At 41.3% G+C, this 60948-nt stretch overlaps 1 long non-coding RNA gene across 1 annotated transcript; it reads right to left on the reverse strand.

Moving 5' to 3' along the window:
• Positions 1–51477: 51477 nt before the first annotated feature.
• On the reverse strand, positions 51478–60537 carry LOC135311752 (uncharacterized). Its single transcript, XR_010371337.1, has 4 exons — positions 60499–60537; positions 56241–56349; positions 53839–54016; positions 51478–51903 (listed from the first exon to the last, which is right to left on the reverse strand). It is a non-coding gene; the product is annotated as an uncharacterized LOC135311752 (long non-coding RNA).
• Positions 60538–60948: the final 411 nt, after the last annotated feature.

Consider the following 60948-nt stretch of genomic DNA (forward strand, 5'->3'; position numbering starts at 1 on the left):
ATACATTGGGAATCTTGAAGCTAAATGCAATTGCTGTATTTCACGTGAGGGATGGGCACAGGCCATAGCCCCTGCCAAAGTTCCAGTGTCTTCTGTGAATGACACCAAGTGATAGGCAACTTATGAAAGACAGATAACTACAATGTGTCCTGAATTCCAAGTGTGCAGAGAAAGAGCGGAGGGAGGTAGTAGCTAGCTGGCACTATTGTCATAATTATAAGTAAATAGGCTTTTAGCATCAGCAAAGCCCCCATAATCTAATACTAGTAATCTAATCAAAGAGCTTGTGAAAAACGGATTTATATCCATATGATGATGTGATGACCTATAAAATGATGATAGATGTTCCTAGCTGGCATCAGTAACTAGGAGAGAAAAACAGGTTTATTGTGTGCATTATCTGAAAATGTAAATAACATAGTTATACGCTGATCTGTCCGCAGAACTCTGGAGTTCCAGTTGTTAAGTCTGCAGACGGGTTGGGTGGAGATATATAAACTAGGAAATAAAAGGGCATTGTAAAACATAGAATAGAATAGAATAGAATAGAATAGAATAGAATAGAATAGAATAGAATAGAATAGAATAGAATAGAACTATTTCAGTTGAAAGGGACCCAAAATGATCATCTAGTCCAACTGCCTGACCACGTTAGGGCTGGCCAAAAGTTAAAGCATGTTATTAAGGGCATTGTCCAAATGCCTCTTAAACACTGACAGGCTCAGGGCATCAACCACCTCTCTAGGGAGCCTGTTCTAGTGTTTGACCACCCCCTTTTCAAACCTCTTAAAACATCATTGGTGAAGACCTATGCTAAAGATACGGCCCTTCTCCCACCTATTTTCTCAGCAACAAACAGTATCAGCAAAAAAATTTACACCATAGTCAGCAGAAATCAACCTTGCCTAGCACATGAGAAGCAAGCCAAGACCGGCAGAAATAAAGGACCAGCATCTCAGACTTTACCATCATTCTCTGCAAAGATAGAACAACTTTTGATCAGGTCTTCTGCAAAATAAATGTGTTTTAATACGAAACATTAAACCTAGAATTGGTATTACCAAGACAAGACACACTTTGTATATACTTCTGTCTCATATAGTAAGTGATTGTTATACTACTCTAAGCATTATTCTAAGATGCCAGATACTGTGGTGATATATAACTAGGAAACTATTAACGAATTACCTCCATGGAGATTTCAAAAAATGAAATAACATATTGAAACAATAATGAAAAATATATTATAGGATTAACAGACTTACCTCAAAGTCAGCTGGGGTTCAGATTAAGGAAGGATGGATTTCCTCTGTGTGAAATGTATAAGGAACTGCAGGTCTTGCTTCTTTTAAGTACAGAGTACATATTTAGAAGTACTGAATATTTCAGTGTTTGTGTTAAATCCTCTTCACTTCTATATTTCATAGCCACATTCTTTCTATTTTCCATTTGCTAAAAAGAAAAAAAAAAGAAACTTTAAGTTTAGGAAGAAATCCCTGCTATCCAGCACCATGCAATTAGCATATATGAATAGGAAATGAGTTCCTGCTGCTCTGGACCATTGTTAATCCATATTGATGGGGTAGAAAACATGACATCAACTGTAAAAATCCAAGAACATTCCTTAAAATATTCAAATGATGTGCCTGGCCCTGTATTCACTCTGCATCTCAAATTCTCATTGACATTGTGGGTGCCTGGAATGCAGGAGGAATGCAGGATTAGGTACACGGCTACGTGTGGTATGCCTACCCTGACAGCAGAAACAGTTTTTGATTCTGTCTGAAATTCTCTGAGACAAATATTCAGCTGAAAGGAAGCGTACAAAAAATACACACAAATTTTGTACAGCTGCTATTTGTTCTGGGCCAGATGCCACCATGAGCTGGATGGGGCTCTGTTTAGCTGCTGCTGAAGTGGTGTGTGCACGCTGCACCATGCGGTGCTAGAGGAGTGTGGAGCTAACCACCCTTTGAGCTCCCTCACTAGACCCACACGTGCTTGCTCGTTTAATGTCTCTTATTTTTCACAACCTTTATGCAAACTGGTAGCATTACGAACTTGTCTTTATTTGATGGCTTATAAAGGTGGGAGAAAAATATCACCAACCTGATGATGGTTGAGACACAGAGCAATTCTGTATTTGCTGGGAAGTTCTCAAGAATTAGTGCCAAGGAAGTGCCCTGGGAATTGCTGAGTGAAAAAGACTCAGGAGCCATTTCAAGCAATATATGTTAGAGCAGTCCTGAGGCTGATCTTAAATGCAGCCAAAGCCAAAAATAGTCCCTATAGCACTAGAGATAGAAGCAGTGTAAGAGGTTACAATCACATTCACTTTCACCATCCCTCATCTTTTTCGTCCTCTCCTGCGCACAGAAGTGTCCCCTTTCAAGCCAACAAACTGTATCTGTGTATCTTTGCTTCCATTAAATATGCACATAGAAATACTGTAATCCATAAAAAGATATACCTCTGAGTTCAAATCTGTCTGTGAGAGAATATCTGATTATCCCTAGAGTCTCCAAAGAAATGTATCTGTCTAGCTAATGTCAGCCCGCCATGGAGTGGGCTGGCTCAAAGGCTTTCTCTCAAAGCCATTTACTTAAATCGTAGTTCACAAATTGTTGACCTTCTCGACTTTAATGACACCTTCTGAACCATCATTATTGATAGGGGAAGTGTGTGAGCCATTTCTCACCCAACAAATAAAGGTTCAAAAGTTTCGAGCACAAGCTAGCCCTTTACTTTTCAGACCAATCCTTCTACCCCAAAAAGTCAAAGCCATTACTCCATTTTAGGATTTACAGGCTGTGAAATGTCATTCTAAAAGGAACATCCATTTTTGAGTTATTGGAGTACAAAAGCTGCCTTATAAAGGTATCACAGTACCATTGATAATAGCTTTGGCAAAGACCTTTCAGGTCATCTAGTCCGAACCCCAGTAAGGAACAATTATACTAACCTTTTGTATTAGCCTTGTTTTGAACACCTCAAAACTGATGCAACTCCACAACTGAAGGGTTTGTTCCAGCACCAATTTCCTTCTCCTGTAATCCCCTAAACCTGACTTTCCCTTTCTTTAGAGTTAGGCCTCCAGTCTCTTTTTATTAACTTCAGCAGCACAAAATGTTTCTTTTCTGAATTCTTGTCATTTTTACCTTAGATGAGTGGAATGTCTAGTTTGGATGGGTAGCTGGTGAACCGATGGGTTCCTCAACTTTTATAGGGCTGTTTTTACTCTCTTATCATTTTGCCAGGCTTAAACTATTTGAGCTGACACTTTTCTGCCTCCAGTTGATTTTTTTGAGGGTGCAGAACTTAAGCTGAAGGATCCAACAGTTTCCAAAATCAACTGTAGGAAGAAACATGATGTTAAGATATTTGCAAGGCATTTTTTGGCAGAGAGATCTTAAAATACAGGAGGGACTGCCTTCTGTGGAAAAATACACTTTTTAAAATCAGCACAGAAAACTGCTCATCACAGTACTGGGTTCCGGAAAACCTGCAAAGTGAAAGGAGTAGGTTGGGACAGGCAATATGTCAAACCAATATGGGTCACCTAAAAAACTGGCAGTCTTTGGGCAATAAGACCTGACTGGGAAATGCAACACTTAGCTCCAGGAAAAAATGAGCTTGGTAGTTCTCACTGACTTTGTTGGGGTATCAGACTAAGTCTCAAATAACTCTGCTGCAGAACAGCAAAATGAAAATTCCAAAGAATTTCAAGGACAAAAGAAAGATCTTTAACTAGGAATCTTAATTTTTAATGGATTTGTTTTTTGTATAGCCTAGTGAATAAAGCACAGTGATTGCAAATCCTTGTTGGATGATACTTTTAGAACAATTATTTACCTTGCTGCAATCATCACATTTACTGATCAACTAATTCATGCTGAATTCCAGCTCAGATCAGAGAAGAATCAGTTTTCTCATGATATTCCAATGTTTCTTCTTCTTATGCATCAGCCATGAAGTGGAGAAGCACCAAGTTTAAGCCTGCTGAAGAATAGGAAGGAGAGGATGGAGGTTCTCTGAGCAACGGGATTCAGAGCCATCCGTGCACAGAGGACACACAGGCCTCTAGAAGTGGGGTCACCTTCCAGTCCTCATCTGCCAGACCTTGTGCCCTGCTTCCCCCTGTCCCCCCAGGTGCCCTCTCCCGCAGCCCCCATGCAGGCAGGCAGGCAGAGGCAGGCAGGTGTCGTTGGTTTCCATCTGCCTATTTCCTAGTTGCTACGACAACCCAGCAGAAAGTACTTCAATATCTATATCAGAAAAACTCACAGACCCAGTGACAGGAGGTGTCTGTCACATGAGCCTTCGGCTCGGGACATACGTGCCAGCAATTCTACCCCGCTCCCACCGCAGCAGGGCAATAACACACAGGCAGGTCACCCTGCTCAAAGCCACAGTGTGGTAGCATGTGGCAGATGCAGTAGCTGGCTCCTTGTGCTCTGAGCTACTAACGTTAAAAATGTCTTCATGAGGTTTTGTTTTCTACCCTTCCTATCCAAACTTGAGATGAAGCCTATGTAAAATGAGTCATTATTCCATTTAATTCCTTGCTCCTTTCCTGAGCTAACTCACCCTTTCATCTTCAGTGTTACCATCAGTGACTCTATTTTTTTAAAAACACATATGAAATTGAATTATTTTTTCAAACTTTTACAAAGTTTCTGCCTAAATGACGTATCTTTATTAGATGTTGCATTCCATGCTTTGTGTGCGAAAACAGAGCTTACCTCTTTCTCAGTAAAATGCGTAAAATGAAAAAGGAAAGCACTGCAGAAGCTGTGTCACATAGTGTGTTTTACCCCAATATATGTTATTAGTTTTGTTCTTCTCGGCAAAGCTGTGTCATTTTGACTCATGAGAGGAAGGGATAGCTGCTCTCTCCATGCAAGCAGGGGGGGAATGCTGACGTTGGTATATTAGACAATGGGTGAGTTTATCACACCCAGCCTTTGGGAAAAACTGGGGAAATGAAAGCCTCTTTAGTCACTGCTAGATATCAGTTCCTAATTTTAGCCACTCAGCAGTATTTCTGAGGGTAGATGATTGCTTTGAAAGGCCCTTGTGATGTTTCCTCAGCCATTCAAAAGCAATGTATTATTTTTAACTTGGGGCATTTTACCACCTTCTTGCCCACCAGCCTGCCTGGATTTCTCCCTTATTACGACTCCTACACTGAAAACATTTTCTTCTCTCATTATTTGAAAAGTAGAAGTTACCAAAGCTATATAAATAATTCATGAGCAAGCATGCCTGCCATGTGTGGGAATAAATTGTATGTGTGTGAGAGAAAGAGTTCAGCGGGTACAAAAATTGGAACAAACGAGTGCAAAAGGCACTAAAACCAGGCTGGATTTGTGGCTAATTTCTACCAGGCCAATAAAATGCAAGGCAGAAAAACCGGGGGAAACGGGCTTGAAGCGATGACCTAACCTGGAAGCAATTTGGGGCCAGGACAGCATGTTACATGTGTGTATACCATCTGAGTACATGCTCTGTGTAGGGGGGATTGCAAACCGTTGTCTATATATGTACCATAATACGGCTAACCACATTCATATTCACTACTAATCAAAACCAGTACATAGTACCTTTTACCTCCTTCACAGTAAAGGGGACTATGCAAGAGGGGTACAAGGAAGTAGGTGGTGGAAGATGTCTTCATTTCAATAAAAATTGTGAAAACACCGAATTAGCTACTTTGATTTGGGTCCCGGTTTTAGGTGATCTATTGTGTGTTTGGGGAACTTTGCAGAGATATTGGCCTTCACTGGCAGCTTTGTCCCTTTCTTAGTCCTTTGATGCCACTAGAAGAAAAAGAGTTGAGATACTGAGTGTCCAGCCACTTCAAAAGGTAAGGAGACGGCTCAGTGCTTTGCAGATTTGGTCCAGGATTTGAACGGCAGCTCAGGCAGCACAGTTCCTTTCTGAAGAAATTCTTAATGCATTGATTTGAAGTAAAAAATGTCAAAAGCCAGAATTTGAAAAGTTGTAAGGGCACATAGGACAAATCCGCAGAGGATTTAATCATCTGTATGTTGGATGCCTGGGTCATGAATACCAGCCCCTTTCACCTCCACCATGAGCATCTTCAGTGTGCCATACCCATGCGTGAGGAGAGCGGGGTATCTCCCAGCGCTGATCTGGACGTTCAGCCCAATGAGTCGGGAGCCTGCAGGCAGGTGAGCAACCACTTGGGAGAAGGCTGTGTGTGACACCCTGTCCCTCTCTAGGACTAATTGCCTGACTTAGGACTGTGGGAAAACTCTGCAGAGTCCTTGGGACAGCAGCTGAGGACCCCCTCTGAGTTTCTGGACATGGAAAGATGGGCTTCATCTTAGCTCCCACAGTGTATAATTAAGAAGCAGAGAGATGGATCGTGCATATTTTGCAGTAACTTTTTACTCTGAAGTACTGAAATGAGGTTGGGGGCTGCTAGGTGCTGCCTCCCAATGACCACCCAGCAGCCAAGCTATATTGACGGTGGCCTCAAGACATATTTGGGAGAGGCATGGGTACTCCTGCCTCCCTCTCCTCCACCTACCAGTTTCACCCTGGGCTCAGGGAGGCACTCTTTGAGTCCTTCAGACAGATCAGGCCCCAGCTGGGCTCCCTCACTTGAAGAACAAGCGTTGAGCCCATGATACTGCTTGCTGAATGGGATGGAGACCCAGCCCTGCCTTTTTGGGATGGCCCTTGGTGTGGGGCTTGTCCCATGAGTGTGCCATGGTCAGCCTCTGAGAGAATTGGCTGAATTAGACCCTCATAGGACTCAGGTGGAGGAAAAACTGAATTCTGTCTTGAGCAGGAAGTGTTCCAAGGGGTCCAAGCTGAGAAGGAAAGATGAGGTTAATGGGTTCAACTCCAGCCTGCCAGGGACAGGTGTTTTGGTTAATACCTCTCTGGGCTCCTGCTATAGCCAGGGGAGATAAATGGGGTAAAGCACCCCAGACAGACATCCAAATCTTTCCACTGACTATTGCCATCGCTTAGACAACTTCAACTACATGTGGCTACTGGTTACGTCCAGATGGCTAAAATTAAACCAGCTGGATCCTGTTCTGGGTACTTGAAAACAAAAGTCAAGCAGGGAGGCACCCCTCTTCTATTTTTAGGAGTTTAGCAGCCCCTGAAAACAGGCCTTTTGGCTCACAGGTATTGCTTTACGCAACTCTGACCTGGCTAATTCTTGTTTCAGGCAAGGCTGCTGGTGCATTCACTTCCTGATGGAAGGTCAGGAAGAATTGATAAGGCAAAGCAAATGCTGAGGATTTGGCCCACTGAGTTTTAAAATAGGGAGAGCTCTTAAACAGTATGTGGACTCCCGGGCAGAGGCATGTGCAATGCAGCGCCAAGATAAGCTTAGCGTTTTCCTGTTATCAGTATGTACATTACCTTTGACATTGTTTGACAAAAACATGTTTTATAAAGCAGGCACGTTCCTTCTCCACAGCTCATAGAGATACAGAAACTGAAATAATATTTTATGAATGGAAAATGAAATTAGCCTGAAATTACAGTGATAAATGTAGCTTTAGAAAATCTTAATTCACTTCAGTCGAGTGATTAACTTCTGCCACTCCACAGTGCTCAGTTATTGCGAAGTCATTTGGTGACATTAAACAATTAAACTTTAGACCTGGGAATAATTTTGCAAATCTTTATAGAACCATAAAGTTCATTATTGTTTTACATGCTTGTGATGAAATATGGTGCGTAACTCCAGCTGTTTACTCTAGCATAAAGCCAGCCTCTGGATAGAAAATGATAAGCTCTGGGCAAGCTACCAACTCTCCATCAGCCCAGCTCTCCCAAACGGCTATTCTCTGCAGGGCAGAGAGTTTCTTTGTTTCTCATAGTGAAAAGTTCCTGGAAAATAGTTTCTACTGTAATAGCCTGACCAGAATGGTAACCGCAGGCAATGGTGGTCAGAAACAATCCCAGGGGCGAACGGGCTCTGCTGGGGCCAGCTCCGCCACTGGCGAGCACCGGTTAGCTGGGAGGTGTTTCAGAGGCTGCAATTCACCTCACCTGGCATTCAAAGCACTGGAAACACAGGCATTTTAACTTTGCTTTGCAATATTCAGCCTGGTGCCTTTCTTCGTGTCATTATTCCACCACAACAGGAACGTTTTCATTGTAAATAGCCCTATTTCTGAGGAAGAAAACTGGGGCCCTTTAGGAGGAAAATTGTTGTTTTACTGAAAACACATGTGAAATGTCATGATTTCTCATTTTTTCACCACCAAATTACCATTTTGTGTGACACGCAACAAAACCAGAACATATGTATGGGTGTGAAAATGGGTAATAACACAGCAGAAAAAAATGTAGTGAATGTTCTCAGTGATTTTTCAAGACCCCACTCTCTTTAGCAGAGTAGCTCTAATACACATTAAACTATAAGCAATATGTATTTGATTTCCGTAACGTCCTTGTTGACAGTAAAGGCAGCTAATTAGTGTAATTGATATTTGTATTTACTTCTCAGCTGTTTTCTTGTGTAGTTTTGGAGAGAGGCTGTTCGTGCTTGCTGTCAAAGAGCCGGGCATATGGAGCAACCATGCCAGTGGCACAGGGTTTTTTAAGGATGGGCAAGGACCCCAGCCACCATCCCCACCTGGCCCTTCCTCATTCCTGGGGCCACCATGCAGGGTCTATAGCTTGGAAATTTTTGAAGCCTGGAAAAGCTAATTTCCAAGCAGAAGCTTTTTTTTTTTTTTTTTTTCATATTCTGGCTACCAAATGTTATTTATAATAAGCTGCAAGACTCCAGAGGTGATACCAGTGCGGCAACAAATCGCTGCATGACAATACTACTTACTGTAGCAAGAAACAGCTTTTCTCTGTGACCGCATTTCTAATTGGGCTGTAAGAAATAGCATTAGAGCAGTGGTGTATAAGCAAGAATCATATTTGTATGAGGCTCATGGCTCGCTGTGGCTCATCCAGATACCACTTTACAACTTCAGTCATCAAATCAGCAGAACCACAACAGGCTCTGGTACAAGCCAAAGGGGAAAGTGCCATTGTAAAACTGAATACAGCTGCTTCCATAATAGAACTAATTGCATATTGCATCGCAGAGCTAAATTAGTAGTGAAAACAGTTATAAAACCAACAGACAGTGAAACATGACTCACGGAGGAATTGCTGCCAGTTTGGCAAATTCTCATTGGCCCCAGTTCAACAGCCCACACCTGCATTTTCTGAATAGTAAATATATAATAAGGCATAATTACTAGAAAAATACGCAGCACTCCAAACGTGACAACACAGTACTTGTTTATTGGGATAGTGAATAGTATATAATAAGTTTGACCCAAAGTACTTCTGAGCCACCTGGGGTCACAACGCAGAGGGGAGACGGGCAGCACAATCCTGAACCGTGTAATCCACGAGAGGTTATCTGTAACATAGCTGACGGCTGCTTCCAATTGACATGCTAAAGTGATACAAACCTCCCCATGCTACTAAATCAAAGGAGGGTAAATAGGAAGAAAGCATAAACAATAATCACTGTTAAAAAAAATCAGATATTTATAGCCTGGCTTAAATATTCAAGCTGCAATGACTTGGGATGTCTCAGCTGACTTTACTCACAGTAATAGCTCACTCAATAAAAAACAGATGTAGAAAGCAAACTTCATCTGTTCCTTCTGTTTACGGTCCCTTTCTCCCCTCTCTTTCCAGAGTATTTTTGCGACTGTGCTGCCCACAACTCCCCAAGAGAGGTGGAAATTGGACCCAGGATTCAGGGAGTGCACGCGTGGGGTTTGCTTTCTCCACTGCAGGCCTCGGAGCTGGCACTGACTGCTGGAGCCAAACCCCTGCTCAGGCTGCGAGAGTGGCAGTAACTAAGCATTTCTCTGGGCCCAGCAACAATTCCCCGTTTGAACAGTAATTTTGAAGGACTTTGATGTGCTTGGGTCCAGTCTTCCCTTTCTCCCATAAAATCCCTTCCTCACTTATTCCTGCAGAGGTGGGAAATCTTTGCTTCTCCTACACCTTTACCAGCTCAGAGTTACTGCAATACTCTAACTGCTGCTTTCAAAATCTATTTTTATGCCTGTGTTGGGACATGATTGGGGAATAGCTCTAGAACAGGCACAGTAACATTTCTTGCCTCAGCTCCCGAGCAGCAGCTTTCACTGACCAATAAATTCAGACATCTACATTTATTTAGCATTTCTACTAGTGCTTCTGCATGTAGTTCACGGAAATAATTTCTCTCCTACAGCTCAGCTCTCAGTGGTGCTGGGATCTCTGCCCTGAGCCACTTTAAACTCACAAGTAGTTTGCCTGAGCTCAGGTAGTTTGATGGCTCAGGTCAGAGAGCTGAGCAGCTGGCAGGACTGACCTCGCAAGAGGAGGAAAAAATTAATTTGGGTGCCTTCAAGAAAGAGCTTTCCCTGCTTTCAGCAGTCTGATATGTCATCACTGCCTCAAACAAACGCGTATTCTTCTGTTTTCCACGCCCACGAGCACCATCTTTTGAAACTGTTCCTTGAGCAGTGAAAAACACTCATCATTTCAAGGCTATTCCCTTTAGCAGAAAGGAAGAGGAGCTTTACCTGTGCTTCTGGGGCAGCACATGCTACAGCTGAAACACCTGACTGTTACCAGGGTCAGTAAAGCAACCCTCTGCCACCATGCTCTGGGTCTTAGTGCAAGCTATTCTCTGTGCAGCTCCTTCATTTACCTGTTCTGTTCTAGATTTTGGAGCCTTGTAATGCCTCTTACTGGATTGCTTTTGGGGAACAACAACAAGAGGTGTAGAATACCCAGATGGGGTGTCCCTCAAATCGGGCATAGTTGGTGCTGCTTTACTCCACACTTCCATGGTCTTGAGGATGAACTGGAATCAGGGGGTTTAATTTTCTTGACAGGGCACACGTGGACATTTGGCAGGACCTCACATTTCTGCCATGCCTTTGAAAAAATGTAAGATGTCTAAATTGTGTACAAATCAGAAGCAGGTACAAGGTAGAAGATCCTCCACCTTCCATAGACAATGCAAAGCTATACAAAAGTACATTATTATACTTCTGGGCTTTCCAAGCATCTCCTCCTTTTCTATCCAGAAATTTTGTCGTTGAAGATTTTTATAATTGCCCATGTTTATCTGGGATTTCCAGGCATCTGGGATTGCTATCAAACTGGCAGCCACGCTGAATCAGATTTACTGTGCATGCACTGAACTGTATGCAGCCTGGAAATGCCATAGAGGGATAAGGTAGATCTACTCCTGTGCAGAGGAAAGCAGATGGTTGAAACAATAGGAATGTTATTACTGATATGACAGGGCCAGGATTTCACTTTGTGTTTTGATAAAACATTTTAAGAAGTAAGATTTTGCCCACGGTAGTACAATTTTGGGTATTATTGAGTACAGTAGCTTTTTACTTCTGGAGATCCAGGTTCAAATTCATGTTGTAGGACGACAGATCTTGTTCTGGTCCCATCTCCATACATTTTCTTTTCATTTCCATAGACGTGATTTTAGGGGGCATACTGCCTGCCCTGATGAGCTCAGACTAGAGCAAGAAGAGATGTTATAGTTCGACTGAAAGTCATCAGGAGTGCTGTGTAGAGGATTGCTTGCATTAATTTTATGCTGGCAAGTAGCAGAAGCCTCACACGGAGTTAGAAACAAAAAATCTTTTAGCTCTGAATTAAAACTGAGCTACCAGGAAGGGAGGGAGGGAAGGAAAAGAGAAAGCATCATGCTCTGAGTTCTTCCTTGGTTTAAGACACTGAGAAATAGCTAAAACGTAAGTGTTGGGCAACCGGGAGCCTAAATCCAACTGAGGTGTTAAGTTGCTATTGTGGTACAGGGGAAAAATTAGAGTGCAAACCAGAAACATTTGTCCTGTTGTTTACACTCGGTCTGCACATGTTAAACATTAATATTTTCTTGTGTTCAATGTCAGTTTTCCTCCTGCTATGCATGCATACATATGTGTGCGGGGTGCTTGCACATATTTTAAGCCACTTTTCTCTGGTAAACTTTTAAGAGCTTAAGTGTAAGATATTAAGCAAGCAAGTATTTCTGTGAAGCTTTGGAAGATATTCAGAAAGTCTCGTTATCAGCTTCTTGTTGGCAGGCTCGTGGTATTGCTTAAAACCCAGTGCCAGCCAGCACTAACAACCAACCTTTTATTCCTCTACCACATCAGTTCCTCAGTGCTGAATATTTCTACTCATATGGCAATATTTTAGCAAGCTGTTGAGTTTTACTTCAGTGTAACTTCAGGGACCAAAATGCTGCTCTTTTTCAAAGTTTCAGACGAATGGAATAAATTTAGGTTAAGTAACGATGATTATTCTAGGCAAAGATTTCCTTCATTTAATCTTCCCATAACCAAAAAATGCAAGTAGTGTTACCACTCATTTAAAAAAACTAATGAATTTCCAAGGGAAATTAGAGAATCAGTCCTAAAGTATTTGGATTAGGGAATCTAATTCTGCAGCCTCTTTGCATATGAAGCAAAAAGCAGAGTGGATAAGAGCCACATGCTATGCAGTTTCTCAGCCTGGCAGGTTTATTTTTCATTCCCCCTCTTTCTGGCCAGAATCTCTGTTTCATTCTCAGCACCCTTCTTGCCCCAGTAATATTGTTTTTCTTTAATTCCCCTAAAGCGGCTGTAAATTCAAACCTGTATTTAAACTTTTGCAGAGGTCTGACCTTTATTCTTATGCTTGACCTCCAGTGCCAGGACTTGGACTCACCTTCAGAAATGATCTGGGTGTTTGGTCACCAGCTGGTGAGTCCTGGGTGCACCTTGAGCGATGAAGCAGTGGATGCTTTGCTGCCTGAGGAGATATTCACATGTCTACAAAACACACCGACTAGCACAGTGAACTCCATCTTTCAAAAACTTCCCCATCTCCTTTCGATTTTGAAGCATTCCCAAGGCAAGTCAACAAACCAAGACCAGATGTATCTCCTCCGGCAGCGCCAGGGGGGCCTGCCCAAGTTCTGAAATTGCTGTGGTTTTTAATTGCCTTACAATGGGGCAGCACCCAGGAATGCAGGGCACGCTGGTGGGCTCCAGCACCCTCCTGACAGGAAGAGCAGTCTGGTGGCTCCCCCCGGAAGCTGTTTCAGGAGCTGTGGCACTAGGGAGTCCACTTTTGTTGCATCTCCATAGCATGTTTGCTTAGTTTAAAATGTAAACCTTTTTTTCTGCCTCTGACTTTAAGTTCTACAGACCTCAGCGTACGGTAGAAAAAGAGCGAATGATGTTTTGAGACAGCTGCAGAACAGTATCTGCAGAACAGTACAACTACCCCCAGGCCCCCACCTTGTTTTCATACAGCACCTCTGCAACAAGTCCACCCTGCTCTACTTGTACAACCTCGAAACTGAGAAGTTGTCTTCAGACAGTTAATATTTCAGTCCTGCTGTTGGGCCAGCCAGCCTTTCCTCAGCTACGGGCCTGTTTGACTCCAGAAAGGTTTCAGGCAGTGAAGAGCAGAGGACATGGGAGAGGGATTTCTCCCATGCTGAGGAACCAAGCATCCTTCCTCTCCCATAAAAACAAGCTCAGGGTCAGATAACTACACACTCTGCAGAGAGAGAGGTCAAGGAAAGGAGGAGGTTCACGTGGTCATGTTGCTGGGCTAGGTCTCAGAGATCTGGATTTAGACTGTTGCTGGACCTTTGGTTGCCTGGGTGTTGTTTAGGGTTTTATCCGGATCATACCAAGCCTTTCCACCGATTTGGACATGCTGTGGGTAGCTCTGCCTCAGCTCCCGTATTGCCAGGCAATGCTGCTCCCCGACTCCTGAGCCACTGTGCCACCTTGTCTATTCAAATCATAACAAGTTTGAGAGAAAATACGTTTCTTGCAGGAACAGCGTGCCAAATTCAGTGAGATGGGGCCCATGGGTCTTTCAGCAGGTACTGTGGGATTCCTGCTCCTGCACTAATATTAGAGTCGAGGAGAGTGGTGATGGGAGTGAGGATGGGGAGGCAGGGACCTCAAGGAGCTCTGTCCCTGCCACCAAGGAAACTGTGCCCAGAAAATATTCATAATGTAATTTCAAAGCGATGGTCATATTCCCAGAAATTTGTGTCTCTTCACAGACATTTGCCAGACAGGAGAACATGGCAGCATCCTTCTAATAAATTGTTCCTGTGAATGATTTGCCCGGCTCCTGCATGTGTGTGTGTGTGCGTACCGGGCACTGCTATGAAGGTCTCTTTTAGGGATATCTCAGTCTGCTCTCAAAGCCATAGAATATGATGGTGAAAGAAATTCTGGAAACCAGTGTAAAACCAGAAATGGATGCAAACACAATTAGAATGTATGGTGTGCCGTCTGCATCGTTAATAAATGTTTGTCTGCAGTGAAATACAATTAACGTGTAAGATAATGCAGTTTACCTCATTTAGCTCTTCACTGGATTTATAAACAAATTCTGCCAGTTAACTGCCCTTGTTAAGCAGATGCACTCACCATACATGAGCTAAAACACACCGCAGACCACAAACTGGAACAGGTGCAGGGATTATAATGGGATGATGATTTGTCAATTTACCAGCTCTACATGTTGACAACAATGAATGCATTTTATTTAAAACACTCGACATTGAAAAGCACTTTTTTTTCTCAGTCTAGGGAGACCAAGGTGAGAGGAAATAATGCAATAAAACTTCATAATGCACGCTAACTTCTGATTTGAAATGCTGGCACAGAAGATGCCCCAAAAATATTTCACATAAATTCTATGTAGTAATTAAGAAGGCCAAATATACCATGCATTTTGAAATGGAGGGATTACTGGACCTCTAAGGAGGTCCTGTGAATGAGGAAGCTATGGCAGAGGGGAAGCCCATGTAGAGAGGGCTGCTGAGGGAGAAGTCTGTGCAAAGCACGGGATTAATTCCACAGAGAATTTGACTGCTTATGTTAATATTTTATTCACATCAGAGTTTACCCCAGTGCCGGTTTTGTGCTTATCTGAACTGCCGTAGAGTCTGATTTCCACAGGAATCCTGTGGCCGAATGATGCTTGTAAGTACCTCTTCAATTCAGAGACACCAAGAAAGGCAACAGCTCTAAGCCAACTACCAATCTGCATCTTTGGGCGCTTAAATACATTGAAAACTGGGCTCTATTACCCAGATCCCCAACCAGGATCAATGCTTCATGCTCAGCCTTGCTCAGAAGCATGCTGACAGACAGTCATCTCTCTCCAAGGATGTCTTCTTGAAGCCTTTGCTTTGTGATGTTAGCTTATACTGGAGCGATTAATTGCTATTAATTGTTTCATCAGTCTCCATGATTTCACTTAGTTCTCCATGAACAATTCAGTTTAGATGAAGTTTCTTTGTCTATGCTTTTCAGCTAGGGCTGGGTCCTTATCCAGCATAAATCAAGGTAGTTCCATTGTAGTCAAAGGAGCTAAGCCAACGTACGTTACTAGGGAACATTGTGCCTATAGTGTGAATAACAGCTGAAATGTTACTATTCTCAGCTGCTTTTTCAAATAAATTATGCTAGGTTTAAGTGTAGATAATGAAAGCCTGGAATCAGCCTTGGTGTAATTGGGTATAACTCCTCTGACAGCAGGAACATTGCATTTGGTTACCCCACAGCTGAATTTAGCCCAGTCAGTTCAGCTTGGCATTATCAGTGGGAAGATGTGGCTGTGAGTTCATGAAATGTCACACTCTTTTAGCTATAAAGGTGACACTTTAAATTGTCTTAAAGAGTAAGTGTGCATTTAATTTACATTTAACAGGGTAGTTACTGTATATCATTTAAATACTAAATCAGTCTAAGGTTTAGTATGTGCACTGAGGTTTAAGAGTTACAGAAATTGGGGAAAGTGGGCCAAATTCACACCTAATAAAAGGGTGTTGGCTCAGTGGAGCTCCAAAAGGGAACATTTTGGCCCTTTTTTGTTTTGGGATTTTTTTTGTTTTGTTTTCAGAATCTTTCAGCCCAAAACATAGAAGAAGCTTGAGACAAACTAAACACTTTCTTGCTCATGTTTTCACCTACCTAGTAAACTTAAAGAAAGATTAGCATCCCCAAAGGCTGACTTTTCTACTGCTGGCACAGTTGGTTGCCTAAAAAATTTGCAGCTGTATTCCTCAACCACATCTCAACTGTTGATGCACCTTTTAAAACTGCATATCTGGGTCCTAACACCACGGGATAAGCAGCCAGAGACAAAGAGGGCTTTTTTGGGGGGAGGGGGTGGGAACCAGATTTTTCATTTTGAGGTGAAATTTCAAAACGTAAAAAATGTGATCATTCCAGAACAGAACAAAAACCAAAGCATTTCTTAGAAATGGAAATCTCAGATTACAAGTTGATAGACATGTTTGTTCCAGTATTTGGTTTTTTTGTTTTGTTGTTGTTGTTGTTGTTGTTGTTGTTGTTGTTGTTTTTTAGATAATTAAACCTATTTTGCTATAATATGCAATGAAAACTTTGTAATAAAAAGTCATCTTTCTGGGAAATTGAAGTGCGGTATTCTAAGAAGGTAGAAAAATTCTTTTTCTCTCCTGTTTCAAAACAGATTCTCATCAAAGGTCAGACATTTCTGCAAAATAGTTTCGCCTTTGACAGAACAGCAGTTTTAGGCAGGGAAACAGTCTGTGTGTAAGATTGCTGCTAGCTTTAGCCAGCAGAGCACTACCAGGAGTGCACATGCTAGTTGCCTACACACACACAGATGATGGATGTTTGCACATGATTGTGCCTGCAGGTACTTTAACCAAGTGCTGGAATTTCTATCCTATGCAGAAATGATCTTCAGCTTCCCTTTATCTTCCTCCCTGCAAGATTTCCAATATGCCTGGATAGTAAGGAAAAAATGTAGAGGGAGAGGAAAAACATCCTTGTCTTCTTTCAAAGGCAAGTGTCGTGGCTCCATACCTGCATCTTTTTTTTTTTGTTTAGGAATTTAAGGCTGAGGATTACCATTCCCAGCCAGAGCAGCAGTCATTCTAGCCCAACTGTGTGATTGTACCAATAAATAAGAAGTGGATCTTTAAACTTTTTAAAGCATATGCCAAAATCTCAAGAAGAATGTGACAGCTGGCTCCTCCACCTACAAAATGCAGAAGTAAACTTCTCAGTGCCTAAAGATTGGTGAAACAACCTAATTTTAGACTACTGTCTTCTTCTGTTTGTTTATGGTTTTTACATCTTGGTGATGCTGGTTTTTGTTATTAAGCTTAGATTTCTGCATCATGAGTCCAAGCAGCTGAGTGTTACTCAGGCACTATTTGTCTGCAGTTTACTCTTGTAGGTATAGTTAATCCTTTGTTCTCCCCAAACTGCCTCAAGCTCCATGGTGGTTCCTTAGACAGAGAATATCAGACGAGGTCCAAAGTGCTTTGTAAATCTGAATTTTGCTTTGGCACCTGCATTAACAGCTGTATGTGACAAAGAGCATTTATCAGAGAACAAGCTCAAACTCTCGGCATTGAAGTGAAAATTGTCACTAACTGAAAGTATGTTAGAGGCAGTTTTTACTGATGAAGCGTTATGGCTAGAATGTGTTTCATTTAGGCTTCCTGTTTATACCTTTTCATTTACAGGGGGTAGCAATATCCCTGTGAGCCGCTGCTAGGAATCTTGGCTGTGTTTTAAGGCTTCGGGTTGAGGAAGATATTGGAAGGACAGGTTCTGCTAAAGCCACTGAGAAAACACACACACTCACTTCACTGGGACCAAAGTTTCATCTGAGATTTAGTTCAGACTAATCTCTAATATGACATCATCTGTTGCAGCTTGACAAGTAAGGCTGGGATTATCCTATTTATAGGGTAAAGCCTAAAGTAAAAGCACTTAATGCACATAGCATTGCAGGATCATATATTAAATTAATAGAATTTTGTTTTTAACTCCTTTGGCCTTGAATTACGACAGAAAGGTTTGGCAAACAGTGCATTTACATCCAAGATGACATTCTTCTGTATCCTCTGGGGATTTAAGATCCACGGGTCGTGTCTGATTTGCCATCTAGGGAAAAAAAATGCTGTTGTTATTGTAAGTCACTCTTGCTCTGCAGTGCGTGCCATGTTCATGCTTTTACTTGATGGTGTGCATAAAGTATTTTAAAGTGGTTTTCTTTGTTTAGATTGATTGTCTTTATGTGTGTATATATAAATATACATATATAAATATGAATATATTTATATGAATACATAAATAAATAAGATTTAAACTGTTTTCTCTTAACCAACCCTGAGAACCTGTGGGGTTGCCTGAGACAGACTCACCTAGGATTTGGCTGTGTATGGTAAACAGTTTTTCCTCAGCATGCTCTGGAGATCATCAACCTTCGATGAACCTGTACATTGTTTGGCAACTCACCCCGTGTTCAATGCTGGCTCTGTGAATCTTGCAGTGCTTCCCAAGCAGTAATTGTTCATTAGGCAGCACCTCACCACTGCAAGGCAGATAACTGCTACAGAAAGGCCTTGGCAGAGGGTTTAAGCGCCTTGTTCGCAGCAGCAGATGGAGGCAATGTCTGGGTTGGAGTCCAGGGCTCCCCTGCCTTGTCCCTACCTTCATTCCTTAGACTTCACAGTCCCAGGAAAGAGGATAGATACCATTGTAAGCTTCTTCCTTAGTGGCTTATTTTGAATTTTTGAGCTTGTGTAGTTTGGTAAGTAGCTGTCAAATTAAACAGAATAGGAGTGGAGGAGGAAGCATTAGATGTCAGAGCCCAACTTAGTCTGCTTCCATTTAGTCTAGTTCATGCATTGACATTTTCAAACAATGCATTCAATTTTTTTATACTAGAAATGAGAAAGCATATTTTCCCCTTTCAGCCTGTGACCTCGTCTTTTGCTGATGACTTCAGTCATTGTTTGTAATAGTCAACCCCCTGGGGCAGAGAACAGAGTGATTCATTTGTACTTGGGGCACTTGGATTTATAGACCACTAAACAGACTGAAATTATTCTTACTTGAAGTTTGCATGAGACAGTCTTCAAAACTAGAAATGGTGCCAAACCAAAGTCCTAGACCCAGATTCAGATTTCAGTGGGCAGTGCAACCTGTTTCCATAGCAGGCCAAGCATGTATACCAAACTTTTGGAAAGATCTCCGTTTTGATTGTTTAAATTTATGAGCATTCACTTTATCAAGGAACCCACCAGTAGGTAAGCACTAGTCAGCTGTACTGACAATTAAGGTGAAGCATGGTGCAAATCTCTGCCAACATATCTGTGCTAGACTGAGCATAAATTATTACTCAAAAAATGTTACTAGCTTAAGATGCTGCAGTGATCTCTGTCAGCAGCTGCTGACGTCTGTAAGTTGCCACTTTCCCTGGTGGCAGCTTATCCAGGCACTTTCTCACCCACTTCATGTACCATCAGCCAGTTCCACTTATCTGGCTCCTGTAGCTATATGCTGAGCACTAGAGAAGGCTGAAACGAAGGGCAAAATTTGGTAAGTCACAGTGTGACTTTCCAGCAACAGGGTGGGCTAAACAGGCCTACAGCACCACATGGGTGCCAGGAGCATCATCTCATCTTTGAAGTGACATCTTCTGGGTGATACCAACTAACTTGTTAGTGACAAAAAGCTAAAGCCAGCTTATATACTCAGCTTCACCCAAATCTGAGCCAGCACTGGTTTTCATTTTGCAAACCAGGACCTGAGAGGTGAGGATTTGCAAATCCAAATCTCCTTTGATTTTTGTCTGTAACAGAGACAGGTCAAACGCAGAACTCATTGTTGCCTCTGAGGAAAATTTTAAATTAAATTGGAATTGGCCTGACCTCCCTTCTGGATTTGACTTTGCAAAACCAAGCTCTGACAGACAAGCTCTTGCAAAACCTGAACAATCTCCAGTTTGGTCATCTCTGCTTTGCATATTTCAATAGCTCCTTGCCAGCTACAATGCTTATGATAATAAGAATAACAGAAACCAAAGTGAAACCACAAGTTAAGCTGCTTATTATATAATTTAATTAGACTCCACTGCACTTTCTCTTCCAATTCCCAACTTACAAGGATTGAATTGTTAGGTACATTTTTCACATTGGGATTCTGAAGAGTTTATTTTGACCTGGCAAATGATTTTAAGTCTGAGGAAAAGCAGGTCGAGCAGTGGTGAAATAAAATAGGAAGTATGCAGTTTCTTCTCACCAAGCCTGGTATCTGCGTGACTCCAGCACACAAAGAGCTGGTGTGAATTTCAGGTCCTGCGCCTGCCTTAAATCAAGGCATTTGCAGAAATTAGTCATGACATGGTTTACCCAGTGGTCTTTGCTAAAGGAGCATTTTTTGGGGAACTTTTACATCAGATGCTCATAACTTACTGGCTTCATGAGGTCACATGTGCCATTGAGTTAGGAAGGAAGGAAAAAACATGTTGTTATTAGCGAGCCCCTCACCTCCCCACCCCCCACCCCCCTCCACCCCCCCCACCCCCCCCCGCCTTCCTCCCTCTCTTTATTCCTCTTGCATGTCCTGTTTCCTCCACAATATCTGCTAAACCTGCACAGGCATGACAAAATGGTCCCTCTTTCTTTTGCAGCGCAAGGCCCAGTGTTTCCTTTTTGTGTGCACGTATGTTGATTTATACCCCTTTGAGCCGATTGACTGCTTGTCCCATAACACACCATTTAACTTCTATGTCGCCAGGACATTCGTCGTCTCTCCTTCATTCTTCTTCCCCCCACCTCCTTGGCTTTAAAAGCCACATTTTCCAAGAGGGAGACAATCATGAGAAATAATGTTTTTTTGAAAAGGGAGTGATTGTCACTGAAACCAATACGTCTGTGTGATAACAAAAACTGTCATTGCCTCGCATGGAACATGTGCCCTGGGGACTGGGAGGAACAAAGAGATCCTTAGAGAGGAGCAGTGAGCCATGTGTGTCCGCTCATCTCTGTGGCACCAGGCAGAGCCCACAAGCCATTTTTCTCATACGCCACTGGGACAGATAAATGAAGGAAGCATTTGAACAGTTTCCATTTAAGGAAGGAGTTAAATAGTTGAGCCATTCTTTTCAGCTGTATTCCTTCTGCAGTTTTAGAGGCACCCAGTCACTAGAGGAAGGACCAGAGAGGAGCTGCCTCTTCCAGCTGTTGGGGCTGATCCTGCAGGTTCTTCATGTATCGACAGAAATATCAGCTAGGGAATGTGGCCTTTTCTCCTGTCCTCCTCCTAAGAATCAGCTCTTCAGTTCTCTGGAGGGAAACCTGTCACTTTCTCCTCATGTTTGCTTTTTTAGCAGACTGAAGCAATAAAAAGCACTCGTGTTTTCCTGAAGCATTTCCTAGAAACCAGAAGACAGCAACATACCGAGTTTCTGGATGGCAAATTCCATGGTTTCTACCATCTGTTTAATGAACTGATCTGCTGTTATCTGCCAGCTATTAGTTGTTAATTCACTTTATTGCATCAACTGCACAGTGTCACCGCTCCCGTCCTTTCTGTCACTTTCCTCTATTATTACGAGATGCAAAATGAATAAGTTGCAAAATGGTAACTGCAATCACATCTCAAAATGAGACCTAAATAAAATTAAATAATGTTAGCTGTTCTGATCAATGGTTTCTATTAAGGCTGTACTAATAAAAGGAAATGCAGCTCAGCTCTAGTTGGAGAGAATAGGACTCTGGGCCACTCGGAGTTCCGTAACTTTTCCCTCTGAGGGATCCTGTAGGCCTTCATTCAAACAGCTGTAGTTTCCCCTGGTTTACACGACAATAACAAACAGTGCTTTTATTACTGACAGTAATATATGGCCGACCTCATGAATCAAGATGTGCAAGCTCTGCCTGCAGAGGCTTTGCATAGCAAAATGGGGATGCTGAGGGAACAGGCACACAGGGCTGGCTTGCCTAGGCTGAGCTAGAGATACAGAATTTAGGTGAAGCTTGAGTAGGTCTCAGGTTTCTATGCCTCAGTACACGTACCATGAGGTATAGATACCATCAGAGGCTTGCCAGCTGCTTTAAACAGATAGTACCTGTTGCCACTGCTGTTGTTGGTTGCTGTAACTGATATCTTTGCCACTTCTAAGGGTGCACCTGGCAAAAAAAAAAAGACTTGGGAACTACTGAAGAAAATTATTTTATTTTAATTTGCTTTTTTTTGGTGCTTATTACGGCTGAGTCTTCTGAACTATAGGATACAACGTTAACTATTTTATTGACAATGGGTCAGATCCTCAAAGTTTTAAAAGTATTTAAATATTATTCATGGACCATGACTTCAATTGACTTCTACATTTCTGAGAAGTATCTGGGACTCAATACCTTTGAGATTCGCGACTAAATAAATATAATCAGGTGTGAAGCAGTAATTCAATACAGACACATAAGGGAAGAGAATTCTTCATGCAAACTTGTTACTTGTCTTATTTTCTCATATGGCAAAATCTCCAAGAGGATATTATGGTCCATTATAAGATTGTGTATAAAATGAAACATAATCCTACACTTCTTCTTACTTCTACATTCCAAGCCCCAAAGTTAAATTACGATAATATTCAGCAGCAGCAGTTGCTTACCGTTGTCAAAAGGCATAAAGCAGTAAGGGATGTGTTTTGCTGAGAATGATATAAGAAATGATATCTAGGTAGGGGGTTAAACAGAGGGAGCTTAAACATATGTGCTGGCAGAAAAGGACAGCATGAAAGGTCTTTGCGCCTTTGCTTGTAGAGAGAACTGGAAGGTGTTCATCTAGGACACTTATTCATGCTCACAGAAAACATTCCCAAAGGGCAGCCCACAATAAAATCAAATTAATAAAATCAAATAGAGCGTGCCCATCTATCCCTGTCCTGCTGCTTTGGGCTGCAGCTGCGGAGGTTGTAGGGACTCTAACTTCCAGTAGTGCCACAGCACTTGCACAGCCACACTGGGGCCATACTGGGGCCGTCCAGAGCGGCTAGACTGGAGCTTTCAACTCTCTCTGCAGTGCTGCCGAACAAAAGACCATTATTCCAAGAATTTCCATGTTATAGACAGAAAAACAACAACAACCATGCAAGCCGAATGGCCATCAAGAGCAATTACAACCAGAGCACACACGATGCACTATTGATTTAATCTGTTTCTCTTTTAAAATTGCCTCAGACTGGGTTTGTTTACAAGCTGTTTTATCAGATTCAGGCAATACTAATTATAAAGCAGAGGCAGCAGAAGCTCTTGGACTCAGGAAAGCTCCCACCCTCTTCCCAAAAGCCCTGAGGCCTCGGGCAGGGTGGCTACCTGTGAGCCGTGCTGGAGCTGGGGTGCGTGCCGGGACTCAGAAAGCACTGAGGACGTTATGCAAATGGGAATCAGACATGTTTTGCTCTCTTTAAATCCAAATGGACAAATCAGATACAGCATTAACGGTCGCTGGTGAATAATTTTGCAATACTATAAATATAACATTTTTTGCAAGGTGCAGATTTAAAAGTAAATCCAGCTTGCTGCACACAGGTAAATTAGACAAACTAGACTTTGCTCTGTCTGGATACTTACAGAAAAGAGAGAATTAACTCTGCTGTTAGGTATGGCTGCAGCACCCACATCTCTCTCATAGCAGGGCTCACTGGTTAACGAGTGCACAAGCCCAGATGGGAAACAGGTTGCGGGGCTGCAGCATCACCCAGCTCCCACCATCAAGCCACTAGGAGATGCCACCAGCGCCCTGCCATAGTCTACCAGTCACGGGTGCATGCTGGGCAAAATGGCAGTCCTTGCCCTGAGGGGCTCACAGCATCAGATTTTGAAAGCAGACAGAAGTCAGACCAAAAAAAACCCACATGAAAATTAGCCCAAAGCCCTAGATGGCTGGAGGTGGTGTCCTAGGTGAGGGCATGGTCCCATTCCCACCCACCCCACCAAGCTGTTTCCCTGAGAGTCCCAGCTGAGCTGGAGGAAGGTCAGGTGTACCAAAACCAGACTCTATCCTCCTACACTCCCTTACTGATAAATTTACACCTATTAAAAATAACCACCATAAAGCCTTTGCCTGGTAGTTACTAATCACAAGTGGACTGATTTTCCTCTTAGGCACACTTCTGTTCGTGTACCTCTCCTTTAAAATCCAGAACTAGGTCTGGCATTACAAATAATCCCATACACTTTGTCTTTAGTGTTATCTGCAGATACTAGCTATCACAGCCTGTCAAAAGGCTTCATGCTGAATTACTCACAGGAGAAGCAGCCTGTACCAGCCTTGCTTGGTTTCTGAATGACTCTGTGCACATACAAGAAACATCCCTCTAAACCATGCAGCTCGTGTATCTTGTAAAAATTACATCTAAATCTTACATTTTCCTTGCAGCTCATCTATTATTTGTGGGGAAAGCAGAAAGTTTCTTTTTATTCCTGTCTGTCTTCCATTAAACTAAAGAACTCTATAAATCAATAATAACCTTTTAGAGATGAACCTCTTTGTAATTATGTCTCTAAAGCCAGGTAATTGTTTGCATATTTTTATAGAGAAATAAAGAAAGGAAACATGTGTTCGGTGTGATTGAAACAGAAAAAAAAAAATTGAAACTGGTTATCAGCATTCATTACATTCACACTTTTCATCAAATTTTATATTACTTGTAGCCAATTAATTTCTTTTGCACAAGACTCAAATCACTCAATCAGACAACACTACACGCACCGGAGAGGGGAAAGTACAGTCTCTCAATTGGGATCTGATTTGGATTTTATTACAATATGGTCTTTATTAAGGATAATAATCTACAACCTCTGAGTTAAGGGAATGGTTGATTTCAGTCAAATCAATCTTTGTGTATCTCTCTGATGCCTTGGTGACATTTCCCAACAGGAAGGGGCTAAGAGCCCAAACGGGAGTGATCTCAGATTAAGAAACAACACAGACATCTTGAAGGCACTTGGTTTGTAGAATAAGATGACAGCAACCAGAGTGCCCTGGGGCACTTTTCCAGGATGCCTACTCCCTGCGTGCCAGCCATCTGGGTTCATTTAAAGCCTCCGCATTTGTGAGTGTGTGTGTGTGTGTGCGCGCGCGCACACGCGTGTGCGAGTGGAAGGTGGGGAGCAGCGGTCTCAGGTTGCAGGCTTCAGTGTGGGCTGTGCTGGGGGCTAAACCCTCCCGCCTGGACCTTCTCAAACTCGGCAACATCATCTGCTGGTCCCTCCAGAGGGGCAATTTCAGCAGGACCAGCTGCAGGGGGGATGTTTAGCGTATTCTTTATTCAAAGTGAAAGATGTTAAGCAGGAAATTTCAGGAGCCCTCTTGTTCAGAGAAAGAGAAAGGAGGATCGGGGGGAGAAAATAGAAACTGGAAAACATCCATGAAATTAGTCCCAAATCATTGCCTATCCCAAGCATTTCCTGACAAGCTGTCTGTCATGTATTTGCAGCAGGTTATGCAAAAGTCTCCTTTGCCGGTAGCGTATCCACATGACTAACAAGAAAATTCAGCTACCAGCATTTCAGAAACTACATCCGCCTATGTGTTTTATTTGGAATTAATTTTAAAAAGGAATGTAATATTTTTTGAAGGGAGAACTCACATAGGATATGGCCAGCAAACAGCTCCAAGCCATACATTCTCTCTCCTTATTATCCCCAGAGCTAAGTTGTTTTAAAAGACAAGTGTATCAGCCTGAACAGATGTGCTGCCCCTGTCCCCCACCTTTCAGGCAGTTCAGTCGGGGCAAATAAGCTTCGACACAGCTCGGGTTGTCCCATGAGAACTGCAGAACTGGGAGGGAGGGAATGACTTGAACTCTGCAGTCCCACAGAGATGGAAAATAGGCAGAAATTCAGTAACTCCATGTCAATTCTGGGGACATGAAGCCTGAAAAATCCTCAGGAAAAATCAAGTGGATTCACATCTTGCCTCTGTGTGGCATAACACCAAGGATAAAGAAGGACCAGGCAGATCACTAATACTGAACATGTAGGACTGAATTTATGACAGAAAAACTGAGAATTTCATTTTATTTGTGCTTTTATGCATGAAATTGTAATGGAAATTGAAGAAATTATACTATTTGATAGCAAATTTTTAAATTTTAAAAACACTAAATTAGTTCTAGAGTTGTTAGACTGGTTTCATTAAATTTAGCAGATTTGTTCAATAGTCTTCAGCAATCACAGTCTAAGAGCCTAATTAGAGAAATAATGATGCCGTGCAGGCAGAAGGCAGAGCTGTGACAGCACATTAGCCACAAAGTGTGGGGTAAAAAAGAATGACCCACCTTGATGCAAGAGCAGCTCAACCAGACCTTTTGTATCCCAAAGGCAGGAGGAAGTGCCTACAGAGAAAGGATGGTGCTCCAGCTCTTTGCAGAAAGGGAGGGTGTTTCTTGGTTAAAATCTTATTGTCTCTCTGGTTGTGCTGACCACATCACTAGGTACCAGTTTTTCCAGTTTCAGGTGAGATCTGCAGCAGATGGTGATGATTTCACCGGTGGGTCTATACTTCTGGCTGGGTCGCTGGCATACCTCCTTGACATGTTCTGCAGGACAGGTAAATATGAAAAGCCATCCAACTCCTGACACCCTTTACCAGGCTGACTGATGGGGAGAACCCTGGATCTCATTACATCCACAGAGATGCAGAGGCCCTCCTCCCACAGCTGGGTTCTCAGTATCCATCTCCTAACAGAGCCTCAGCTCACCAAATTGCTCATTGCTCATAAGCAGCTGAATTATCTACTGACTCCCAACAGAGTATGATCAAAGAAAGTGGTAGCACATAAGTAAATGCCCTCCTGGGGCTTCACAGTAATATTATATTTGTGTATTCAGGTTTATATGTGTACATTTTCTGTCTGAGCCAAAAGGAAAAATGAATGAGGGACGATTTAGCCAGATGGGAGTTCACCATGCTTGCCAAGATGTGTCCAACTTTTTAAAGTAAGAAATCAAAACCAGAATAAAATTTTGGAATTACCTACCAGCTTCATCTGTATCCTCCAGTGCCATGTGGCAATAGATGTGGAGAAGGGCCAGCTACATCAGCCTCAGCAAAATCCCACACAGGAGAATAGATTGGACTAATTCTGATGACCATTCCTCAGGTTGTCTTGTTATCCCTTCAGTTAACAGTCATTGTTCATGTCTTGCAAATTTTCATATGATTAGTTTTAGAAGTCTTTAGGACAGCAAAAACCTGCTTTCTTGTGCAGTATAAAACACAGTAAGAATCAGTTCCTGCTCCCCAAAAAGTGTGCAGAGCAAATGGCTACACATTAGAAACAGTAATTGCAACTGAGGCACAAAGGAAGAAACAGAAACAATATACAGGTCTTTGCAGTCCCATTTCTTTGTCGTATCAGCTGGACTATATTGAATAGCCCATGAAAAAATAATTATGCTTGGAATGAAGCGGCATTAAGAGAAAAATTGCAAATTTGTTCCCTGAGTAGCTCCTCTGAAGCTGGTGGAGTTGCCCTAGGGATGAATTTGGTCCGGTATATGTCAACTGGCCGTAAGACATAATTTGAACTTCTACCTTTGCCAAATGAGCAAATATACACACACCATTTATTGCCGGTTCTGTTGGTTTAAGAGGTGCTCTGTATTTCAAAGCTAACATTTGTACCACTTGTTGCTGTGGTTGTCTCTTATTAACACAGCAAATAGCTAATGAAAATCTATGGCCTTGGAAAAACCCAGCTCATAAGTTAGGACTTTAAATTAGTCTGCCTGTCATATATACGCAGCATGGTACCCCACTACTTTTTGTCTCATTCAGTCAGCCCATTTATAAGGACACAAAATCACCGGGTACAAAGGTTGCAAGGAAAATTTTTTCCAAGAGGAAACAAGCCTGGCTCAACTGCAAACAGCTCATGCTCTATTTAAAGTCAGGCAGTATTCATTCCTCGTGCCAGAGAACCCGATTCATCCAGGGCGTAACTCCACAAACACCAGCGACGTTCCACCAGAGACTAATTTAGTCTGAAGTGCTTTAAAATCTTGCTTCATTTACACATGTTTCAGTTTGGCTTTAAAGCTGTCAGTCCCTGTGCTTCACCCGCTGCCTTCTCCTGCGGGACAGAGTGCTGCTGCGCTGGCTCCCCACCTCAGCCCAGTGCAGTGGCACTCGTCCTTGCTGTCCCTTGGCAGAGTGCAGAGGGAGATGCTTGAAAGCTATCTCCAACCCATTCTCCTTCCTCAAGTGTCCTTTTCTGTAGAAAAGGTGACACCAGCCTGGCTATGATAACAACCTGTCCAGCAGGAAAATCTGTCTCCAGTTTTGGGCAGGCATTTTCTGACATTACACTTTCTCAAGGAAGCCAAGTTTATTTTAAATAACAAGGCAATGGCTCTTATGTATGTCCTTTTAGCAGAGTATTTCATTGCCACATGTGCAAGGATGCATTTGTGTACAGCAAAAATAAAGTGTGTCAAGTTCATCTTAGCAATAACTCCCTGGCCCACATCAGAGACTAATTTAACCCATAACATTTAAACAGCATCAGAAACTTGGGTTGTCTGAGGTGTCCTTTAGCTTCATTTAAACTTGAATATATCATGTCCATCTCTTAACAGGATATTTGACTTGTGAATGTCCACCCTGAAGTTGCCATTAACACATGATGTGAAAGTGTGGCCCGCCGATGAGGAGATTGCATAGAAGCAGTAATGCCCAGGCTTTCCCTAGTGGGAGCTATATGCAGGTCGTGCATTTGCAGAGGCTCCTCCCAGGATAATTAAAGCACTGAGCTGTTAGGATTTTTTAAACAAGGTTTCTGGCCCTTTACAAAACATGTGTGCTATATATCCTTAAACATGACATGTTTTCCTCAAGGAGTGCCTTGTCAAGAATCTTTGTATTTAATCGTGGGTGATGATGAGAATATGCCCCAAATGAAACGTAATTGAAAATGAGATTATGTAACTTTACTTCCTCTGTAGGTAGACTTTCCCTTGACATATTGTAGTCAGGTTTTGCATTGAAGTCTTTAGTGTTAAGCAAACTGACAAATACAAGACTTCTTTGAGAAATTAAAAAAAACACTAAGATCTGATTTACATCTGCTGGTCTTCTGCAGCACAAGGAAGCAGGGCTGTGTTGCAGAGGAATATACTTGAAAGAATAAAATCCAGTGGGTGACAAGTTATAAAAAAGTTAGTTTAAAGTGAAAGTCCTGATGTCATTCAAATAAATCAGACATCAAAACAAACCAGCTTAAATTTACTAATTACCCTATTGGTTGTCAAATAAAATTTTAGTCACTATTAGTACAGCTGCATGTGCTCCTTTGCAATAGCTCTTGAAGAAAATGGACTGAGTTTTTGTTTGATTATAGACAGTTGAACTGAATGATTTTTCTTTTACATCCAGGCTTGAGAACATGAGGCAATATTTTGCTTGAAAGTTTTCATACCCTTTCAGCAGCCAAAACATAGAGTCTGATTAACTGATTCTCAGTGAGACCTCAATCAGAGTTTGGCTGGCAATTCCCATTCAAACCAAAAAATAAGCGTTAATTTACAAATTTGAATAACGCAACAGTGCCTACACTTTAAATGTCCATACACTGTCAAAACAATAATGGAATTTGTTGCTTACAAAACGCCAACTTCCAAAAACCCTATAGAGAAAAAAAATTGGCATGCTACTCTCTTGCAATGGACCTGATTCTTTTCAAACTTGATCTGTGATTTCTGGAAAAAACTGTGTGTGGAGAAGTCCCTTTTTAATGTATTCTCTTTTTTTTAAACCCTTAAAGTCTTGTAATTCACACTGCTGAGTGGCTATGGCAGCAAAATTATTCTTTTCTCTTTGCAAAACTGGTAGCAGTTAATAACACTAATAGTTTTACTCACCATGTTTATCATAAACATGCAGCAGGAAAATCTGGCCAAATTCTGTCAGGGTTAGCAGCTTGCTGGGTTTAGTTCACACAGCCTAGATTTTCCTTGTACAGCTTCTTTCTAGAAATTATGGTGATATCTGCTCCACCTTTCCCATCTTTGCCAGGGGAATAGTGCTTCTGTCCTTGAGTGCAGACCATGTGTGAATGAAATGATCAGTAAAAGTAATTACAGCATCAACAGGAGCTAAGCTTCTGCCAATACTGCTGTTCCCATCTCAATTTTCAGTTAAACCAGAACACTTCATAAAGTGTCTGGGGATGAGGTTTAGGCATCTGATATTCAGATTAGAAATATCCTTTTGCTGGGGGTGGTCCCCTCTGGCCATGTATTTAACATATATCCAGGTGGAAGGAGATGCAACTTTGGGTAGAATAATTGCTCCTGCTGCACTATGGAAGTTACAATAATGTACTTAACGGGAATCGCAGCCGTAGCAGCTCAGCAGTGGTTGAATGGCCAAGGAGAGGAAAGAAATCAATTGTCGATCTTTGAGCCAAACAAAGAGCACTAAAATTATGCTGCTACAGCTTGCTGACTCAGGTCCTGCACCTGAGAAGCTGTGATACACTGGTCAAGCCTACGCAACAGAGAACTGGTTCCTTATCTGAACACAACTGCACTGTGTTACATGCAAGGAAGAGGCAGCCCCAATAGAGAGGGTCACCGCCTTACTCCCATGTCTATGGGGCAGCTAAATGTGGGACAAAAGTCCTTTCTGATAGGGCAGATTTGCACATCTGCATCTCTGAACATTGTAAAAGATGAGTAGAATGACCTTAATGTTCAGAGATGGTTTCTTATTAATATATTTTCATCTTCTTAAGTAGGTTTGTTGACCAGAGTTTCACTGTGATTTACCACAGTCAACAAACCAGAATTCTTGTATGAGAACTAAAGAAGACCCCTACCAAATATTCCTTAGCAAATGGGTAATTCCACCAGTCTATAACCTTTCTTACATTTCACATGAGAAATTATAATTTTCTTTGTCTACTGCAGGTTCATTTTAGTTTCCTAAAATGTTGTGCCTGAGGCTTAGAGACGAAGCAGGGCACAAAGAAGAGCCAAAGGCAGCAGCGTGCAGTCGGGGCAGCCACAGCTCCTCATTCCTGGCTGGGTGAATGCCAAAAGCATCCCGCTGAGACTCTCCACGTGCAAAACGCATGTTTCACGATGTGCAGTGGTAAATACATGTGTGTATGTAAATGGGACCACAAGTTCTCTCAAGTATTAACAGTATGGGGAGCTGGTACCTGTTATTGAGGAGCTGGGTGCTCCCTGGGACCTCCTGGCACCAGTTTTGACCCTTAATGTCCCAACTGGGGTAAATAGGACACCACCGTGACAGTTCAGATAACTCCAAACTCAGCAGGAGATAAGCCCCAGAGGCACAGTTCAGCAGGAAGGGCTCAAACAACCTCTCTCCTCAGGCTCCACATCAGGACTATGACTACTTTGGCTTCAGCATGTCTGTGGGGGGCAAGGGGCAGTGGCTGGGGACCTCCAGTCCAGAGCTGTTCCAGTGCCCAGAGCTGTTCTGGCCCTGAGGCTGGCTGGCATGGGATGGCCTGTGTCTGTGCTATTAAACTGTCCATTCCCCCCACCAATTTAAAAGGATGAATGATTGATTTCTAGGGCCTGGAAACATTCTTCAGTACTATTTAATTTATTAGTATGGACAGAGCCAATGTGAACTGACTAATAACCAAGTCCAGACAAGGAGCTGCAGTCCAGCTGTGGAGGAGGAGCATCACCAGCCACCCACAGCCAGGAGGCAAGGATAGGGAGATCAGAAGTATTGCCCCAATTTACTACCATATTGCTATTTTTCTGTGTTTTCTATCCCCTTTCCCAGGAAAATTTTTCTTTCTTCTCTTTTTGGACTCATCAGTTGTGAGTGGAGAAATATTGTACCATGAGCACTCAGTCATGGAACCAGGTTTCTGTGTTCCTTTCATGTGATAGAGATTGAGCCTGTAATATTTAAGTAGATGTTTGCAGCCACCCACCCACACCTCTGAGCACTATACTATTGTTACACAGATTTTGGAATAAACCCATGTGACATCAGAGAGCCAGATTTTCCATTTCAGTTACACAGTCAAACATTGTGGAAAACCCACTTGCCCCCAGCCATGTATTCATTTTATAGCAGGCAGTTCTGACATGTTTCAACCAACAGAAGGAAGAATTCATGATGATGGAGTGCAGTTTACCATCAAACTTTTGATAACAATGCTGTCAAACCCTAGTATACATGTCTTTCCTTTAGGAAAGAATTTTTCAGTCGCCCCAGTGGAGTCCTCCAACCTTCCCAGTGAAGCTAACACCCTATTTTTAATTTTTTTTTTCATTTGGGCTGGTCTGTTTCTTGAACTCTTCTTATCATGCACATATGCCATTTTCTATCCTGATTCTCTCTTGTAGTACTCAGCTGGAAGCTTTTCCATCCAAGCCACCACCTATAGGCATGGTGAAAATGGCCCACAAAGCAGCGAGGGTCAGACAAAGCATAGGAAGCATTTGAAGGGAAACTGCAAAAAATGAAGGAATAATTCTGGCAGAGACTGGGGGCAAAGTTTTGCTGTCTCTTTCCTTCCACGATCTTGTCTGGTGTTTGCTCTATTTTTTATCTTATCCCCCGTACTGCTTTGTCCTTGCATCCCCAGGATCCCTTTTCTTTCTGTCAATGCCTGAATGTCCCATCCCACTCTGCACAGTATATTCTTTGCTTTTCTATTTCCCCTGTGCTTACCAATACTCATGTAGCCTTATAGCTCAGAGAAATGGATGTAAAATTCTTTTTCCATTACGTGTGGCTCATTTTCTTTATATGACTGCTGCATTTTATACTTCTTATCTGTATTTGTATGTAAATATCATTTCAAATTCCCTTTATATAAAAGAGGGGCAGCTAGTACAAATGGCCAGCAGAGCTATTGAAAAGCCACCACAGGACATACATCTATATGAAAGAATACACTGCTTTTTGATACTGGTAGTTGCAAGGTCATTAATGGCAGGAATAGGAGACAAACAGTGTTAATAATAGGCTAGAGGGGAACTGAAGGGACTTCACGCTTCCCATGAAAGCTTTTAGGACTTTATTCAAATCCTTCCCTGACAGGAAAAGGATGGGAGGACTGGGATATTTCTTCCACCCTAGTCATTTCTTTGGTACACCATAGTCAAAGCAGGACGCCGCAAGAATCAGTGTTTCCTAACCCAGTCAATTAATACGTTGTACATTGACCATGAAGTAGTGGAGCCACCTTCATCTGCCCTCTTCTGCTTGAAGCCCTCTGATTTCATACAGGTTTTATATTCTGTCTTTCAGGGTAATTGTAGAGATCCTCACTCAATGGGGAAAACGAGAGATTAAGAGAGATGGAAGAAAAGAACAGAGAAAGTTACAGTCTGTTGTCTTCAACACTTTCCATATTAGGTCTTTGTACTCTCGAGACTCATCCACCTGGATGGAGATGGGTGAGGTGGCTCATTCCCATGTGACTGTGATCCAGAATTTGGCTCAATGACATAATTGCTTTTACAACTTGGGAATAGAATTTTCTTCAACAATAGTTCAATTAAGAATGTCAACTAGTTGGGATCTGGCTTTCATTTCTGCTGTTTACAAGTTTAATTTAGGTTGGGTTAGACCTCTATGAACTTCAAAATGAGCAATTGTGATCAGCTGTTCACTGACCAGCTGATCAAGAAAGCCTTGCTTAATTAGGGAAGCAGAGTAATTAGCTTGTCAACATTTAAGCCCCAGAAGTCTATAGCAAAAGGCTACATCGAAGGATTCCTATCACCGTATTTATTGACCTTTAAACCCTTCAGCTCTTCTGTCATTGATGTTTAATCGAGTCACTTAGGCTGTCAGGCTAATAACTAAGATAATGAAGTAGTCTAGGACCTTGGTTTACTGCTTTGTTATTCTAACACTAATTTTAGAATGCTAAAAATAGGTTCACTAAAAATAAGACATTGTGGGTGGGTTTTTCTCCTGAAACAATTGGGCTTCTGTTACTTCCCTCCCAAAACTATTAAGACATTATTAGTTTTCAAAGAAGTTCTTTTGTAGTAGAAATTAATCACCATTTTTATAGTAAAGGTTTTCATAAACCAACTTCATGTGGTGATTATCTTTGAGGAATAAAGGAAGATGGAATTTGTTACTTGTTTACAAATCTATATTTCTAAACATGAAGGGAAAATAACCCTTATGGCAGAGTAAGGGCATCAGGAAGGGGAACATTTTCTTAAAGGACATTATCTTCAAAAATTAAAGTCACTGAAGCAGGAGGGATCACTACTAAAATTTTTTAATACTATGCTGATTGCATGGGGTATCTGTAAGGACAGTTCATGTTCTTTAGATGTTTACCTGAGCAATTTTTTTAAGCTCGAGTTGCTTAAATTTATTTTTAAGTGTGATTTTATTTAGTAAATTTCTGTGTGCACAATACTTGGGCTTCAGATAATTTTGATATAGCTGCAATTTCTTTATTTACCCTTAGGTTGCTGGTATATACTCTTGACCTTACAGCCATTTTAACGTATACGTGTATTTTGGTATAGCCAGCAATATGCATAGTTGAAACCAGTGTGTGACTTTGCAGGAAAAAGCATGGTACTACAATTAAATTCTGAGGAGAAATAGAAAACATCTAAGTATGTTTTTAAAAATACTTGCTTGACACGTATTTTTGGCAAACCACTTTCTTAGAAAATCTTCCTGTCTTCTGGTTTTATTTGCAGATTTTTTTTTTACACAAAAGCCCCATCTCCTCTGATACTCTTTCATGCCCAGAATGTTAAATCCATTTTATTTTTGCTTTTCTTTTAAAATAAAATACATTTTCTCCCCCAACTGAGACAATAACATACCCATAATACCTGTAAAGACTTCTATGATATTTTAGGCAATAAAGAACATTAAGGGATGTGGTTTTTAGGAAAATGTATTGGAGGCTGTTTTCTGTATTGGAAAATTGTTTCAATGGGATTTTACTTAGTAGGAATAAAAGAAAATAAATTCCTTACATTTTGGATCTTTTTTTTCCCCAAAGTGTTAGCTCCTCTTCTTGATTTTAAAATTCTGTGTTCGCTACACTACAGCAGTTTGACCTGTCAGGTTTGTAGCCATAAGGACTCCTGGCTATTTTATTGGCCGGCAGGTCAGCAATCGCTAATTTTACTTTTTCCTCCTGTTGAGAAAAATAATTTCCTGAGTTCCATCTCTTCAGAAGGCATTCTCTGAAATGGAAGTTATGAGGAGAGTCTTAGATGTCCTATAGCCTGACAAATTTCTTGGATTATTATTTTGGAGCGCACGGCTGATTGTGCTAGATAGGGGGAATAACGCTACCACTACTCACAGAGTCTGTTGAAACCCTTATCTATCCCAGCCCCCTACTGACTTGTGATTTAATGCCGTGCGCTATGTCTAATAAAAAAAAAAACTCCTTCAGGCTGAAACTGTATCAGTTTTATTTGTCTGGTAACCACTGTGCACGCATTAAGACACCATACAAACAACAGTCATGTCTTTGAGACTGGATCCATTATTTACTGCACTTTCATACAGTGCTTAAACCTGGTGGCAGCTTCAGCATTAAATAATTCAGAACACTGCTATGATCTTGCACGGTGGTGGCTTATACCGTCTTCTGGGTCACGTCTTTCTTCTTGTGGATCCCTGGCTTTGAATGAGATGAGATTTTGCTTTTAGTGAAAACTCTTTTCTGGAATTTCTTCACTATTACTCCGGGCCAAGCAGGCTGTCAAAGGATTCATTCAGCAGCAAGACTCTTAGCTGACCAAGCTAACGCAAGCTGACCTCTCCCCAAAGAACATCCTCCCACAGGTACAGTTCCCTACAACACTGGTACCTTCTGATACACTGATTTCCATATTTCCCTCCAGCATCACCAGCTGTTGAAGCTGGTAGGGGGCACGGCCCATCAGCCCAGTGGGATATTTTTCTATTTTTAGTCCACAGCAATCCTTTTGTTAACAGTCCGTGAGTTTCTCGAGTTGCAGTTTTAGGGAATGAGGGGGTTCTGGGTTAGAGATCAGAAGGTATCGGAGATAACTACATTTCACAGGTGTACTGACTCACCCCACACTCATTGGGAATGCTTTACTGAACTTCACGCTGGATAATGTGATGGCATTTCAGTGCCCCATTTTACAGCTGCTGATAGAAAGCACACGGGAGCACACATGCCTGGGGAAGCAGTTTCTGCATGTCAGTATCCCTGCCATCAATGGATATCTCAGTTAGGCACAGCTCTGGGGGAATATATAACAGAATATTATTCCCAGTATTTCCCATAAGAAAAAAGGTCTTTTGTGTCATCAAGTGCACCACGCATAGATCACGGCACTGTTGTAGACAGTGGACTTGGGGGTTGCTATTTCAAAATAAGATATACTCCTACAGAAATACATATCCATTACTATGCCAAAAGAATAATATTATTACCATAATGCAAGAGTGTTCTGGTATTCCATGAATGATAAATTTTGCTTTTTTTGAAAATTTTGCTTCTGCAGAAATATTACATTAAGTGCATATTCCATCTGCATCTCCAAGTTATTTCTCTGACGAGCATTGTCTCTACTCACTAATTACATTTCTGAATTTGTCCTTGACAGATACTTGCTAGTGTCTCTGTTCTCATTGCTTTGGGAACAGCTGCTGCACTTTGCTTTGTTTTTTTTCTTCTTCTCTGAGAGGTTATTACCAGGAAATTCACCAGTTCCATCCAAACTTGCAGTCTTTCCCAGCTAGCATGGGCTAATCAGTACCTCCTTAGACTAAGCTTACACAAGGAGCCTAGTCTCTGACCTCTGTGCAGCTGAGAGCTGGTTGCACCACTGATTATGAGGGAAAGAGGTTTGTGTCTGCAGCCTTGCTGTCTGACCCGCCTAAAGCACATGTAAGGACCTATTCCTTACATATTGCCTCGGCCTTAGTGGAGATCATAAAAGCAGCCCACACAGAAAGAGGTATAGGAGGTTGAGATTATCCACACCAAGTAATCTTTGCACTAAGCCTGCAGTGTCTCCAGATGCTCCCCAATCCTGTGGCTGTGAGCCTCCCTGCCTGGAGCCACCTCCACCCACCAGCACGCACCGCACCTCCTGTGCCAGCACATCTGAGCCTATGCCTCCGTGCCCTTACACTATGTCTTTGCTCCCAGACACAGCATATTTCTTCAGTTTCTGTGGGGAACCCAGCCTTCTCAACTGCTGGATTGACCACGCAGGTGTACCACCATCCCTGCCTCCACCAGGAAGATGGCTTTCTACCACCACAGGGCATCAATCCCACACTGGATTCCCAGTGCACCAACAGTTTTTGTGTCTGAAAAAAAACCCTTTTGTTTTTGGCTCTCACTGATAGTTACCTGCTGCAAGATGACATATGCCTCAGCTGAAGAAGGGCTCACCTCACCTCCATGAATCCCTGAAATGTCCTCCCTTCTCTTCCCAAATAGCTGATGACATGTTCTTGGGCAAGTCTGGACTCTGCTCATCTCTGGCCAGGCCCTTTGGCTCCACCAGAAAGAAGATATCAAGGCTTTGGACCGTGGGCCGCAGATGGGATGGGTGATGCCGAGGGACACACCAGCATGTACTGGCTGCAGAGTCCTGCAGAGCACAAGGGAGTCAGTGGTGCTGCACGGAAAAGGAGCAAACTAGGTGTAAGCTCTCTCCAAAATTAGGCTTCTGCCCAAAGCTTCCACTGTTGCAAAGGACCACTCTGGCCCAATAGAAACAAATATTACTAGTAGGAACCTGCTACAGATTTGCTACATGATTTTCCTAGTCCTAGGCAGATGTCTTGACTACCTTAAGGCATCTCCCTGGCATTAGGTTTAGGCACCTGAATCCTGCCCTAGATGGCAGTAGTAGGACAAAGAGAGATGCAGAGTATTTGTCTTCCGTGGATGACTACTTTGGAAGTGACACTGCAGCATTGTTTAAGCCTGTATTTAACGATGTACATGAAAATGAAAACTCATATATGTTGTGCTGCCAGCCGTACCTTGTAGGCATGCCAAGATGAAAAAACCTCAGTATTTCTACGCCTGGTTAGCCAGAGTCCTTTTCTCAATGTGTCTTAAGATGTCTCTTGCTTGTTATCTTCTACAGAACATAATTATATGAGCTCCTTATTAATGGATAGGCTTCAACATCTCATGCTGCCCCACTCTGGGCTTACTACAGAAGGCTTAAACTGACTGCACGCTCGGTTGCATGTAGCACATGCTGGTATGCTCTCGACTTGGGTTAGTGCTAGTTCAGCGCTGCCCTGAGTAACACTGCAGCCACTCATCCACCCTTCTGTATTTGCATTCCTGGATATTTCAGGAACGCATTTGAGTTACATTCTTCACCGCAGCCATATTGACTCTGAAAGAGAAATGGTGGCCTTAAAAAAAAATCCATCTCTCTAACTCGGGGGGGATTTCCAAAATGTGAACCAAACTTCTTTAATATCAGAGATATTACAATTCTCTTTGGCTGTTCAAAATACATACATGAGTTGTCTCTTGCTGTGGCCTTATGTGCTTTGCAAAGCTAGTCTTTTTGTTTAGAAAACACCTTTATTAGACTCTAGCTACCTGAAAAATATTTTGCCATGAAAAAATTCAAGTGACTAAAAAAATTAAAGGAAGTCAGAGTCTTTGCCACTGATGCCTTTAATCTGAAAAATACATATGCTTTTATTTATACATTTATATTACATATGTAGGGGTATGTCTGTGTTTGCATACATGAAGATATTTGTTTTAGAAGGGTTTTTAATGTATTCATCAGTTTTCTTTCAATATGGATTCCTTTCTTGCAGTTGAACTCATTGTACTTAAAAAGTTTATAAATAAAATGGTACTAAAAATTACAATGCAGAGTTTTTAATCTCACATATTTTAAAAATAGCTGCTTTTCCCTTTGTGGGAATGCAGTGGCACTCTGCCATCACCCATGCGCACAACCGTCTGGCTGTGGGATTTGTTAAACAGTCATAGCTGACACACAGTCTAAATGACTATACGATTTAATAAATTTGACTCAAATATATGATAATACAAAGACAGTGTATATGCTGCTGATGTGTCACGGGGGGTAAAGGTTTTGCGAGCTACTACAGCAGCAGCACTACATTTTCTTGACAACAGCCTAATGACTGCATTTTTGGATGTCTGAGTAAAGAAAGGGTTTGTATGTGCAGGGAGAGATTGGTTTTCCCTGGAATAGCTGGAAGTCCTGTAGGTGCTGAGCTCAGCTTACATAAGATTTTTCTCAGAAGGCAAGCTGCAAGTTGGCTTTATGTCCACAAGTCAGTATTTGTTCTCTTCTCTGTGCCAAATCCTTCCTGCTCCTGTGTACCAAATTGATCTCTGGTTTATTATTTTGAAAACAATAATTTGAGTCCATATTTCAGCCAATAGTTTCTTTTTTTCTTCCTCTTTTTTTCCTCCTGCTCGTAGTCTGCCACTGTTTGCCTCTGTGCAGTGACTTACTGCATACACATAGCCCTGGACATATCCCAAACTGGTTAATGATACCCTTCCTACCTCAAATGATTCACCCTTTGCTTCCAAAATGAGAAGTCATTTCCCTTTTCCTCTCCTAAGGACTCTCATATAGTGCTGCTGGAGAAAAACTCTCTGCTATATTTAAATTATATGCGTTGCTATATTTCACTGATGTTTGAACAAGCCCTTCCAGGATTGTTTTAGATGAAAGCACACGGTGTTAATTCCTGTTGTTTTAGCCAGAAATGTAACAGAAAAGCTTTATTTCAAAGTGGATGCAGATGTTGCTCCCTAAACAAGTTCCTGGGGGTGAAATCCAAAGGATCTTGGTGCCACTTGACTTTTTCAGCCTGCTACTGGAATACAAAGCCCAACTGCAGCATCCTAGAACAGATTAACTTCCAGAGCAGCCTCGATTCTCTAGCAGACACCTCTCAGCCCAGGGCCATGACACTGTCTCACAGGGCCTTAGAAGGTATCTTTGAGAAAGGACTTTTTGAAGTCCTATTGCCACTTCCTTGTTACATCCAACTGGATCTACAAATAGAAGATAATGAGATTTTCCAAAGTAGGATCCTTTTAAGGTAATGCCTGAGGGTCACAAGATTTTTCAGAGTAAGTTTCTGGTCAGTAGATTTTGTGGCAGCAAAGTTTTTTAAAATCTACTAATCTCAACAATAGGCTCTTATGAATAAGAATAGGCACTTCATTAAGAAGAACCATGGTGCCGTGACTCCCAGCTGTGATTTAGCTAGAAATGTTTCGAAAGTGTCTGTCACTGTAATATCTAAACACTGTACAGGGATTATAAAAATGCATAGAGAGCGACTCAGAAGGACAGTAGATCAATTCAGTGATGAGAAGCCATATCGTATTTCATCAAATATAAGTCTATTCATTTATTCAGTTGTACCCCACTGCCAGCCTTTGTAGGAAGCAACAAACGTGGTATTCAAAAGTCTCTAGGCTTCTCCTAGAATAACTGAATAGCACTGGCTCAAAGCTCACTCAAAATTTCTGGGCTCACTAAGCAGTGTCCCAAGGGGCCCTCAGAAGATGATGGCTCCATGCATGCAGGTGCAGAGGATACACACGGAAGGGGGGAACTTCATGGGGGAAGTGGTGCCTGGCTTGGGAATGCACACAATGTCATGATGATACAAAACTGGGAGGAGCGGCTGATACACCAGAAGGCTGTGCTGCCATCCAAAGAGACCTGGACAGGCTGGAGAGTTGGGCCGAGGGGAACCTGATGAAATTCAACAAGAGCAAGTATAACGTCCTGCACCTGGGGAGGAACAACCCCATGCACCAGTACAGGCTGGGGGCTGACCTGCTGGAAGGCGGCTCTGCTGAGAAGGACCTGGGAGTGCTGGTGCACAGCAAGTTGACCATGAGCCAGCACTGTGCCCTTGCAGCCAAGAAGGCCAACAGTATCCTGGGCTGCACTAGAAGGAGTGTGGCCAGCAGGTCAAGGGAGGTTATCCTCTCCCTCTACTCTGCCCTAGTGAGACCACATCTGGAGTACTGTGTCCAGTTCTGGGCTCCCCAGTTCAAGAAAGGCAGGGAACTACTGGAGAGAGTCCAGTGGAGAGCTATGGAGATGATCAGGGGGCTGGAACATGGTCCTGTGCCCCCTGCTGTAGGTGTGCCTGCTCAAGCAGGGGGGTTGGACAAGATGATCTCCAGAGGGCCCTCCCAACCCCTGCCATTCTGTGATTCTGTCTGGGGCCACATGCCTGCACCCATTAGAAGGAATGCTCCTGTAGATGAGTGCCCCATCATGACACCACTTCCCACAGGCCGAACAGTTTTACAAGCTTAGTGTGATTACATTTGACCTGCCTTCAAGTCCTTGAAAAGTACAACCTCCTCCTGTCCTGCCAGTTCCCTGCCTGAACCAGCCATGGTAACCTTTTGGTGCATACAAAGAGGTCACTCAGCTCTTCCACTGACCTCATACCTCTTTCCTTCATGAGTTCTGAGACTGTTAGGAGCTTCTTGCTTGAGGACTACCACAGCTCTCTGTGCCCTGAGCAAGGTCCTTGCTGGAGGTCTGTGTTGGCCACCACAACGCAGAACCTTTTCTCTTTCTTTCACCTGTTCTTCTCAACCTTTCTGCCAGTTCTGCGTTGTACAATATTATTGTTTTTTCTCTTTCCCAGAGCTTCTTATTCTGGCTTTCCCTGAGCAGCTGGCTATCGCGGTACAAGCAGTCTTGTACTGCTGGGTACTTCAAGCACATGAAATTAGGATTTCTGCCTGATCTAGCTCATGTAAAGATTGCCTGCAGGTTTTGAAAAGAAGCAAAGAGAAATCAGTCTCTGTGCAAGTTCTTTTTGCACTGTTAGTACTGATAGAAAATCTTATTCACCAATGAGCTCTGAACTCAAACAAGGGCTGAACCAAAACCATGTGCTTGTAGTGTGCTGTGAAGTTCGGGAGCACTCAGGGGGAGGTGGAAGAGCAACAGAAGAACAACAGGGCTGGGACCTCTCCCTGGAAAAGGTGCCATCTCATCTCCTAAGTGGATATCTCATAGGACAGTCAACAAAAAGCACTCAGAAAGATCCTACCCACTGCACTGCAGCACTGGATCAAAGGAAGCATCTCACCAGATCTCACTGCAAGACCTGAGAAAGCACAGCAGGTGAAGCAAGGACATGGGACTGCTGTCTCAAATCCCAGCATATATCCAAAGTGCATATAAAGACCAAAAGTAATTTAACTCTAGCTTGGTGTAATCTATTACAAAAAGAAGAACTGTAAAAAGTAGTAAATTTAAGCTCAAACTTAAAAATGTTCAGACGTGTAAAACTGTACAGCAAGAGAACTAAAAGCATACCTGCTATGTAGTAGCTTAATTTTCAATATGTTAGCAAGAAACCTTCACATTAAAAGAGAGCTAATAATGTTGCTACTTCTTTCAATTTTATTATGGATTTTTAACTATAAAAAGCATCAACCTCTGGAGTCAAATGATAACATAGGTCTTCAAGTTTTATTTTTCAGAGATGATTCTAAACTTCACAGCAAATAAAAAGCTCATTTTGTTTGAGGATTTATCCTTACTGACTCATTCACTCTTGGCCATAGTGGGTTAGAACAGAATATAGCAGGCCTACACCTATCTGGGAGCAGTGCAGAAACAGCTGCTTTACTATGAAAGACATTGTGTGTAACCATGGAGGTCAAACACCACCCTCCATTCTGGAGATGAATCAACATGTAAGGAGTTTTAGATGCTGTTTATCACACTGTTTTTCTTTATTTAATGTGCTCTAAGCCTTGCCTCTTGGCTTGAATGCAAAGAACATAGAAGTCTCCCTCACCCACCAACACAAATCTGGGTGATCTTCCAACAAAAATCAGCCAGATGAGCAGGGAAAAATGGTTAGGTGGTTCCGGCAGAGGTATTTATGTCTCTTCACTGTTAAATAAAGAACTGGGAGAGGATCTGCTTTTTGGGGTGCTGAAAGACACTTGCTATGCAAGGTGGAGTGTTCTGTGCTCTATTTCTTCCCTCTGCTAAAGCAACATTTATTATTGTGCCTTGCTTTTACCATTTCCTCCTCACAACATTACCAAGCAAAGTTTGGGTATTTTGTCACTGTAGCATCTTTACCCCAGACAGAAATGCACCCTGTGAATGTGAGCCCACTGCAAGGCCACTCTGCGGATGGGCTGGCAGCAGACGCTGTCGGAGGTGTGCAGCCAGGACCCCCTCTCAGGGACACTGCATCTTGTCCTCATACTCTGCCTGTGTGCCCTCGCTCATCTCAGGCCATGGCCTTCCACCTGGACGGTGGCTTTTGGCGTCCAGCAAAAGAGGGCAGTGGTATAGAAGCCCTTTGGTTGCTTGACACCATCCACAGGCTGGATCCATCCAGGCATCATCAGCCACTAGAAACTGTTTATTTTTTTCAAGTTTTTCACTGGCTCCATGGAAAAAGCTGTAAATACTGCCTTTTACCACTCCTAAAACTTAGAAGAAATGTGAATGTTATCTTAGTACATGCAAGACTGAACTCCTTTGAGAGAAAAACAAAACACATTTTGCATCCAGTTATTAAGCATTTTCTCCAGTGTGTGTGAAGAGGCTCTTTGTTTTGCAGAAATATGAAGTGGAAAAGGCCCATGGCCCATAGTCCTACTGATGTGGGGTGCTCACACCCTCTGGTTGGCTCAGAGCAGCAGAGGGATGTTTGTTAACCTCCCCAAGAACAGAAATTTCTGCAGCTACAATATATTTTAATCACTTTTATTGGGATGCCTGAAAATCCAGGTAAAGGATTAGGGTTCAGCACAAGAGACCAGGAGAAAATAGAGGAGAGGATTATATCCATTGAGGGACCGAGGGGGTGGGGGGGTGGGGGGTGGGAGAAGGTGGTGCTGATCAGGTGTGAGGCCAGGACTGCAAAGTGCAGAGATGAGGGTGATGCTCATCTCAGGCAAAGAGTTATTAAACAAAACAAAACAAAACCAATGCAGAAAATGAGTGGGATCTTAGGGAACTCAGCACCTGTCCTTTTGAAAGTTCTCCACCCTTCGTGATAGCCAGGGCACGGTTTGCATGAAAAGGGCATTTCTGTGCTCTTGCGGAGTTTTTGTTTTCTCACACTGAATTTGTGCAGTAATGGCTTAGTGATGTGCATATTGGAATTAAGAGAATATGTTTGTTTATTTACTCAAACACAGGCTAGTAACACAGGTTCAAAATATTATATTCTTCCAGTCTTGTGGTAGAAGAGTGACAAGAAATAATAAGGGCACAGAAATATGCATCATCATTCTACTATTTTGCCTTTTTATCCCATTTTAATGTTTTTCACAGGTTTTCTTGCATGGATTTTCTGCATAGATTTCCTCTGCTCCTTGCTTCTGAAATGTCATCTTTCAGCAAAGCCTCCTTTGCTTCACAGTCACCATCAGTGCACATGATGGAGAAAAGGTGGACTGGGCAGGGATGCTGCTGAGAGTCTGGACTGGGCAACAGCCCCATGCACAGCACATGCACCTCCACTGCCCCTTCCTCTTCCACACCTTGCCTGACCAAGCCACAGCTGCTCCTCTTCATTTTGGAGATGCCCCTTTTCTCCAAGCACTGATGTCCTACCATTTAATGAAGTGAATAGAAACACAGATTTTGTGTTGACTTAGCCCCAGCTGCTCACCTTTGGGAGCTGGACGGTGGCTGAAAGTCTCTGTGAGTAAGCACAGGGCTAAGGAAAACCTGTTTGGATACTGCAATTGTAAAAGCTTACATGTAAATGCGAGTGATTGTACATGCTTACAATTACTAATTTGTGCTAGTAGGTAAACAGAAATGTCAGTGGTCAGGGAATAAACAGGTTTACACATCCTGTGTGGAAACCCAGGGACGTGTGCTTCTTCCATTGTTTGCTATTTACATTATGAAAATCATATTGAGAGTTAAGATGCCAGAGGTTAAAAATATTCTGCAAACTTAGCTGAAAAAAAAACAACTGTCAAGAGTTCAGGTAGTTTCTATTTTATTTTATGTGCTGTCAGTAATACATTCACACTTCAAGAGGCTCTCATATAAATATTTGCTTGCAAATGCCAGCAGAACGGAAAACTACATAGAGACTCCTGATGCTTTGAATTAGGATCCCAGGCTAAACTGACCAACTGTTTTAAATGGACTGCCTTGGTAAAACTGCTACCTCATTTCCAATCCATCTCATTTTATCATCTAAATATTTGTGGGAAAAGTGTTTACTTCTAATTTTGAATAAGCCCCTATATTTTCAAGTATCTTCTGCAACATTTCATAGTTAGAGGGCTGCATCCCCAGATGTTGTAAATCAGAATAACTACAGTGAACTTAAAGGAGAGACCCTGGTATAAATGAGCCGATGATCTGGCCAGCCTAACCTATGTGAAGAATTAACTGTTTTATTTTTAAACTGTTGGTAAATTAAGTGAAACTGCGATGTAATGGTAGTAATGCAATTGGTAATTGGCTTCTAAGCTTTACCAGATTCTTATCGTAATAGCTATTAGGAAGCAAATCAATGGCCTTCACTGATGACTTACAAATACGCTCTGTAATATCCTCTTCCCTTTGCCGTGGTTCTTCTGAGGTTCAGCGTCTGAAAAATTAACTTTGTCTTCCCTGTGGACTCCTGTCTGAAACCTCAACTGTCTCAAGATCAAAGAAGATCCCTTGTCTGTGTTGTCATTTTGAGTGACAGATCAGCAATGTGTAATTCAGTAGATCAACCCCTACTATGAAAATAATAATACCTCTTCCTTAGTTAGATCGGTAAAATCAAAGTGATGGTCTAACACAACTTAATTTCATCCTTCAGAAAGAAGTCATTCTTGAGCTTGCTATACCTTCAGAGATCTCTTTTTTGTAACTATTTCCTAATTAACCATTTCACTGCCCAAGCCTGTTCTTCATTTGCTTTTATCACTATATTGCATTTTCTTTTTTCTTTGCTTCTTTTTCCTCCTTCTTTTTATAGTTGGGAATTTTTTTAATGAAACAACTCAGAGGAAAATCTACATATGGAGGCCATCAGGAAGCAGTGAATATTTGTGGCAGCAGGGCCAGGAAACCGAAATTTCTGTAAAATCTGCCAACAATGTCAGTCAAATTCTCCCTGAACATCTGTGTCTGTGACAGAGTTCTTCCTGGGGTCATAAAAATATATTTCTACACACTACAAGAGAAAACTGCTTTGTTAAAGCTCAACACTGGTGAAGATGAGAAGCACAGCTGAGCTTTTGGGCTGTAAGTGGGAGGTGAGCTGGTAAGGCATCTGTGGGGGGACCACATTTCCTCTTACAGGGAGAAAAAGGAGGTACACAGCCTCCTTTTGACAGTGTGATCACCACTTTTCTTGCCAGATTTGCAGTTAAATTTTTCCTAGATGCTCACTTTTAGTCACATTTAAGTTTGAGTGCACCAGAGGAGTGAACATTTGAATACACACTTGGAAAACTTCCAGCATGTGGGCACATGCTGTATAACATTTGCAATCACAACATCTACGGCAGCTGGGCTTTGTAGCTGGAAATTGCAGAATGGCCCTTTGGGATCAACTGGTTTGCTCTGCAGTAGTGCCCAGAACCAGCTGCTTCAAAGGAAGATGCACAAACCCTTGCAGTAAACATTTACAGGATAATTTGTCGCTAAGGTGGTTTACCTCTCATTTTTGCTTGTTAAGGATGGCTCATGCAATGGTGGATAAAGGGTCAGCAGTTCTGAAGTTCTCACTACCTAATTAAAAAATATTTTCATGCTATTAAAGTTTTACAGAAATATGTTGTTCATGTAAATGTCCAGTCCTTGTTTCTTTGCATTTTTAATCTTCTTAAATTTGTGGCATCAGGGTAACTTTAGTAACAAGCTCCTAGTTTCCCTAGGACTTTCAGCCTTTTTGTCTGCCTGGAGATGCAAATTCTCTTTCCAACTCCTGCCAGGAAGGTCTGGGAGTTACTTAGGTTAAACCCAACTATTCACAAGAGACGGCTGCCACCAGTTCCACCACCCAGTTCATTGTTTCACAAGCACTCTTGTAAACTCATGGGGGACAAGAAAGAAGCAGCCAGGTTCAGAAGAAAGAGGGATTTAATTTTAAAGAGTATGTTTTGCATCACCTTGCAGGAAGAACAGAAACACCCAGAGAAATATTATGGAGCATCAGTCAATGGGTGACTTATTCCTTCCCTGGTTATTTAATTATTTATGTATGTATGTATGTATGTATGTATGTATTTATTTATTTATCATTTACTTCCTTGTTTTGGTCATTTTTTCGACTATTCTTGCCAATGGCTTGTACAGTCCCTGACCCAAAATGTGAAAGGATTATTTCTGTCAAGGTTGAATGGTAGATTCCCTCTCTCTGATTGCTCCTATAGTTACTCTCATCCAGAAGGATCCAACATGCTGAGTTATTTGATGTCTATTTTGTTACTACTACATATTTGTGTTACTGTGGCCTTAGACACCTGGCTTGATCCTACAGTTAGGACTGTTGAGTGCTAAGTCCACTACTGAGACAGTTCTTTTTGTACTAAAGCACTGTATAGCAAGTAAATGATTTTAAGGCATTGCCAGAGTAGTATGGGAAGGTCAGGCTCAGAGTATGAACTTTGTCATGAAGCATTTGTTAACTTTTCCCCTTCACACTAAAAGGCTAGCCAAGGGCGAAGCAGAGGCACTTCTGCCGTCTTATATCACCAGTTCTAATAATTTCACACTGTCCCTTTTCCACTGCAAGCTATCCACATGAACCCTGTCTTTCACCAGCCTTCAAGCTTTCAGCTACCCACGCCTGCAGTCGCTGGGAGGAGTGGAGGAGTGGCGGATGTGGAGCTGTGGCACTTCCTCGGTCTCTTGGGGAAGTCTCTTCACATTTGCTCAATCAAGTCATGTACACGTTGTGTCATGATGACATGTCATGTCAGCTGGATAATGAAGTGCCACCACCAGACCTGAGGCAGTGCAATAAGATACTCTCCACCATTCCTAACTGCCCTGTCTGATTTTGCAGGTAGAAGCGTGCACTCTTTGGGATGCTGGCCTGCACAACATATGAACTGCTGCATATATGAAAGCAAGGTGAAACGATAAAACCAAGTATATTAAGAAATCAATCCACTGGTTTTCTTTATTGATGATGCTTCCTCCCAATACCTTTCCACGAGCATAAAATGCTCTGACATTTTCAGACTCCTGCACCTAAAATACCAGGATATTCATTTCCATCTGATGAGAACAAGAGATTGTTTCATGTCACAACATTGGATTTGCTCAATTTGCCCAACTGAATTAATGTCAGGATTTTGTTTATGTTAAAAGTTCAGGATGCTTATTAACTTTTGGGAGGAAACACAAAAGCTCTATTATATACCTTTACTGTATTAAAAAAAAAATCTTTGATGTGTTCAGTATGTGACTTTTTGAAGTTCCAAATAGTATACCAGGTGAAGCGTGGAGCGGAGAGCCTTCACTTTGGTCCCTGAGTCTATTGACCTCTGATCTCATCCAATAAGCAACTAATAAAGACAAAATTTAGATACTGGAACAGATTTCCTTATAAAATTAGACTTTTTTTCCCCTGTAGTATCACAAGTCAGGGTATGTTTGTAATTGTTTTAGCAGTCTCAGAGTCTCAGCAGCCTCTGCATGCTTATAGAAATTAAACTACTTTCAAAGAGAATAGCAAGCTGTACAGTCAGCGAGAGAAAGTTAAAAACCCTTCACATTCATTAAAATATATTTGAGGAATGATAAATCTTCCCTGCATGTCAGACAGCCATCTTTTCTGTTTTATTTTAAGAGCTACTTTTCAGAGATCTGAGAGCAAACAAGCATGCAAAGGCTTCTTTAACTGCACCTTTTTTTACTTTCCCCCCCTCTCTAATAAAAGAGTGTTTATGGCTTCATACACAGGACTGGAAAGAAAAGGATGTGAGTAAGAAAGATTAAAGGTATAAAATCCCCAGGCTACATTTAAAAGTAATTTTAAGAAGCATTATTCAATAAAGAATATGAAAATCAATTCATTCCCCTTTTTATTTAAACCAAAGTATTGCAACTTCCTCTTTTTTTTTTTTTAGCACTTATATAACGTTATTACTTGGCATCAGCTTTTATCCGAACCTAATGAGGGTTTGGCAAATCCTAAATACAGTAATGGCATTTTCCACATTAATTGAGCATACAACATCAAAAGTTTTAGAAACAACTTCACATTTAACTAGAAGACTAACTAACGTTACGCAGCTACAGCATCGCAATGAATTGTTTCTAATTCCTTGGTGTTAAGTGGGACAGCCAACTGTTTCTACTGTCAGATTTATGGTCCTGTCTGTTTTCATAAACATGGATTATTTAGAAAGAGAAGGAAAATGTTCAAGCATTGTAATTGTCACCATTCATTGGCCTCACTAAGGCAGGATCAGTTTACAGCAGCAGAGTCCCAGGGTTTTCTTTTCAGCTTGCTTACCCATAAAACTATAAAGTGCCATCTCTATATTGTCCTCAGTGAAGGACTATATAATTAATGTATTCTCATCATATAGCATTAAGAATGCTACACTAATTTAGTTGAAAGGAGACATAAACCACATCTAATACATTTTGCAATTACGGCAAGTGACTTTGCTCATTCTCTGTGTCCAGCCATGCCTCCTATTCAGGGCAACGGAAACAATGTTGCTCTATAATCCCTTTGCTATGTGCACCATGGAAGTCATCATCCTTTTTAATATTGCTGTCCAGCTCCAGATAGTCCTCTCACCTTCCCTTTCATTCACAGTTGCCACTGTGCCCTGTGACAGCCACAGTGACCATCTCATGCTGAGACATCCTAAATCCACCGCTCCTGATGCCATCTGATCTTCTAACCCTGATTTTCAATGCAAAGCAAATGTGCCCTAAATGATCTGGAACTGTGCATTTTCCTGCCTTCCCTACAGAATAAAAGCCTTTGGATGTAAATACCTACCCCTTTTTGAAAGACATCTTGCATATGCTCTGAAAATAGGTAACTTCCTAATGATTTTCGGATAGATTTTAGAGCACCAAAAATCACTATTAGTATACTACAACACAAAGGAACTTTTTGGGGAGGATATTCAGAGAGGCAAAGCATTATCTGAGGACATTGCCTAATTTAAATTCCTTCTCTTGTGGGTTTTCTGCATGACCTCAAGACATTCTCTTTGGATAAAATTTCCAAGAGGGATTTAGACATTAAGCCTAGATCTAGAAAAGGGCTTATGTGATTAAAATGGAACTTAGGGAGGTTTTAAGTACCTGTGACCGAGACTGCAATCCTGCCGATTCCTGCTCAACTACGGCTTAACCTCGAAGGGACCTATGGGCCTGAATTTTTAGTTTTTCTTAAAATGCTTCAGGGGCATAAGGTACCGCAGAAGACATGAAGACACCCATTCCAAAGCACACAAACACCCTTTAGCAGCATATATGAAAAATAAGGCCCATATAGGAACCGGGCACCTGTTTTCATCTCGTTCTGGACTTGTAAGTGATAATATTAATGACTTTCAATTAACAAGGTTATGGTATTTGGATATACCCAGGCCATTTCCCAATTATTTCAGTAGAAGCTGATGGCACATACAATTCTGATATTTGTTCTTTGGATGCATAACCTGCTTTTGAAGATGTGACTTACATATTTTTGGCAATGTTACTTGCAATATCTTTGGACCTTAGTTATTCATCTGTGAAAAGGGCTTGAAGGTGCTTCCCTGCTAACCAAGGTATTATGCTACGTAAGTATATTAAAAAACATGCAGTTCCTAGGCGCTAATGGAAATCTATACCAGATTAGTTTTTGTTGAATTCTACCCAGTTAAAATTCATGTTACATGAAAAATAATTTTAAGTGCAGAACAGCACCAGGAAGTACTAGCAATTAAAGTTACACAATGAAAAGTGCTGGAATTGCCATGAAACAGCCACCTTAATATTCTGGTCCTTTTCTGAAATTCTAAAGCAATTTGGACATGAGTATTGCCTTTTTTCTTGAGCTATTAAATTAAATTTGTCAAAAAAGTAGAGCAAACAAGTACCACATATCAAAAAAGATTGGCTCCTCAAAAGTCTTTCAACAGTATAGTTGAAAGTTCAACAGAGTAGTATATTTGCCGTACTAATGTGACAGTTATTTGTGCGAAGTTATGTGCTGGTCACAAGAAATGATGCACACTGTAGTTTTTAGGAATATACTGTACTTTGCAAAATGTCTCATACTGACTTGCTGGTTTGCAGAATGCACAAAGAATGGGAATCTGAATGTTACTGATGTAAAGAGATACTGACCTCTGGCTCAAACAAGATCTTAAAACTGGAATATTTCTTTTCCATCTGACATAGGTTTTTTGTTTTGTTTTCTAGGCAGTGGTTTTACTAGGTAAGAAACTATTGTCATTATTTGATAGATTATTTTGTCCCTGTTTATATGCATTTTGTCTAAACTAGTTTAAAATTACTCTTAACAAGGGATCTTTGGGAACCTTTTTACTTTGGAAATTGTTTCACAGTCTCATAGATATTTCTGCTTGGAACTTACCCCTCTTATTCTTCTCAACATGATTTGTTAAAATAATCACATTAATTTTTAATCCTTGCAACCGTTCCCTTCTGAGGCTTTTCAAGGTAACAGGCAGCACTTAATCCAGCTCTCTACCCTCCTCCTTTGGTCTCCTCTGCAGTCACTCACACATGCTAGCCATCTTATTCTTCATTTGCTCCCCAGGCTTTCTAGCCCCCAGGTGACCACCGACACCAGAACACTGTGAGATGATCCTGGAGTTCAGCTTCAGGCCAGGCACTTGAGGAAGCTTGTAAACTTAACTGTTGCTGTGAGTTGCTGCTGCTACAACCAAGAGAAGCAGGGCTCTTCCTGACCGCACTGGCATATGCCTGGGAGGACACCTCTGCCTGAGGCTTCTTGCTGTCCTACGCCAACCTCTTTGCACACTCTCTGCAGAATTCCTGCTCCAAGAACACTGAGGGCAAAAGAAGCATCTTGTCAGTGCGCAATATTTTGCAGAGCAAGTAATTCAGACTACATCACTGCTGTGCTAAGCCCTGTTTTATCTTAAACAGTGTTGCCTACTTTTTGCTAGCTTAAGTAGCTCCCGCCTGCACGCTCTCCTGTTCAGCAATAGCCGCTCTCAGCTGGCTGCCCTGGCTCTGTATCAGGGAGACTTTTCGCCTTGCTGTGTATAGTGAGTTGGTTGTTTGGTTTGCAGGGTTTTCCATATCTGAGCTCAACTGTGTGGTTTGTTTAGTTCTTGGAGACTGGGGTTGGCCATTTGAATTCCTAGGTCTTGTGCGTCTGAAGTGAACCAGTTTGGTTTTACAAAAATATTCTATGGTATGACAGGCTCTTGAATAGTAATCAGTGTTCAGCAGCGATGACAGACAGCAGTATCCACAGGAACTGGGTAATCAATGGAGACTCAAGTAATTGACATGTTAATGGTAAAAAAAATTAACTCGTTCTAGGAAAATGAATGGCATGGACTCATGAATGGTACTTTTTTCAAAAAGGTTGCGATGTCAATATCAATAATTGGCCCTTAGAATATTAGCATAATGGAAATATTAGCAACGGCCATGTCCCTCAGGGAAGAAAATCTGTCACAAGGAAAGATAATGGTAAATCAGTTACAGTATAATAAAAACAACATATACTTAAAGCCTAAAGGCTTATTTCTATGTTAAGATTACTACAAAACCTCTTAATGTGTAATTTGCTAATGACTTAATCAAGTGATTGAATTTCAAGCCCTGTGCATGACAGCAATAAGACCTTTTGAAACTGGAAGTTCTTTGGGGCAGGCACCTATTTTTGAGAATGGGCATGTGTACTGTGATGCACTATACCCAAACCTCTGAGCTTAGGGTATCTCACTAATGGGAACAGTCATTAAGCCTAGACCTCTCCGGCACTCGAGATGAAGAAGGTCTCATCTTTTAAGGGGTCACACGGTATGTAACAACTTACTGTAATATATATTGCAAGGTATGACATTTATACCATCTCATTTTTCTGTGATTGGTCATAGCATTGTTTTTCCTTCCTTTTGTGATGTCATTATTATAATGTGTGAGCATTTTTTAAGTGCCTGAAGTGACCTAGTTCTGAAATGACATGATTTTCCACAACTTGCCAACAGGAAGATATCAATAAAAAGAAGAAGTTAGATTTAGTTTTGTGTTGTTTTCTCTAAGCTACCACTGGTAAAAAAGGCCTCTGCTAACTCCTGTTTCCAGCTTTCTGTAGGAAGGAAGACGCTGGTTTATTCAGGCTATTATTCATTCTACTTCCTTTACCATAAGAGTCCTCTGTTACACATAAATTAGTCTGTATAAATATGAACTGTGCTTGAGAAAGTTACTCCAAAAATGCTGGTATGCTCATGTCTGACAGTCATGCAGTCAGTGGGAGCAAAGATGTATAGCGCTGCGTTTTTCACAGAGGGAACAAAGGGACACACTAAGTTACTACGTCTCTTCTTTGTTGATATTGGACACTTACTCTGGACAAAGTGATCCAGAGGAAGATAAATAAAAAGACTTTGATTTTTCAAAATAGTGACTTTGAATTGGCCGGAAAAGAAAAATAAAGAAAGCCAGTACCATGTTACCACATGCCAGGAGACAGTGGTAAGTTTTTATTTTTATAGCACATTCTGGAAAACATCAGGGAAGGAAAAAAATCATGGAATCACGTAATTATAATCCTCTATATTAGGAATTAAAATACATTTTTATATCACTTCTCCTATGTCACATTTTAGAAGCTTTTGTACATTTTAGATAATTAACAATACTGACAATTAAAGGGATGAATGAAAAAAGAAATATAAAATATGTCTGCATTTTGATGGAAGGAAAATATAAAAATAAATCTGTCTCAGTTTCTGAGCTTATACCTTCCAAAGTGATCTTTTATGTTTCTGTTGGCTGCAGTGGGCTTCTGGACACATGGGAAGCTCTCCCCGCATGTCTGATTGCAGGACTGGGACTTCATGTGGTAGGTCTTTGAATGTTCACCACTTTACACAGAAAAGGCTCTGGTCTACTGGTTACCGCACTGTAACCAACGCAAGGCTAGAAAAAGGAAAAATGGAAGAACTGCATCATTTTCATCCTCGTATCCAAAATAGCAAGCCCATTAAAATGTCAGCTATATAATATACTTTTTGTTAGTTTACAGTGAAAGTGGCTTCTGGGCTTTTGTGGAAACCTTAATTCTTTCTTCTGAAGTTTATAAAAAGCTCTGTTACTCCTATATAGAGATCCGATCCTGAATGACCTCTGCAGACCTTAGCGAACTACGTACGTGGGTTCTTCTGGCCACGCTGGAGACCATTTTGTCATTGCCTTCAGGATCTTATGTGTAAAAGGCTAGCTGGGCTGTGCTGTGAAACCAGTCTGACATTTCACAGAGCTGAGCACCTTTGAAAACTGAGTGCACCTTGTAAATAGAGAAAAGCAGAAGCTGAGCCTTCTTGAGGCCAGGGAGGCAACGAGCCAAACCGGGGCTGCACAGCCGCTTGCTACAAGCATCTCCTGTGATGTGATGCTAGAAGGGCCAATGTGTGCCTAAAATGAGAATATCACAACAGTTCCTCGTTAATGAACATGGTTAATAATAATTACCTATTGATAATTCCACAGAACAAAATCCCTTTTGTATCGGTATAACAGTTATTCTTACACAGCATAATGCACTACCAGGTAAAGGGATCCCTGCTTGTTCCAAAAAAGCTAACTCAGGTGTCAAAAGCAATATAATTATATTTTCCAATGCAGATGCTAGCAGTACAACATCCCTGCCCCACCAGCATGGCTCAAACCCAAACTGGAAGGAAGAAAAATTGTGACCAAAGGGCCAAACACTCCACAGCTGTTATTTCAGCATGACATTCAAAGAGGAAGAAAATGACAAGCAGATCTCTAATATTTTTTAGAGAAGGCAAAAATTATAAATTATAAATTTTGCCTTCTATATAAACAAATAAATGTTTTAAATCCTACTGATTGATTATAACACACCTAACACAATGAAGGCCCAATCTCTTCTGGAGCCACTGCTACAAATAGAAAATGAACGAAAAATAAGACTAGTAACGAAGAACAGCTGAAGACCTAGACTGGAGTATTCAAATCCTAGAAACCCATGGGCTTTAGGAAAAAGTGGAACCAAAGAGATCATAAAGTTAAAAGCTCGTCTGAAGTAATGCAAATATTTGTAATCAAAACAAAATCTAAAAAGGTAACTATCTGATGAACAAAGCAACCAAAAGAGGGGAAAAATTGATGAAGCAATATAAAAAGAGAACTTCTTATTTCAGGATATATGCACAGCAATAGTCTTTCAATCTCAGGCAATACAGCACTCTTATTACTCAAAATTAGACATTCTTTCAAATCATAATAAAAATTACCCATAGAACACAGTTTTAAGTTAAAAAAAAAAAAAAAAGCCCAGAAAGAAAAAATCACAGCTCCAGCAGCATTTTTGAAAATTCAAACACAAATTGTGGGCTCAACATAGTTTTATTCTAGTAAACATAACAGAATGGGATCCTTAGTATTCATAACAAAAAATCATAATCCTTTTGGACTTCTACAGAGTACCTTAATGCAGCAGCATTTTGTAGTGGTGTGTTCTAAAATGTAATTATGTGCAGTGGAAAAGGGCATCTCTTTTTGCAGTTTTAGATTTATTGCCTTTCAATTTCTTTGCAAGTCAGTCTGCTCTTGCATTTTTGAGAGAACAGAGACTGCCAAGCTCTTCCTTTATTTCCTGGAACAATCCTTTTCTTGCAGTATAACTACCATCTTCTTCGTGAAACAAACACTTTCAGTTGTTTTCAGTGTCCCCTCAGACTCTTCTCTTTTCTGTCCTCTAACACCTTGACTTTTGCTTGCTTTCGCTTGATTGAAAGCAAGATTGTTCTGGTATTAATGTGATGGAAATCAGATATGATATCCACAGTTAGATGTCCACACATGAAACTGTACCAGAAATGTCACAATTTCTGCTATAATTCCAGTTATATTATATGGACTATTATCTGCTTTTATTCCCAATAACCTACCATGTCGTTTGCTCCTGCTTTCTGTTTTCTCCCTGGTGGACTTTGATGTTTATAGTAGGATGCTTAAAACTAAGGAATCAAGGTAAGATAGAATGGGCTAAAAAGAACAGGTACCCTTTCGCAATAATTTTCTGCTTTACTTTTAATTTCACAAAGTGTTAGACACCAGCCTTTATGGAGAGAAGAAGTAGACAGACCACCATTTAGAATGCATACGTCCTGCTCACCATCACTTCTTTTTCCAGTAGACCCAAAGGAGTCAAGTTAATAAACTTCAGAAGGGATTTCCTCACTATTCCCTCCATGCATGTGTTCTCTCCCACCTTGTTGTTCTACCTGAGAAAGGAATCCCCACAGATGGCAAGTTTCAGTTAGCCATAGCTGGAAATAGGCAAAAGAAATACAGACATAACCAAACAAAATTTAGGTGCAGTATTATGAAAGTTGTCCTAATAGAAGAATTTCTTACCAGTTTCCAAGGAAAATTTTGAAATCTGTATCACCTGGATCCATAGCAGCTGGACTAGACAAACCATTAAGAAAATGAATAGGATGGTCCTATTCTCAGGATGAAAATAGTTTAAATACTCTTCTTATTTCTACTCTCCCAGATGTACCACATTTTTTAGACAAGTAGACATGATCCTATATACGAACGTGGATCTGCCTCCACAAAGCTCAGAGCAAATCATCAGAGAGATATTGGAGCTCATGGTTATTCAGCTGAAGAGACACACTCCTGTAAGTTGGTCCCTGAATCAGTTATGACTATGGCATGACATGAGTGAAGGAGGAGACATGAGTGAAGAAGAAGATACTCCTGTGACTGCATTCTCATAGCCAGTGGTGAACTACTATAAATGCCAGAACATACAGTGTGGGCAAATAATCAGCTTTACCTAAAGCTATAGACTGTATACAGGGTTTGGATCAATGGCTCATTTTTCTTTAGAGTCTTCTCCACTCCAGCAAATAATCCTGTTGACTTCAGAAGGATTTTAATTTGCATGAATCAAGGCCACTAGATCTGGTCCCGGAGAATGTGATTAGTTTCCTTAACAAAATCTTACTGCAGGTCTCCTTAATTGTAATCTGAATTCTAAGCCATCGCTTTTGCTGTCATACACCCCTTGGCAGAAATTGCCTGCCTGGGACCTTAAGGAAAATACACATCACAAAACTGTCCCAGCGAGTAAACATGTTTGTGACCTGAATCTACTTTTGCTTTCTAAAGGCTAGTTTGAGAGAGTCACAAAACCTCAGACTCCCCCGGTTCATTCATTGCAATTGTTGTTCGTAGTTGTGGTTGTTTTCCTTCGACGCTCATTCTCCCTTTTCCTGCTCTGTGGCCTGTTTTGCACCGTTCACTTGCTCAGGCCATGGAAATAGCTTCCCTTGGAAAACAACACTGGAGATCTGCAGCTTAAAAATGTCACAGCAGTGCAGAAAGGATTGCAGAAAAACATTCAGAAGAAAAAGACAAGTTTTCAGGAATGTCCTTCAGCTTAAAAAGTGGTCCTTTACAAAATGGGTTATATTGAAGACAAACTGAATTTCTCACTAGAAATACATCTCTGTAATGGAAGAATACTGTTTGTATTTGCTTTGCAATAATGAGAACAAGAATTTACAGTTAATGACAAAGACTTCAGGTTAAAATTAGAGCACTGTTTTGTTTCTTGAGGAGTGAACATTCTACAATTTATAATGAATTGATCTATAATTAACCAATTAAATCTTTCAGTTCAGCCTTTGGTTTATTCTTGGCTAAACATGTTCCTCAACAGCAGTAGCCTTCAACCAGGTTTTTCCTGTGCATCTATTAAAAATCTTTTCTCTCAGCTTCCAGCTAACTCAGCATTACTACTGCAGCCTGAACTCATCATTTCCCCCAGGCATCAGTTGAAAACAGTTATATATATGTGACTTCCACTCTGGAGAACTGTAAGAATACACTGCAGCACGTCAAAACTTCAGTTTCCACTAAAAATGAGTAGTGCATATTGTCAATGCAATCTATTTTCTTTGGCTTATTCAGTAAAAGGACTGTGAAAACCTAAGGGTGGGGTCTGTGATCCTTATTAACCCTAACTTCTAAATTCAGGAGTGGCACCACCCTCCCCCGTGAAACTAACTATGCTTTAAGGTACTGCTCATCATGAGGAATGAATTCCCTGAGAAACCCATTAAGAAACAGTGTATCTCTACAGAACACTGCTAAACCATGAGTGCTGAAATAATATCTATAATCCATAAGATTTTGTTTTTTAAATGTGGCATCAGAATTTTTTCATCCAAAGTTGTATTCAAGTAAATATTTTTATTTTTCCCAGTAGTATAGAACTGATATATCTTTTGCATTTGCAAACATAAATTTGTAATCTATTTGCACACTGCATCTACAATTAGCTCTAAATTAAAGAACAGTCACAGCAATAGAATTGGATACCAGCTGAATCAAAAGGCAACAAAGAAATCAGTGATTTGTACACATTCCATTTCTAGTTGGAATGTTTTCTACTGTTACACCATTATTTCTACAACTGTGTCAGAAAATATTTTGCTTCAGAAACTTTGGTTCTGTCTTGCCAAAGTAAATATACTTAATCTGTTCTAATTTTCTGTCATTCTCTCAGGACCAATGTACCTCTATTGGAGGCTTTACAGTGTCTGATCAATGATTGTTTTAAGGGATGTCAAGATTATCTACACAGCCCATTCTGTGCAGTCATTTACCCTCCTAGAAGACTGAACATACAAAGCATTTTAATTCTAACAAAAAATATTGTTTTTTCTCTGAACTATTTTTGTAACCTGTCCTTTTCTTCAAAGCAAGTGGAATCTCTCATCTAGCTTTTTGATACAAGCAATCAGGCTTATTTTTCTGCTGTTGTACTGTTTCTAGCTGAACCTACTTACATTCTATGTCTCAAAAAAGAAAAGAATGCAATAAAGAAAAGAATGGGATTATACAAATACTTTATTCATCATACAACTAGAGATAAAATATAACGTTTTGTCAGTGTTTTCCATTATAGGATCTTATTTTCAATTGCTTACATATTAACCCATCACTCTGGGCCAGAATATTCCATGGTAGCTGGCTGGCTTACAGTAACATTTTTTTTTAAGTTTTAGCAAAACTGACGCAGTCATCTTGAAGAACAAGATGAAAAGAATGCTTTTTCAATGCTAGAAAAGTTTTCAGAAAGTTAGCTGTGTCATCCACTATACTTTGGAACAGATAGATGAAAACTAAGACAGCTAATGCTTGTATTAGGGACGTGCTTTTTATTACCTCATGCCAGCAAAATGATTTAATTTGGACAAAATGAAAGGTTTGGAATATTTGAAATCTGCAGATTCTCAGTAATGGTTTGCCCAGGGTTGATACCTGAATTCTTCAAATATTTGTTCTACATTGAGCCAGCAGCTGAAGGATGTAGGCTCTCCACATTTCCATGGAATGACTATTCTTTGCTGTTGTTGGCTAATACAGCACTTAAGAGCCAAACTAAAATTAGGGAATTTCTTTTCTGCTTCCAGTGCACAAAAGAGGGGAAAATGGCTCAATTAGGGCACAAGAGAAACAAGTCAGAGCTGCTATGTTGAGAAACAGCAGCAGAGTTTAAGGTAAGTAAAGACAGCCTGAGGAAGAGGAGTCATTGAAAAAATATAAAAGGAGTTGGCAAAGGGCTTCAAGCATTGGGCTAAGAAGGAAACCAGATCAACTGAAGAGCGATGAACTTGCAAATATGAGGATTAGAAACTAGTGAGAGTGGGTGTCATGCACTGTGTCCGGATTGTTATCCACAGTGAGACAGATTCTGTCTGTTAACGCACTTCACCAACGAGATGCCAGGTGATTAACATATACCACAATTTTATTATATTTTCCGCTGTCCTTAAGCGAGTCGCTTTAACCTATATAGTAATCCCAATACAAAATAAGAAAGAAATCGGTAGAGCAAGATAAATTAAATTGGGGGAAGGAGAATACAACCTGTTTGGTGTTCCAGTAGTCCACAGCAAGGTCAAAGGTGGTGGGGGTCTCAGACCAGCTGAGAGGGAGCTCCGCTAAGTTACTGGATCCAGCTGGATCCGCTAGATCCAGCCTTCTGAGGCAAAGGAATGACAGTTTTTGTCCCTAAAAACATTGACCGAGCTATGAGCTAAGCTTCTCAGCGCTAAGAGGAATGGGCCAGGTAAGGACCTGAGTGGAGACATCACCTTGGGTGCTTACAGAGCCATACAGGAAGGCTTTGGTGGCGATTCAGTGCCGACAGACTATTCAAGAAAAAACACAGCTTTGAGATCTCAGTCCCAACTATTTCACCATCATTGCATGCATCTGACCCAGAGAATTTAGGATATTTCTTCAGGTAGCACTAGAGAGGTTACAAAAAAGACCTGACCAGACATTTCAGACCCTCTAACAGAAGCTGGATGCAGGTTAGTTATGCAAAGAGAGCCAGAGGTACTGACCTCTGAAAAGCTAGCAGGAGCACTTGGAATCACCTTCTGATATGCAGCAAGTAGCCGATGAGTAATGATTAACAGATTCCAAATATCAACTTTAGACCATGCAGCTGTGGCCAGAATAAATCGTTCATTTAATGATTTACAAAAACATTTCAAACTCAGTGGCACTGAAGTGAGTATCTTTCATTTTAGCAGCAGCTATATAGATCTGCCTGAAGGGAAACTGAAAGCTCAGCTGTTGTGATACTTGACCTAAGCATCTAAAGTTCCTCTCTGAAATTTAGAGTGGTATCTTGTTCAGGCTCAGCTTGTTTCTACATAAGCACTCATGGAATATTTTTCTTTCCTCCAGAGATAATGCTCTGGTTTCGACTAACAAGACTCTCAAAAGATCTGGTTAGTTAAGCTTCACTTAAAATGTGCCAGTGCAAAGTGAGATAGATAAACCCAGAA

Source organism: Phalacrocorax carbo, chromosome 2 (genome assembly GCF_963921805.1).
Source record: "Phalacrocorax carbo chromosome 2, bPhaCar2.1, whole genome shotgun sequence".
NCBI classification, from domain to species: Eukaryota; Metazoa; Chordata; class Aves; order Suliformes; family Phalacrocoracidae; genus Phalacrocorax; species Phalacrocorax carbo.